The sequence below is a fragment of the Sphaeramia orbicularis genome, chromosome 22, assembly GCF_902148855.1.
Source record: "Sphaeramia orbicularis chromosome 22, fSphaOr1.1, whole genome shotgun sequence".
Lineage (NCBI taxonomy): Eukaryota > Metazoa > Chordata > Actinopteri > Kurtiformes > Apogonidae > Sphaeramia > Sphaeramia orbicularis.
Window position 1 is genome coordinate 40158912 of NC_043978.1, and position 72089 is coordinate 40231000.

The 72089-nt window shown below is 37.1% G+C and overlaps 1 long non-coding RNA gene across 1 annotated transcript; it reads left to right on the forward strand.

Moving 5' to 3' along the window:
• Nucleotides 1-24671: 24671 nt before the first annotated feature.
• Nucleotides 24672-33950, forward strand: LOC115413367 (uncharacterized). The gene is made up of 3 exons (XR_003934456.1): nucleotides 24672-24807; nucleotides 32434-32437; nucleotides 33938-33950. It is a non-coding gene; the product is annotated as an uncharacterized LOC115413367 (long non-coding RNA).
• Nucleotides 33951-72089: the final 38139 nt, after the last annotated feature.

Genomic DNA, 72089 nt, shown 5'->3' on the forward strand with positions numbered 1-72089 from the left:
AGCTGTTCATTCTAATGAAATGCGATATATCAAGAATGTCTTGAGTGAATTTCATCAAAATGAAAACAAATATAGTTTAACTCAAAGATGATCTCATTAGGTTTTTAAGAGGGCCTGAACGGTCTGTCATTAATGTTTGGTAGCTAGGAACTGGGAGAATGACATGAACAGTTAGGTTAGTTCTTTTTTTTTGTTTGTTTGTTTGTTTGTTTGTTTTAGTTTAGTTCATTTCGAATATGCAACAAAACAAAGTAATCTTCCTTAGTCCTTAGAAACAAAACAAGCTAAGTTAAGTTATGGTACGTGTTATGTTATGCTATGTTATGTTATGTTACGTTATGCTATGCTATGTTATGTTATGTTATGTTACGTTATGTTACGTTATGCTATGCTATGTTATGTTATGTTACGTTATGCTACATTATGTTACGTTACGCTACGCTACGTTACGCTATGCTACGTTACGCTACGTTACGTTACACTACGTTATGCTACGTTACGTTATGTTATGCTATGTTATGTTATGTTATGCTATGCTATGTTACGTTATGCTATGCTATGTTTTGTTATGTTATGCTATGTTTTGTTATGTTATGCTATGTTTTGTTATGTTATGGTACTAAAGCTTTACTTGAAATGGTTATCTGTGATCATGTTCTTACTGAAGGCTTCAAGATGTTTCACAGTAACTCTCTGTAAACAGGACCATTTCACTGGATGGACTAACCCATACAGACCCAAACATCCACCAGCATCCAAAGTCATCTACTGATCTAAACTGTTTAATACCTGTTGATCCATTAATCCTATCAATCCATGTAAATAATTCACGTAAAATGCAGTTTGTCATCTTTTCATAGTCATCAGATATGACCCATTTGGACGTTCAGAAGCTCCGTAGTTACCATGGAAACACCATCATCTTCTACAACGTTGATTCAACAGTAAAACCCATGGAGTTGGATCAGTGACAGTGGATGGAGACACTTGGTTCAGTTAGTGACATATTTTGTTGAAAAAGTCACTTTTTCTTCAGTTTCCTCTGTTTCTGATTTAATAACCATCAACTTTAATCTGAACTTTTATCAACATCTACATGATCAGTAAATTAAGTATGGGAAAATACATGATTTTCACTGAAACAATGAAAAACATAGAAGATATTACAATAAATGCTGATGAATTATTTCAGTGAGGGTACATTTAGAGGAAAAAATCATATATGAACTGCTGCAAAAGCAGCACTGGGTCTTTATGGGTTAAACATTTTAGATCAGTAGATGCTTTCAGTTGTTAGTGATGTTTATGGGTCTTTATTGGTTAAACTAAATACTAAAAACTAAAAATAGTTGCAGGCAAAGCTGTGTCAAACAGTAACATCAAAGGGTTTATGACATGTGAACAGACATAGACACTCAGCTGACTGACAGATTAGAAGTTGACTCCGTACATGAATATACAGCCCCCTGCTGCTGCGTTCACACTCTTGCACAGCCTCGCAGACTTGTTTAGCAACAGCACCACTGAAAAACAAAAAAGAACTCTTCTTTAATACAGCACATAAACCAACAATATTCTAATAATACACACCACATACACGGGTACAAACATAATAAGTGGTGCTAGGCACAACAAACCCCGCCCCTCACATGTATTGTATCTTATTTTGGCATGGATCCAGCTGATGTCATCATGTCTATGTGTGTGCTGATATCAGCACATTAATTGCCTAGATATGTGTTAAGTTTGAAGTAAATTGAAACAAAACAGATGCTTTTATAGACATTTGAAATTTTACCCATTATAAGTAAATAGGGGGAAAAAAAAGATTTAAAAAAAATCATTAAAAAATTGAACTTTGACCTACTTTCCCCCAAATGTAATTACTTCTATTCTAGGTCACTGGCAATCTATAAACCAAATTTGGTATGAATTCAATCATTAGTTTTGCTGCTACAGAGATGTGAATTTTCACCCATTATAAGTAAATGGCGAAAAAAAAAATTCATAAAAAATTTGAACTTTGACCTACTTTTCCCAAAATGTAATCAAGATCTATTCTGGGTCACTGGCAATCTATAAATCCAATCTGATATGAATTCAACCAATAGTTTGCTGCTACAGACATTTGAAATTTCGCCGATTATAAGTAAATGGGGAAAAAAAAGATTTAAAAAATTCATAAAATATTTGAACTTTAACCTACTGTTCCCAAAATGTAATGAGATCTCTTCTGGGTCACTGGCAATCTATAAACTCAATTTGGTATGAATTCAATCAATATTTTTGCTGCTGCTAGTGTTAACAAACACACAAACAAACCAAACCAAAAATAACACCCCTTGCCTCCCCTTCAGGGGGTGAGGTAAAAATGCAAACTCAAGAGACACACACATGTACATCACACAATTATATCTGACTATGATTTCAACACCTGCAGCATCAAGTATTTGTGTGATACACAACAAAGTATTTGTGTGATATACAACAAATTACCTTTCATGCTCATGTGATTCCGTCAGCCTCGCATTTAGTCTCTTCACCCGTACAGTATATACCACAAGAGTCCAATTAAGACGGTGTTCACGATTGTGATGTTTTGCGCGTAAGTGCAGAGCATGCAAAGCTCAAAACAACACAACAGTAACTTGGAATAGCTGTGAATAATGAGTGAGCAAACCTTCTAAATCCTAAATGTGCATTATAAATGAAACATGCCACACCAGTTCTTTGTGCCTTCGTTTCTGTCTGTTGTGTGTCCTCGGAGAAGCCAAAGAAAATTATATATTTCTTTGTCTTTTCTGTAGTCCTTTGTGTTCACAGTGGAGAACAAAAAAAAATCAATTAAAAATTAGCAATGTTATATCAGATAATAAATAGGTGAATTCAGTTGTACTGTTTTAACCATAGACCAGGGGTGTCAAACTCATTTTCTTCCGGGGGCCACATTCAGCTCAATTTAATCTGAAGAGGGCCAGGCCAGTACAATAATAGCATGATAGCCAATAAATAATGACAACTAATTGTTTTAGTGCAAAAACTAACATTCAGTTAGGCCAATATTTACATTTACAAACTATCCAAACAAAAAGGATGTGAAACACCTAAAAAAAAAAAAAAAAAAAAGAATTTGGTAAGAAAAGTAAGTACAATTTTATCAATATTATGCCTCGACTTATCATTTCTACATATGCATCACAGATCAGATCGACAAAGGCACAAAACATTTAGTAACAGGCAGAAAATTGTTAAAATTCCACTCAGTTTTCTTTAGACATTTCAGGTTGTTCATATTTGTTCAGGTTATTCACATTTTATTGTTACAGGATAGTTTGTAAATGTAAATATTTTCCTAATTTATTTTGCACTAAATCAAAGAGAAAAAAATGGGTGTTGTCATTATTTATAGGTTATTATGATATTATTTTTGAGTTTGATGACCTAACTTACACTTTGCAAATTCATCCTGCGGACCGGATTTGATCCTTTGGTGGGCTGGTTTTGGCCCCCGAGCCACATGTTTGACACCTGTGTCATAGACTGTGTATTATGGCCTGAAATGAGTGAGTGTAAAGATAGAATAAAGAGTTCTAATTTTAAGGTAAAGACGCTAATAGGAGTCGTAGGGGTACTGTATGCACTGAATTAATTCACACTACTCAACTGGTGTGTCACTGAAAGCATGTGAACAATAGAGCGAATTATTAGTCATTCTGCTGGTTCTACTGTACAATGAAAACTAATGCCAAGGCTGAGCTGATGACAGCCAACAACGAACAGCTTCCACAGATGAAAAAAGGTGATAAAAATAATAATAAGCATTGCTGTAGTTTTCAACACTAGACACAGCTGTAAAGTAAAAGAATGATGCTCGATGCTAAAATGACAGGATTACTTCTACCCCAGTGAGATTTAGCCTGGTTAGCCATCCGGTTTTCTCTGTGGTGGTCTGGAACCGGTCCATTCATAGTGAAATATGCACGATCTATTTTATACCGGACCAATCACAAGTCTCAGGGGCGGGTGTTTTGCATTGTGTTGTACTTCTTTTTAGCGCGAGTCAAAGTCAGTTCCAAGTCTGCAAATCTCTTTATAACTGTTGTCGGTTGGAGTGGTATCCGCGGGACTTTAATATCGGTCTGTAAGGTTCATATTACCTATAACTTTGTAAATCTACAGGGTGGGGAAGCAAAATTTACAATGAACATTTAGTTGTTTTTTCTCAATTGTTTTGAAACCAAACATATATTGATGTCATAATCATACCTAACACTATTATCCATACCTTTTCAGAAACTTTTGCCCATATGAGTAATCAGGAAAGCAAACGTCAAAGAGTGTGTGATTTGCTGAATGCACTCGTCACACCAAAGGAGATTTCAAAAATAGTTGGAGTGTCCATAAAGACTGTTTATAATGTGAAGAAGAGAATGACTATGAGCAAAACTATTACGAGAAAGTCTGGAAGATACTATTAAAGAAGAATGGGAGAAGTTGTCACCCGAATATTTGAGGAACACTTGCGTAAGTTTCAGGAAGTGTGTGAAGGCAGTTATTGAGAAAGAAGGAGGACACATAGAATAAAAAAAAAATTTCTATTATGTACATTTTCTTGTGGCAAATAAATTCTCATGACTTTCAATAAACTAATTGGTCATACACTGTCTTTCAATCCCTGCCTCAAAATATTGTAAATTTTGCTTCCCCACCCTGTATATCTTGGTGATGTCGCTGTACTAGAACGGAGGGAGGATACAAAATTATAACAGGAGCTTTTAGCAGCCAGCAAGAAATCTATTACAAGAAGGTGGTTAAATCCAACTCCACCAACAACAGAAGATTGGTACATGATCATTTTGCGAATATTCAAAATGGAAAAATGGATTTACTCTATCAGAATCCAGATGGATAAATTTGATAATACGTTTGTATCCTCTAGCCATCCAGAATGTGAATCGCTCCTCTAAAAATGTTCTCTTTTTATTATCTCTCTGTATTTATTCTTTGTTTTATGTTTTTCTGCATCAACGTGTAACATTTAAAGAACCCAGTGGTATTGTAACGCTATGATTATGAGAAAATTAAGTGAGAAATGCTGAAACTGTAAGCACGTAGTTCATGTTAGGGGTTTTTTGTTTTGTTTTGGGTTTTTTTACACTTTTGTATGTATAAAATAAGAAAGACGAAAAGGGCTCTAATAGATAATATCTGTATGAATAGTAAGGTTGGAGATATTTTGTCTCCTTTTTCAATAAAAACTAAATGAATGAATGAAATCTTTATTTCGAACATGTAGACAGTGAAATCAAAACAAAAATCAACCAAAAAAATATAAGTACTGATACATAAATGATTGATAAACAAATAAACAACAAAATAAATGAATAAATAATAATAGTAGTAGTAAATAATAATAATAATAATAATAGTAGTAATAATAATAATAATAATAATAATAATAATAATAATAATAATAATAATAATAATAAAACAAATGAAATAAAGTTATACATGCTCGAAAAGGAGTAGGAAGAAGTAAAAAGTTATGTACTCCTACCCTCAATTTCTATTCCTTCTGATCATTATATAGCAATTCATATTTTGTATGAATATACTACTACTACTACTAATAATAATAATGATAATAATAATAATAATAATAATAATAATAATAATGGTAACAATAATAATAGTATAACAATATCACACATCCTTTTTCCAATATACACTAATATGATAATACCCATTTACAACTTTTCCTACCAGATATTAATAAACACTAAAAAGTACAAAACAAAACAAAACAAAAAAAACACATGTACATACATAATATAAATACATATAATATTCTATATTGTCCTATATAGTAATAATTTATTCATATATCCATATTTAAACTAGATATTTTCAGCACATCTGTGGCAAAGCCCCACTATGAAAAACAACTGGATCCCCCCCTCAGGCCTTTTCCTCTCTGTATTTTGTAAAAATCATGTTTGTATTTGTTTTTAAACTGCTTGATGTTTGGACATTGTTTCAGCTCCACACTCAGTCTGTTCCATAGTCCTACACCATTATTGGATAAACAGAATCTTTTTTTCGTGGTTCGACATCTTTGTATCTTAAAATTTTTCATTTCCCTTAATTTATACCCTCCCTCTCTTTCCTGAAACAAAAAAAAAACAAAAGAAAAAAAACAAAACAACTGTTGTTGGTTGTTTGATTCAAAAATAAGGTTGAATTACAGATTACACCCTGAGTAATGAGTAGACGTCCACAGCCTTTATGGAAGCTATTCCTTATTTGCACTTTATTCTTTTTTTCTCATTAGCTTTTTTTTTGGTTTGTTTGACTGACATCTTTGTAGTGTTCAGCATCATGGATTTAACGATAGGTTTTCATTTTGTCCTGTACCCCCGTGCCGCCTCACAGTTCTGTGTTTTCACCAGTGAAGTTACTTTCTGCTGGTTCTCTAGCCCAGATTTTTTCCACACAGCCCCTAAACCCTGACACGACAACCCTAAGCAGTGCTTTTCCATGACAGAAATCACATTCTGCATGATTTCTCTACCACCATTGACAAAACAACAGGTACTCCTGACTGTACTGCCCAGAAACTTGGACTAATTCGAGGCAACCAGCTGCTGTGCGCGAGGCTCAAGCTGCAGCCAAATCCTCATCCTGCAGGTTTGCTCTTTACAATAGCTGTCAATCCTGACACTTTCACAGCATGAGCACTGACCAGCTTGAGCTTTAGGTTTGTGCTCATGCTATTTCATTTTGTTGAAATTGCCAGTTCTTCCTCTTTTGTGCAATACAGTTGACGGGGAGTAGCAAGAAGATGGACAGGTACCAAGTACTGTGAAAGCCACACTGCGCTTTGAAGAGGAGCAGAGATCATATAAACAGGCCCTGAAGAGGTACGATTGTATGTCAGTTTAGGACAACAACATCCTGAAAAGAAAAAGTGGAAGACGTAGTGGAAAAATATCTTTCTTGGAGCTGTTTAACTGTTAGCTGTTACATATTATGTACAGTTTGCTGAGGGAGATGGATTAAAACAAAGTGGCTTTTCATCATCAGCACAAAATGCAGTTGAAGCAGCGTTTTTTTTTTTTCTACAATAAAAAGCAGAATAGTGTGAATCTGTGCCCTTAGACATCTTCCATATGGTCTGTTTTTTTTTCTTTTCTTTATTTTTGCTGTTCTACTCATAGATGTTAAGCTCCAAAGCTCATTCATTGTGTTTGTGTTGATATTGACAACATCACATCTGCAATCAAGGTCCACAGTGATCTACATTTAAAGCATTTCAATGACGTGCACATTAAGTAAAGAAATTAAAGCTAATATTTAGTGACTGCCACCACAGAAATTACAGGATATATGTGATTTTAGCTTGATTTTAAAGGGAAACAACATACATTTTCTGACATTAAATGATTTTTTTTCTTGGCCAAATGCATACTTTAGATGGTGATAAGGGGGTAAAGAGTGTGATCCTTAATGTTACTGGGTAATAATGCTGGTAGCAGATATATGTTCCATTTCATTGGTCTTCCTTCACATTTATTTTTCTTATTTTCTCTTCATCTGTCCCTTATTTCAATCTGAGTATATTTGAGACAGCTAAACAAGCACACTATTGAGGATGCTATGCTCCTTGTTGAACTTTTTCTCATATTTTAAGTGATTAAAGGTGCAGTACTTGTTAATGTAAATATACTTTATTGATTTCCATGGTGCAATATTTCAGTTCTGCTCAGTGTTTAGTCATATTTATCATCTATTGTCATTGTCAGACACTAAACTCATTACATTTGTTACTTGCATAATATAATAAAGCAGCACGAATTGTTTTGGGTTGCCCATACAGAACTAATAAAACCACAATGCACAACAGTTTGGCATGGTTAACTGTAAAATCTAGATTGAAATATTTGTTCTTATTATTTATTCGTAATATTATAGCAACACAAACTCCAGAAATTATTCACAGAAAACTGTCATTTTTTGCTGATCAACATAATTATTGTACAAGACAAACCAGTGAAACACGGTGTGCTCTGTCTTTAGGCAGAACAAATCAGTTACAGCAAACTGTTTTTTATCGGGCCATGGTTGCATGGAATGGATTGCCAGGGTTTTTGTTGTTGGAAAATAATAGAAAACGTTTTCAAAAGAAATTAAAACTTTTTTGTTTACACAGCAGGCATGAAATGGAAAGAGTACTGATAATATTGAAAGATGTCTCATGATTTGTATCAGACAGCTATTGTTGGGTGAAGGAGTACGAATGTATAGTACTTATTTTGTTTGTTTATTTATTTTAATTGCATCGGGCTGTTGTATATGCCCTGTTTGTGTGTGTGTGTGTGTGTGTGTGTGGGCGTGAATGGTGTAAGATTAATGTAAAATGATTAAAATTGTAATGTAATGTAGAGGAGATCCCAGGAAGAATAGCAACTGGTGATTCAGTTGCTAATGGGGATCTTAATAAATGACATGAAGTGACTTGTAGTCTGTTAAACTGTTCACAGACTTTTTTAAAATTATTGTATGGTTACACAGTTAATATGTCACTTACAGTGTATATTTGTCGCAACACTGATGGAATTTTTGCTATATTCTAGTAACCCATAAAGACCCAATGCTACTTCTATGTCAGTTTCCAGTTGATTTTTTTTTGTAAATTTAACCTTTTTTAAATGATTTATCACTATTTATTATAATATTATCCTCTGTATTTAGCATTTTTTCAGTGAAAATCATGCCTTTTCCGATATTTAATTCACTGATCATGTAGATCAGCGTTTCTCAACAGGGGTGGTACCACCATGGGGGGGTGTTTGGAATGAGAATGCTGAGAAGGGGGCGCTGAGACCGAAATGGGGGTGTTAGTCTGTATAAGTATCAATACCAAGCTGCATGATATGTCAATGGCAAATCACCATGTGCCCCCCCCCAGGTCTTCAGTGGTAACAGCCATCACAGGCCCCCACCCCACTACCTATGTAACATATTTAAGCTCAATCACACCCACTCCCCCTGCTTGACAACCACCCCCCCCCCCCCCCCCCAGCCCCAAACCAACACCATACCACACAGGGGGACACTGGGCTCATGTATGTTGTCATACTTTTGTGATATTTCAGGATTTTTTTTCTTTAGTTTCATAATTCTCCTCCATGCTGGGTGTAAATGACTTGAGTGTCCAAATTATTCCTGACCTGTAGTTGCTTCATGCTTCCACTGAAGCTGTAGAAGGTGGACAGACAAACCGCTATTTATCAAAAATTCTGCCATCTTCCTCTGAAGCTGAAATGTGCTTGTTTAACATTTCTTAACATGTGTTTTGAGGTGCCAACACTCTCTTTAAGTTGCGCTGAACTAAAACCCTATTTGGGCTGGATTAGTTTTACATAGGTATGTGGGGTAAAGCAATAATTGGAAGAAATTTTAGTCCCGTCCGAATGTGCTATGTCAGTAATCATTACTGCCAATGTCAGTAAAGATTACCGGGACTTTTACCTTCTGTAAAAGGGGCCGGGAAAATGACCGCAGGTAATACTAATGCCGTGGGAACAGACCAGTAGTTAGTAAGCGTAGATAATCCGTCATATTCCATTTACAAGTGGCTTTTCATGGATTTTCAAGTATGGAGGCTCTTGAACAGGCATGAGAAACCTTGTGTACTGTTGGAACTGGCGTACGACAAACACGATTCAGAAGCAAAAGAACGTCAAAAGCACTTTTTAGAGGCACAGGACTTCTGATTTAAGCTAAGCAATGTAGCTGGGCTATATGACTAATTAGTGTATAGTAAATAGTACATAGTTTTATAGACATATTTTATCCCTTGTGAATTGGCCATTAACCCTATACCACCAAACGTATCATATTTGATACATGAGTTTTGATCACCAGAGGCCTTTCCAGTGACACTACAAGATTGTCATTAATGAGGAAGGAGGCAGAACTTTGCCAATTTTGAAAAGAAATCACCAATTTGTCAGTTATGTTTGGGTTAATATTATGTTTTTGTTTGTTAAAAAATAATAATATTTGAGCATTGAGACCCAATGTATCAAATATGATACAAAAATGAAAGTCATACATGGAAATTGATATTTGAAAGAAAACATTTTGGGTAATTCAAAAGGACCAATAAAGGCTCCAGATTCAAAGAACTAGAATTTTCTGTCAATGATTTAATGTTTTACAGGGTTAATATTACCGATGTCCTGGGGTAAAGTGACATTACCCCACAGGCCCATGTAAAACTAATCCAGTCTGAATAGATGCTAAGTCAGTCCAACTGTGGCCTCAAATGTAGCACAAGTGTGAGGCTGAGGTTGAATTTCTGGTATTAATTTTGGAGAGAAAACATTCCCAAAATGTTGAAATATTCATAGTCCTCTTTGTCAATAATCCATGCCATTTGGTGCAAACCTTAGGTCATTTTCACATTTGGACTGGCTGTGTTCAGTTTTCAGAGACGTGTAATTTAAAACTGTCAAGCCGCATAGTAAAGAGCAGTGATGCAAAGAACAGATTTTAGCAGGAGTTTCAGTTTGGAGTGTTGTCTTACCGATTCACCAGCTTATAAACAACCTTAAATTAGACCTTCACTTCTGCTGGGAATTATTTCCCACAAGCAGGAGTCATGGAGGTACAATTTTGATAACAAAGGAAGGCCTTCAAAACACAACCAGATAATTGGCAATGGCTTGTAAAATGAAAGTGTTGTGTCAGTGAAATGTGTATGAATTTGTGTGTTTGGGCTGCACATATTGTACACATTTAAGTAGAAATGTACAGTAAGTGCAGTGCATGTGTGTGTGTTTGTAGAGGTTGTGTCAATCTCAAGGTCAGCCAGCCACGGTGTCCAAGCTTGTGAGGAGGTGAATGCTCACCGACACTTAGAATTCCTGCTACATTGCCCAAGCATGTGTCAGTGTGTGGGAGCGAATGTGTGGGTAATTGTGCGTGAGAGAAGGAAGTGTAGAGATGGAGTGAAACAGTGTGACGGTGAGCGAGTGTATGCATGTAAAAAACAATACTGTCATAATAAACTTTCAAGAGGAAGTCGCACAGGGACCTTCAAATGACAAAAGAACCGCACATAAAAAAAGAGATAAATGTTAGGTGTTTATTATATCAGGGTCAGTCAAGAGGGTCATGAATAAAATACAATGTCATGGAAGAAAACGAAACAAAAAAGTGGTTCAGGTGAGATTCCAGGAAACGCTGAATGTAGGCCTTTATTATGATGATTATTGTTATTATTATTATTATTATTATTATTATTATTATTATTATTATTATTATTATTATTATTATTATTATATCCAAGTGTTGGGCAAATGAATGTGACTGAATGAGAGCAAAATCTTTTCTTAAGCTAAGCAATTAATTAACAGGTCACACTATGTAATTATATGATAACAAAAGGCTGCAGTTAAGAGGTTCAGTGTAGGCATAGTGACACAACATTCAACTTGTTTCTACTCGTACTTTACTACTTTCTGTGATTATTAAACTATACATATACATATTGAGCATACAATAATATATTATAATATTGTAACATAATAAGCTACTTATCATTTGTATTATTATTATTATTATTAGTTGTAGTAGTAGTAGTTGTACTACTACTTTGCCTCTTGTTTCTACTAATTCTTCTTATTGTAATTTTTCACTACTGTTTTGTGTAGTTATTGTAGTGGTTTTTCTTGTTGTATTTCTTGTGTGTATATTTGGTGTTTGTGGTGCTATTGGAACCTCAATTTCCTGAGGGCTCTGCCCAAAGGATCAATAAAGTTTTATCTAATCTAATTCATTCATTCATTCATTCATTTATTTTCAGAACTGCTCCAAGGGTCCTTGAGAGGGTCGCTATGGTGCCAAAACTTATCCTGACTGAATATTTACATACAGACAGAATTCAAAAGAAAAAAGAGGCAATTTTATACATAAATCTACTTTCTTGTTACTGCAGAGCAGGTGGTAAATATCTATCAGGGGCGTATGGGACATTATTTAGAATTACCATTCACACACACATATGAAATGATGAAATGCACGCGCACACACACACACACACACACACGTGAAAACACACACGCATATGACATGCACTCAGACATGTGAAATGCAGTTGCACACACGTGCGTTTTCGTGTGTGTGTGTGTGTGTGTGTGTGTGTGTGTGTGAGACTGCATTTCATATGTGTGTGTGTGTGAACGGTAATTCTGAATAATGTCCCATACTTCCCCTCATAAATATCAATGTAGTGTTACAACTTCTTGTAAAAGTATATTTCCTTTATAAAGTTGGAACATTGTGTAAAAGGTAAATAAAGCCAGACTGAATTTTTTCTTAAACTGGAATATTTTCTCACTGTAAAAGTTTGATATAGTTTCTAGGTTCTACTGTGTCTAAAATATCGGTTTATTGGGTTTACTCTTTGTTTCATCATTCCAACATTTTTAGAATCAGGGTTGTATGGACACATATCAGTACACAAGACAACACAAAGCACACAGACTACATTGTGAGCCAACATATTACGTCATTTAGAAGTTTTTGTATTTTTTGTATATCTATATATCTACATATATCTATCTCTCTACAGGGTGCTCACTTGGATATTTTCACAGCGTTTTGTAGGGGGTCCGGGGGCATCCTTCCCTGGAAATTTTTGAAATTTATAACTCTCTGAAACACTATTTCTTGCATTTTGAGGGGAAAATTTTGAGGAATGAAGCCAAGTTTTTGTCTTTGTTGTTCTCATTTCCTGTCTGCAGCGCTTTGCACCAAGACAAAGAAATATATTTTTTCAAATTCAGATCTCGTTATCATTACGCTGGACGGTCACACACACATACACACAAAAAAAAAACACTGCTACGCTGGTTGAAAGACAGCGTTGCGGGTCAAATCTCAGCATCGGGGCCCCCAAGAACCCTGCTCTATATATTTGTTGTTTTTTTTTTATTTGACTTTTTTTTATGTTTGAGCTGAATATGATACACATTTCGAAGTCATCTATAACCTGTGCATTTTCTTTTAAAATCAAGCAACTGGAATCAAATTGCACTTGATTGGGAATTTCTTGTTAAGATAAAGATGCTGTAGAAGCTCAGAAGACTCTTGAGATGTATTGATCATTGGAGCTTGGAGAATAACACTTACCAAGTACAGGAGACTAAAGAATCCATTTCCTAATGCACTTCCCCTTGTACCAATCTCACCAGCATATTGACATTCTTTCAGGGAATAGAAGGACAAGATTCAGGGACAATATGTCCACCACAGCCCTTCTGCTGTATGTACTGTATTTGTCTGCAGATCCAAACAGAGGACAAAAGCCAAGTGTGCAGGTATATGTGTTCTCATGATCTGCCTTTGGTCACAGGTTAATGAAGAACTTCTCTAACAGCAGTGTTGGCCACAATAATCAGAACTGTGATGGGATTTTTTTTTTTTTTTTTTTTTTTGTAATCACAGACATTCACTGTGAAAGCTTCTTTTAATACAACATTTTCCCACAATTCCCTGTGCTATTTTCAAAGTGCTTTTCCATTTGGACTACATACTGTGAAAACAGAACACAATTGTATTTATTTGTTTCACTTTCACTCTTCACGCTCACTATTATTATTGTTTTTTTCTATTCTGTCTCAAGGTTTTTTTTTTTGTCATCAAGCTTGTACCGTTTCCTTTTTCCATCCTAAACAGGTAAACTGAATATAAACCACTACATTTAAAGGCTTTTTTATCCTTAGGCTGATATAATTTTGGCAGTGCACACACTGTACACTTATTTATTCATTTACTTGGAGTGTAATGTTTTAGACCTCCCCCCAAAAATGCTGAATCAAACTTACATTCTTGCTGATCACAACAATACACACTTGAAAATGTATTTACTGTTGTGAAAGTAAAGCTGAGATGCGACTATATCAGTCAGAATATGTACAAGTAGAGGAGAAAAACCTGGAAATAACAGTGGTGTTATTACCCCTTTACTTCTCTTCCTTTCTCATAAACCAGCTCTTCGTGACTTGGTTATACAAGGGGATGTTACTCTTTACCTCCTTCACTGAGGTGAGGAAAAAAGGTGGAAAAGAAGGTTGGAGAAAGCTACAGAGGATGGGGAGAAAAAGAACAGATTGAAGCAGAAAAAGAGAGGGAACAATTTAATCATGAAATGAAAAAGAAAAGGAAAAAGGGGAAATGAGAATGAATGGCAGGCAAGGAAAAGAGACAAGCTGGTAAATAGAAAGGAGAACAAAGAGATGCAAAAAAGGAGAGATGAAGGAACAAATTAACCCATAAAGACCCAAACATCCACCGACGACCAATCCTATCAATCCATGTAAATAATTGGTGTAAAATGCAGTTTGTCATCTTTTCATGGTCATCAGATATGACCCATTTGAACGTTCAGAGGCTCTGTAGTTACCGTGGAAACACCGTCATCTTCTACAACATTGATTCACCAGTACAAGCCATGGAGTTTAATAAATGATAGTGGATGGACACACTTGGTTTATGTTCAGTTAATGATATATTTTACTAAAAAAGTCACGTTCTCTTCAGTTTGTTTTTTTTAATAATTTTTTCATAATAACCCTCAATTTTAATCTTAGCTTTTATGAACATCTACATAAAAATAAAATATCGGAAAATACTTGATTTATTCTTACAAATGCTAAATACAGAGCATAATATTAAAATAAATGGTGATAAATCAGTTAAGAAAGGTTAAAAACAGAGAAAAATAAATCTTGGAACTGCCACAAAAGTAGAAGTGGGTCTTTATGGGTTAAGAATAAAAGAAGGTAAAGCTGAAAAAAGGTGGTATCTAGAGCACATACACACACACACACACACACACACACACACGCACCACTGTTTAATCAGGTGGCTTGAGATGGATGTCAGTGTGATTGCTTAATAGAGAATAAACACAAACACACACACACACACATACATACACATACACACTGGCTAATGCAACCTCCACCCAAATTAACTCACATGGACACACACTGACCCACAAAATAAACAATGGAAGGGCAGACAGGATGGGCCGCAGACACAGGAGACAAGCAATTAAACACCTGAATGAGACAACAGGATAAACAGGGTTCTCTTAAAGTGTGTTTAGTCCAAATGTACCTGGATTAAGACTAAATGTGAGGAAAAAAAACAAAACAAAACTTTTATCAACATGCATCAGTTTCCCTGAGCTGGATTAATAATCCCAAGTAAATTTGTCGGATTTTTCCTAGTTTCACTGCAAAGCCAAAGCGATGTATTTGTCTGTATTTTTAGATATATTGTCCTTAACATGTGTTTAACTGTCTCGCCTTTGGTCGTAAGATGCACATGAGGTGTCTGCAGATTTGAGAAAACCAAATTTATGACTTTACAATATTTCTAGAGGCGTCTTTCATCAAATTGAAGACCTTATAATCACAAAAATAACAGTACAACAGGCTTTGTCATCAACCATCTTCAGCTAACATTACATTTAGATTTCTCCAGATTAAGGGACAGTTTTTATCCACAGGCCATCAGGCTACTGAATCACTGACTGACTGCAACTCACATTTGTACAAATCCTTGCATATCTGCACAACAATTGTAATAATATTTGCACTCAGGGCTGGATTTACTAAGATCCCAATTTGCGTGTACTAATTTGCATTCCCAATTTAGAATTTTGCGTGTGGGGTTGAACAGCTACTTGCAGTTGATTTACTAAAATTGCCTGTGCAAATGACAACAGGGGCAAAGTTTTGGAGACCGCCCTATTTAAATGAGGATTTTGTGTGTGCTACTGGTTGTTGTCATGGAGAAACTGCCCTGGGATATACGGGAACAGGTTTTTTAGGACCCTGGACGTTTGGAGCATGAGACAGCCTTTGTGCAAAACGTACGCCAGCCCTAAAGGCAACAGTGCGCTGGAATGATCCAGATGCAAGGCCAGCAGAACTGGATTCATTTTAGAGGTGGGGGTGGGGGGGTGTTGGGCTGAATGACTGTCAAGTGCACATAATTTTGTCACACTGTAGCCTAATGTCATATTTTTAATCACAATCATCAGATCAAGTGGAAAAGTAGCCAGCTACTTTTATATCAGTTCCCAAATTATTTTTTTTCGTAGATTTAACCTTTTTTAAACCATTTATCACCAATTATTATAATATAGCCCTCTGTGTTTTGTTTTTTTTTTCAGTGTAAATCAGGTATTTTCCTGTATTTATTTCAGTGATCATGTAAATGTTCATTCATTTATTTTCTGAACCCGCTTTATCCTCACTAGGGTCACGGGGGTCGCTTGGAGCCTATCCCAGCTGCTTACGGGCAAAGGCGGGGTACACCCTGGACATTTCGCCAGTTCATCGCAGGGCAAAGGTTCATAAAAGCTCAAATTAACAATTAGGGTTATTATATATAAAAAAAATAAAAAATAAAAAAATAAAAAAAAACTCTTTTTCAGTAAAATCTATCATTAACTGAACATAATCCAAGTGTCTCCATCCACAGTCATTGATCCAACTCCATGGGTTTTACTGGTGAATCAATGTTGTAGAAGATGACAGTGTTTCCATGTTCACTATGGAGCCTCTGAACATCCAAATGGGTCATATCTGATGACCATGAAAAGATGACAACCTGTATTTTACACCAATTATTAACATGTATTGATAGAATTGTTGGATCAACAGGTATTAAACATTTACATCAGTAGATGCTTATGATCACCAGTGGCTGTTTGGGTCTTTATGGGTCAAAGATTCTTTTTATTTTTCTAGTTTTTTTGGAAATTCTTCTTCTTCTTCAAAAGAAAAAATCAATTATTTTGGCCGTGATTCCATGTATAAAAGCTGTAAAGGATAAAACATCCAATGAGGAGAATACTTTCGATAGGGCCTGTAAAGAAACTCCACTACCATAGGCATTCAGGGCATCTACGGCTCTTTCAAACACTGCTCCATACTGCAGCTCATCCTGGTACAAAAAGGAAACACCCCAAATCATCTCAGAGTGCTTATCAAAAAAGTGTCACCTAATCCTCCATCTGTGACAGATGGAGCAGAGGCTCCAGACTGAACTGATACCACACACAGAAGTGTTACCTTCTCTTCTCGTCAAGTCGTACTGCCACGTACATTAGTTATAAGCCAAGATAACTTTTGTATTATTTTCCAACTCCTTCAGTCAAAGGTGAGGGCTACATTTTTCTTTGATATTTATGAGGGAACAATTCACACAAACTTAATGTTCCTTGTGTCGGTGAGCATCAATAAATTCTTTCTTTTTTAGCAGAGTGAACGTATGAACCCAGACTCTCTGACTCTTTGAGCCCCATGAGTTTTTCAAACGATTAATTTCTCCAATGCTTTATTCAGCTCATTGAGTTTTACAAAGGTAGCTTTCAAGTGTGCTAGACTTGTTTGCACTGATTTGTTAAAATGCCTTTCAGTAAACCTGTTTACACTCTATTTGTGATCCAACTTCATCCTCCAGTTGCTTTGACCTTGTTGCCTTTTTATCAGATTAAACATATTTTAAAGGAAACTGACTAGACCTTTTAAAATGATAGAGATTATACAGAGGATGTTGATTCGACACACCAGCATATTTACATGTAAATATACAAGAGGATGTGTTTGTGATTGTATTTCAGTATTTCAGACTGGCAGCTCCCATGACCTTAAACACAACAGGAGTTTTAATCATTATGTAAGATTTATTAAATTATGAATGCTTTCTGAATTTGTTTACATTTTTTTATATGAAATAAGCTCAAATATTTGCAAACCAAAACAGTTACCCAGGAGACTATTATCTGAGATCATGCAATCACTCTTTAAAGTACTTTACTGTGAAAAAAAACCAACATTGTACTTCTCAAAGTACAGACACACACTCATCCTCACTTAGAGCACTTCACATCCAGGAGACATTTACAGAGAGTGTATCTATGGGAGAGAACAGAGTGTGTTCGTCTGAGGGCCTTTCACACAATTATGATCTATTTTGAATTACCCTCGGGACCTGTGTATTTGCTGGTTTCGTGCGTGCTGCTGTTAACTTAGCTCTCGCACACAAACACGCAAACTCTCTCATGTGTACAAAAGCAGACCTCCGAATCTCTTTGTGTTATCATCAAAGTCAGGACTTTAAACCCACTTCCCCTCTCTGTTCCTCCTCTCCGACTGCTCTCTCCTGCTTCAGATATATTTTGTGAGCTGGAAATCAATATTATTTATATGCTGCTTCATCAGCTGAGAGAAAAAGAGACTTCGACTGAATTTCATAGAAGTCATAAAAAAGTGTTGGCCACATACCAAGAGCAGCATTTCACTTTTAGAAAGTTACGTTATTGAGAGTAGTAAAAAGGAAAGACAAAAAAGTTGCTAAACTTCAGCAGAAAATCCAGAAGTTTTATGATTCTGATGAAAAGTCATGTTCATTAGATGCTTATTATTAAAGGTGGGGTCTGCCCGTTCCAAAGGTGACTGATTTTTTTTAAATTTTTGTGTTAGAGCATTTAATTAATTAGTTGTAATTGGGGTGTGAAGGGGATTTTAAGGAATATAATAAAAAATGCTCCAGAAAAACATCTCAGACCCCACCTTTAAAGTTAGATGATAAGACAGAAAGAGAAAAAAAATACAATAATATGGATATGCTGGGGTGCCAGTAGCAATTGTAGGCCACATGAAAGGAAAACGTTGTGGGCCCTTCATAAAATAAAGTATGTGTGAATTTGTCATTGAAGGGGGGGTGTGTGGTGTAGAGGCAGGATGTATATACATGGGGGTGTGTTCCACCTTAGCAGGTGTGAAACCGAAAGTGAAACTTAACTTTGGACGTCTGACTCCCGGCTTCTATGCCCTTCTTTTACTCCGGAGCTTACACAAAATTTTCCGAACTTCTAACCTATATCCACTGGGCCCCACGGGAATGCTGGGCCTCATGAATTTGTCATGTTTAACCCCCCCTTTATGGCACCCCAGTGGATATGTATCATGATAAAGAAATTTGATAATGCTTCCAGTTAAAAGAGCATCCTGATAATAGATACAGTCAGCAACAACGGGAACGCCCACAAACGTCATATAACAAGTGGTGCCAGGCACAACAAACCCCGCCCCTTGCGCATATTAAAACGTATTCTGGCATCGATCCAGCTGATGTCATCATATCTATGTGTGTGCTGATGTCAGTATATCAATTGCCTCTATATATGTGCCAAGTTTGAAGTAAATTGAAACAAAATCAATGTTTTTATAGATTTGTGAAATTTCACCCATTATAAGTAAATGGGAGAAGTAAACTTTTTTATTTTTTAAATTCATAAGAAATTTGAACTTTGACCTGCTTTCCCCAAAATGTAATCACATGTAATCTGGGTCACTGGCAATCTATAAACCTAATTTGGTATGAATTCAACCAATAGTTTTGCTAGTATAGACATGTGAAATTTTGCCCATTATAAGTAAATGGGGGGAAAATTTTTTTTAAAAATTCATAAAAGATTTGAACTTTGACCTACTGTTCCTAAAATGTAAATGGATCTGTTCTGTGTAACTGGCAATGTATAAACCAAATTTAGTATGAATTCAACCAATAGTTTTGCTTCTAGAGTGTTAACAAACAAACAAACCAAACCAAAAACAATACCCCTTGCCTCCCCTTGGGGGGTGGGGTAGATACAGTTTTACATTTTACCAAATAATAAAATGGAACCACAAAAAGGAGGACAAAATAGCTTCAAGCTAACTGAAGAGAGGACGAGTTCGGCAAATTATGGGACCCAACAACAGCAAAACGTGTATAACTGCAGTTGGTGCTTCATTTCAAGTCACTCTAATGGAATGGGAACCAGTTCGTAGACTATGTCAGGGTATCAGGAATATTAGATTAACTGTTTAAACGCTAGTGAACTTTGTACTACATTTGTAATTTGTGTAGATTTCTTCACAACATGTACAAAAGTACACATTCAGTACCAGAGCGAATTAATAATGGGTCAATAATGCAAAGCGCTTTGAGTGGCCAAAAAAGTGCTATAGAAATGTCATCCATTATTATTATTATTATTATTATTATTATTATTATTATTATTATTATTATTATTATTATTATTATTATTATTACCACCTAAGTAGAATTACAGGTACTTGTGAACAAAAGTCTGGTAAAAGTAGAAGTACTGATTAAAGTTCTTTACTGAGTACGGTATACGTTTTTTTAAAAAAGGGCTGGCTCTGAAATGTACTTCAATCATAAAATCCAATATAACCCTCTGAAGGACATTTCTATTGTCTATTTCTGTGCAAAGCTAAAAGAATGTCATGTCATATTGGACCGACGACAATTAGATGATTGACTGGTTCATTGCCAACTTTTGAATCAGTCACCAACTGTTTTGATGTTTATTTTATGTGTCACTTATCATTTTAAGTCATTTTTAAGAAGAAAAACTATTTGTTAGCATTAGCAAAACAGGTTTAAATTCCGTGTTTTTACAGTATAGCGGGCGGGGGGTAATAATTGTTTTCCCCCTCGGGTTTCCCCGCCCCCAGCTGTGACATCATTGCCGACTGTATCTATGGTTTAGGCTTAAAGACAGAAGGTTAAAGTCCAAGCACCGTGTCAGCTCACTTTACTGTTTAAAATGATGGAGATGTTGGAGTTTACAAGATGCACTGAATGCAACATGAATTTCCTGTTCTTGTGTCAAACTCTGACACAGACAACAGCTGCAACATCCATAATGTCTATAAATGGCTGGACTACTTTAGTACATTCACCTGCCACTGTACTGAATGCATTCACTTGCCTAAAGGTACTTCATGGGTTTTACATTCATTTCCTCTGCATTGTTGTCCATTCGATCTGTCCATATCAAGTAACAACTCAAAAAATTACCACTACTGGCAATATTTTTTTAACCCTTAATAGGTAACCATGGTGCCCCCCACAGCTACAGGTAACCTGGGGTCCAGCTAGACCCCAGGTTACCTACGGTGATAAAAACATCTAAAAATGTTATTTTTTAGTCAGTTACAATGCTTTATTGCTTATAGTATGAAAGGATAGCAATGAAACAAAAAAATATAACAAAATTGTGCTTTATTTTCCAAATAAATTCTCCTTTACTGCGTGAAGTATTTCCTTCACTAAAGTTAACAGAAAATTTCAAAAAAAGTTTCACATGTTACAAATAAACACACTACATTACTATAACACATTTACAATACAGTTTCAATAAAGTTTATCTAAAAACTAAACTATAACTAAAAACTAAACTAACTACACAATTGGGTAGTACGAATAGGTGCTCACAAACGGTCTTCACAGAAGGAAAACTGACGTCATAAACACTACCAATCGATAAATGGTCATCATCTGATTCAGATTCTACTTCTAAATCTGCAAGCTCTATCCTAATATCTTCATCACTTAGAGTTTTCCTCTTAGCCATGGCCTCACACGATGTTAAAATTACTCAAAAAAGATTAAAGTACTGAAGGTTAGCGTTATTAGAAATTTATAATATCAATTATTGATCATATTCTGAAATACCTGAAATGGAAAAAACAATAAATCAATATACATTAAAGGTAACCTGGGGTCACGGGCGACCCCAAAATGTCTGTATTGCCTATATTATTCTACGAGTTAATTTTTTGGTTCCATTTTACTTTTCAGATCCCTATACTAGGAGGGTAAATGAAGTAACATGCACGAGCTTCAAATAAAAACATAGAAAACATAAAAAATTAAAAATGTGGGGTCTGCTGGGACCCCAGGTTACCAATTAAGGGTTAATGTGATCTCATTTTGAGATGAGATGGTTTTATTTCCCAGCGCTGCTTATAATATTTATATAAATTAATTTATAAAATATGTCAAAGAAGGAAATCAAACCTTAAAATCCTTGCCAACACACAAATAAATTAAACTCAAATGCTATTTTTGTACCATTTTTATTTCACATTTCCTGTGTGAAAATTGTACATTTTTCTCAATGGAAAAGGGGTTAAAAAAAGGGGAAGGGTATATATCTTTTATTCATTTTTTGAAATAAGGATATTTCCCATTTTGGGGTAATTCCCACACCACAGATCTGAATCATAATATGATTATCTCCATTTATGTTCTTCAGTGATAGACATGTGGGCATTAATATCAAAGGTATTTTGACTAAAGATGAAAGATTCCAGTGTGTCCCATTTCATCGCTGATAAAAACGTAACAGCTAATCTGCAGTTAATTAGCTAAAGCTTAAATGACATGTATCACTGTGAGACTGTCGTATCGACTCTCTGAATGTTCTAATGTTAATATCAGTTAATCTTGTGGTTCAGCAGAGTGGATTTCTTAGCTGTGATGGGAGAGATTAGTGATGGGTTTGTTGAGTTTGGTTTGGTTATGTTTAACCTTTAGGTTTGATTATATAAAGAAGAAAAGATATATAAAAACTTGTGTGTTTGATGACTGTAGAACTGCTGTAAATAGGAGTCACAACACCTCAAACTATCACTCATCTCACAAAATCCCTTCATTTAGTTAATGTTACATCCTATCTGGTGGCTTCATAACTAGTTAGTATATGTATAAGATGTTAAAGATTAGGCCTGTAACGGTACACATACCAAACCGAACCGTTTCGGTACACACCTGTTCGGTTCGATACACAGCTGTACCGAAACGGCACAGTATGATGAGAAAAAGAAAAAGGAATGAAAGATGTCGTTTGATGCGGACCTTTAAATCCGCGCAAGTTTCACACGGACATATGGAAGGACGCACACATTGACCCAAAATATGAAATAGCAGTTGATATAAGGTTAAAAAAAAAACAACAAATATGATGTGAACCTGGAAGGAAGAGACTGAAGACCCTCCACCATCAGTCCAGTCCAGTTTGGATCAGTTCAGGTTCAGATGAAAGACAACAACGAGGAAAGAGACGATGATAAGATGGACATTATTTGGCCCCTAGGAACTACGGTAGTTCTAAAACACTTACACTAGCTCTGTCTGTCTGTCTGTCTATCACGTACACTGTATAATAGAGGAATAAATAGAACGTTGAAAGTATGTAAAGTTTCACTTTCGTTTCACGACAGCGTTCGTTATGTTAGTTATGGACCGCACCCCCAGGTATATAACTGCACGCCCCCCCTACCCCCTGGCTCCGACAAAAAAAAAAAAAAATCCCCCGTGCACACAGGCACACAACACAATTTGTTCTCTGTCCTAAAATAAATAATTTGGTTCATTGTGTTGTCAACGTTTCTCTTCAGTTTATTTAAACAGAATACCAGTTTACTCTCTTGTTAATGTTGCACTTCATGTGGAATTTTTTTGTTGTTATTTTTATTGCAGAATGTGAACTGACAGAACTGTGATTAGATTTTTCTTGTTTGTTTGAAACTACCTTTCAGGGAAAAGTGCAATACTAATGTTTAAAATACATTTAGTATTATCAATAATTTATTTTATTTTCTATTTGATTTGTAGTAGCAGAATTATATTATTCCTGTTTTTCTATATTCTATTGTCTCCAAAAATTGGGGGAAAAATGTTTAAAAAATTCATAAATGCATTAATAGACATTTTGAGGGGTTTTCTTTCTTCCCATACCGAATTGAAAAAAAATGAACTGTGGCGTTGAAAAACGAAAACGTACCGAACCGAAAATTCTGTGTACCGTTACAGGCCTATTACAGATCATAACAAACTGGGGTCTTGTTCACGAGTGAGGGAAGGACGGAACGTGAGACTGACAGATGGATCGGTGCAGCGTCTGCAGCGATGCGGGCGTTGTATCAGTCTGTCGTGGTGAAGAAGGAGCTGAGCTGAAAGGCGAAGCTCTCGATTTACCTGTCAGTTTATGTTCCTACTCTCACCGATGTTCATGAGCTTTGGGTCATGACAGAAAGGACAAGATCCTGGAAACAAGCGGTCGAAATGAGTTTCCTCCGTAGGGTGGCTGGGCGCACCCTTGGGGATAGGGTGAGGAGCTCAGTCACCAGGGAGGAGCTCGAAGTAGAGCTGCTGCTCCTCCATATCCAGAGGGTCCAGCTGAGGGGGCTCAGGCATCTTCTTCAGATGCCTCCTGGATGCCTCCCTGGGGAGGTGTTCCAGGCATGTCCCACTAAGAGGAAGACCTAGGAGACGCCGCAGAGACTAGAGGAGGTGTCTGGGGAGAGGGAAGTCTGGACATCCCTGCTTAGACTGTTGCCTCCGTGACCTGGCCCCGGATTAGTGGAAGAAAATGGATGGATGGATGGATGGATGTTAAAGATCGTCACAGATGTCACCGAACAGTTTTCACAAAAGAGATGTTTTTATATTGGAACGTCACAGTATGAGAAATTCACTTTATGAGCCACGGCTCTTAAGAATTTGTGTCTTGAAATCTGATTGGAAATCCACAGTACATTCAAGAACAGCAGCATTCAGATGGAGGAGGAGATTATGAAGTTACTGAAGGAGGACAGAGTAGCAGAGGAGGTTATCTCTATGAGTAAATCAAAAGACTAGTTGGCAAAGTGGACAGAGGTTCCTAATTTTGTTGAAAAAAAAATCCACATAAATGAAGTTCAGGTCGTGCAACTGTTTTATTTAATGAGAATAGTCTGGCCCGTTTTCAGAACATTTTAAAAAGCAGATCAAAGCAGATTTCTCTGGATAGGTTTTTAATGAAACGACCCGCAAGTGCAGACAGTGATGAAAGTGAGGCCAGAAAGACCAAATTAAGTGAAGCTATAATGTGGCTCTGTTCCTATTCCTTGCCTGTATGTACAGAAACCAGTGAGTTATTTTGTATTTTACTGTTCATTTTCGCTAATTTAAAAAAAAGTTCTGAATAACTGAAGAGAGAGAAAAATCGCCAAAAATTCTTCTACCTGGCGTTTTACTAGAAGATTCTCCTTCTAGAGATTAAACCTCCTCCTCCTCCTCCTCCTCCTCCTCCTCCTCCGTCTTCCTTGCGCACATGATCATCTGATTTTAAAGGTAAATAAGTTAATAAAACCAGTTTTTTTTTAATATAAGTGTTATTTTCTTTGTAACTGCACTTTTTCTGTTTTAAAAACTTTTTTTGGGTGTTTTTTGGGGAGCTAACTGATTAATTATGTTTAATTTCATTTCAATGGAGAAAACTGATTCATAAAGCAAGTAAACTGCAAAACGAGCAGTTATAACAAATTAAACTCGTATTGTGAGTTTCCACTGTACATTAATGTCTGCTCATTCAGAGCTGGATCTATACTACACAAATGAATACACATACCTGTGTATACAGATGTTTATAAATGTAATAATTGTAGGGTTTGTAATGATGCTATACACATTTCACTTTCATAAGTTGAAAACTGCATTTAAAATAAAATCAGTGACAATCAAATGTTTCCAACCTTTTTTGGCTCGTGACCTCATTTTATCATCACAAATGAGACTTTTTTTTTGCTAAAATTAATTTGTTTTTGATCATGTAATAGTTTGCTATACTATGTTGCAAATAAACATTAATGTTAGATGACATTTAGTCTATATAATGTATATTATTATGGACGTAGGCAGTAAAGCCAGGTGTAGATTACTGCACAAAGTGAGAATTTTATTTTCCTTGGTCAGGATATGTACAGTCAGTCCAGCTTGTATTTACAAGGTTTGTTTTTATTTTCTATTTTTATCAATAACTAGAAATTTCAGGTAACCCCATTTGAATTCCGGGTGACTCCACATGGGGTCCTGACCCTAAGGTTGAAAAACACTGGTATAAACCTTCCATATATATGAAAAAGCACCGATAGTTTGTTTATCTGTTCATTTTAAAGCTCTAGTTTATTTTAGCACAGTCTAACATGTACCAATATTGTTTACCTCTGACCCAATTTGTACTTACTATTAATTTGATCTGTATCAGGATAAGTATAAAAAAGTATTTAATGCAAGATGTAGAGTGAGACTAGTTGTAATGGTACCAGATCTCATTATGAGACTCTTAAATATGTACCGTAATAACTTCTGTTAATACTAAAGCTTTTATCTGATGTTATTGTCCAATCAGTGTATGCAGATCACATGTTGTTCTCTCCTTTTCCCTTAGCTGACCCTCGGTAATAAAAAATATAACAAAAATACTTGAGATGATTAATCGGTGTAGTTTTTTTAAATTATAAAGCCGCAGTTAATAATACAAAGGACAAAATGACTAAAAAATATGGCTGCTCGGTCCCTCGTCTTTCATTTTTCATCCTCTCTCCTTCTTTACTTTTGCAATCCCTCGCCCCCTTCGCTGCCTCGTTCTCATTCAACATTGCTCACACACTTTTGAATAATTAAGATGCAATAAATCCCACTGTCACATCAGTTTTCCAGACTCTATCCTCCGCCTGTGTGTGTACAGACTTTATATTCTCATTGTGGCTGTGAGACTGCAGTAAAAGAAGCAGAGTGAGACATTATGTGTGTACGTCAGAGAAAAGGCGAGATGTGCCAAAGGGGCACTTTAGCATTGAAAGAAGCTTTCTTTATTGATTATCACCCTTTTTCAGAAATGTCATGCTCTTATGCCAAACAAAAATCCATGACACACCACTTTGTCAGAAATGCGAGTAGAATCCTAACGAAGACACGTAAAAAGCAGCAGAATGCAAAATAGCCGTTGAATGGAAGCGCCGCAATCCGCTCAACATGCTTCAATCCAGCTTTTCTTTGGCTGTTGCAGGTGATTTGTTTGGCCTTCGTATTCTTTACGCTCGAACATCTTCCCAGGGCACACCTAAGTACTCACACGTACAGCATGAACTTAGTCACACCCTCCTGAGCTCACACACTCCTGTATAAATGCCTCGGCTTTTTGGGGGAAAAAACACGGTCAAACCCAATAACGGCTAATGCAACTAATCTTCATTTCACTGGTGCACACACACACACACACACACACACACACACACACACACACACACACACATATACACACTCATAGTGTATCTGTGCAGGAGAGATAACCCAGAAAGGATTAGGTATAACATGTTGAGCTGAAAAAACCCCACCTTGGCTGAGTATGTGTGAGGGAGAATACAGGGGGAAGTAGTTCACTAGGACCGAGTGTGTGTTGGCCAGCAGCACTATCGCACAACACCGCTATAGCCAAGAGCTACATGTATTGTCTCATAAGGGATGGGATGTACAGGGTGGGGAAGCAAAATTTACAATGAACATTTAGTTGTTTTTTTTCTCAGCAGGTACTACGTCAATTGTTTTGAAACCAAACATATATTGATGTCATAATCATACCTAACACTATTATCCATACCTTTTCAGAAACTTTTGCCCATATGAGTAATCAGGAAAGCAAACGTCAAAGAGTGTGTGATTTGCTGAATGCACTCGTCACACCAAAGGAGATTTCAAAAATAGTTGGAGTGTCCATGAAGACTGTTTATAATGGAAAGAAGAGAATGACTATGAGCAAAACTATTACGAGAAAGTCTGGAAGATACTATTAAAGAAGAATGGGAGAAGTTGTCACCCGAATATTTGAGGAACACTTGCGCAAGTTTCAGGAAGCGTGTGAAGGCAGTTATTGAGAAAGAAGGAGGACACATAGAATAAAAACATTTTCTATTATGTCAATTTTCTTGTGGCAAATAAATTCTCATGACTTTCAATAAACTAATTGGTCATACACTGTCTTTCAATCCCTGCCTCAAAATACTGTAAATTTTGCTTCCCCACCCTGTACTCACAGTGGAATCCCCAGGTTTTTCATATTACTATCCACAGAGTAGAACGTTTTCATTAAAAGCAACCAAGTTTTAAGGTATCGCTCGCAAACAGCACATGTGATGTGTAAAACCGCACTCACACAACGGCTGAAAACTAGTTAGCGTTTGTTGGATGTCACTTAAGCACAAAAGTAAACAAAATCATAGACAAGTTTTCAAACAGTGGATGAATAACATTTCAATCATGCTCCGTATTTTAAATGTTAAAGAAAATGTTGGCTTGGCAGAGCACGTAAAAAATGATTCCCAGTGTAAATGAATAGTACACTAAGCCGAGAAAGAGAATTGGACGAGTTCAGCCAAAGCACAATCAGAAAGTTGTTTTTTTTTTTTTTTTTTTTTTTTCTGCCAGAAAAGTTTTCCTGGAGACCATATAAAGACAGTCAGACAGCAGTTAATTATTCATTATTTTACATTTTTCTTAGAGAAGCAGAGTCAATTCATGCCATTTGAAGGATTTTTTTATCATCTCACAGAAGACAGTCTTTGTTGTTCTGCAGGAAACCACCCAAGATGATGTGTGTGGTTATAGAATAGGGTCCTGAAAATGTTTAAAATAGACCGATACGTTTAGGGAATTGGAGTTTTACTATCGAAAAGGGGCAAGGGCCAAACACAGGGTGATGCTCGTGGGATACAGATCTCAGCACCAAATAAAAAATCAAAGTTGTAATACCCCTAACAGCCACTGGGGTTGGATCTAAAAAGCCCGAGGTCCCATGGGCTTATGCCTCTTTTTCTGCTGCACCTTTCCAGTACGACTCGGCTTGACTCGACTAGACTCTACACAGTTTTAGCACTTTTCCACTGGGGGTTCTAACTGGTAACCATCCTTTTTTTTCATACCACTTCAGGCGAGGTTCTATGCGGGCTGAGTCGGCACTGAAATTTCACTGCTGGCCACTGATTGGTCAGAGGGAGTGTCATCACATGTGCGACAAGGCGTAAGCATCTAATGCAAACACCATATACAACAACAAGAATGAAAGCAGAGAAGATCTTCAGATAGCCTATACTGACAAAAAATGTCGTTCAATGCGACATCTATTGTATATAACACATTAGCTTACCGTCAGACGTCGTCTTTTGGCAGCTCTCATCCACAGGTCTTCAGCTTCATACTTCCATATGGCTTTCATAACCCTCCTTTGCTTTTCAAGCGTGTTCCGTCTGTGATGTTCAGTGTACGAAAACTGAACCCACATGCATGACCCAGAGACAGATGTAAAAGTTCACAGTGTTTATTCAACACCAAGCTCACTGACAGTTCAATGAAAATGATAATGAACAAAATCTTGAGGATAATGGACGCTGGGTTCTTCTCAGGGTTAGTACACCGGACTGGGGACGAGAACCCTCTATCCGGATCGGTAGTACGCGTCGGAACCCTGACGTAAAAAATCAGGCGAAGAGGTCAAACACTCGAGGTCAGGATGAGGCAGAAAAACCAACAGGGATTAGGCAGACAGGCAAAAACGAGATGGCAAACCGGGTCATACACAGATAGGCAGGCAGACAGACAGGATCAAAAACGCTGGTAGGTATCTCACAAGGAAAATACGAACTGGCGACAAACAAAGGGAAAGACAGGGCTTAAATACACAAAAGGGAGGGAAGACAACGAGACACAGGTGGAACAAATTAGGGCGGAGTCAGGTAATCACACAGGTGGACACAATCAGGGAAAGGAAGCAAAGACACCAGACAAGACACACGAGGGAAACTTAACAAAATAAAACAGGAAATGACACACAAGACAGACAAGACAGACAAAACCAGACTATCGTCTGGTGGCAGGCTTGACACCGTCTCACCGCTTGTATCCGTTTCTGGTTCTCTCGTTTCACCTTTTCTGTGACAAAAAGGCAGAAACCGAGCAACAAGTTCATTATCACCTCGATGTCATCCATTGTTGTTATTGTTTACTGTTCACCAAGTGAGACTTATGCCGCCTAAAAATGACGTCACAACATTTTCGACTCCACTGACCACACCCATCTCATTTGTGCTGAGGTGATACCAAATGCAGTGGAAAAGCGATGGTTCTGTACGAGTCGAGTGAAGCTGGTACTATGCAGTGGAAAAGAACTTCTCTATAAAGATACTGAAGTACTTTTTTATTTTTTGCTTTTTTAATTTTTATTCTAGTGTCATCCATTTCATTTGGAACTTCTAATAAGTGATCTGTTGGTACATTTTTACATTATTGCTCAAACAATGAGATCTCATTGTAAGTAGAAGGCTTTGATTTCTGCTGTCAGGCTTTGATTGACAAGTCTGTATGACAGCTCGCTTGCCCGTCAACTTCTTGAGTTTATATTTATTTAATGAAAAACACTTTTCCTGAAAGACACCTCCACTGCAGTTGTGGTTAAGAGATTCTACTAACAAGACATGATTAAGTTTCACAGGGAGTGATGACGTTTACCATTTACTGAGCTAGCATTTAGCATTAGCTCACCTATGACCCCTTTGACTCATGTTACTCTGCCCTTTGGTCCAAATATGGGCACTTAAGGTTCCAAAAAGCCAAGACTCAAAGCCAACTCAACATAATAACTGTCATAAAACTATATGTAAAACTGTATCTGCAGTTGGATGTGGGCATTACATTTGTTTAACCCTTTCATGCACGAATTATGAGAACCTTAATCAAGATTTTTTTTCCTGAGTGTTTTTATTCTTGTTTAGGCATGAAAAAAACAATGCAATTGAACATTTTCTTATGAAAGATAAATAAATAAATAAAAACTATATAAAAAACAAAAAATAAAGTAAAAAAAAAAAAAAGACATACTACTACTGCTTATAATAATAATAAAAATGATTTTATGAACCTATTTTACATGAAGTTACAAAAATGTCCATTCAGCTGGACACCTTGCATTTAATTTTTGAAATGAAGAAACATGTATTTACAGATAAATTGTGTGAAAACTGGAGGTTGGGGGGGGGGGGGGGGGCTTGTAGTTCTGGGGGTGACAGTATGCTCAGGGGAGATCTACACAATGTTACCAATTCATGTCAGAAAAGATATGTAGTGTCTTAAAACTTTAATAAAGATATGTGCAAAAACAAACAAACAAAAAAAAATCCATGAATATATAAGAGATCAGCTGTAGCATAGCTGTCCACTGTAGTGACCACTATACATGAAAGGGTTAAAGTAGCATTAAAAAGCATTAAATTAGATTTGTTGATACCTGCAGAAACCCTGACTTGGTTACTAAACAACACTGCACTCACTCTAAATGATGCAGTTATTGGCTGAAGGTACACACTCACTGCCTAAAGATGGACGTCCAGATACATCATGAATACTACACAACAACAAGAACACTGAAAACACAGGCAGGGTCTCCACAGGTAAATACACAACACCATAATCCCATTATAAGACACAAAGTACTGACAAATGCACTAATGCTCATTAACGTGCAGATCAGTAACGTCAACGTGTTACATTGACGGGAATACTGAAAGTGAAACACTGCACGTATTATATGTTACGTATAGGAGGGTGAGCGCCGACAGTGTTGTCAGACGATCTATCAGGCCTCCTCTGCTTCCTCTTCTGTCTCTCGATGTCTATGCTGTGTGCAAACACAGACGGGAAGAAGATAATTCATCTCTTAAGCCGTGAAACCTCCTAAAGGCATCTTCACAGACCTACAGAAACACTGTCACACTTAAACTCCCTCACTCTCCGACACACACATTTCAGGCCTTTAAGGTACCAGTGGAAGGTCTTTAAATCCTCCCGAATGCTTCACAAACCTAAATGATTAAACTTTTTTTTTTTTTTTTGCCTCCAACTGTTTGTAGGTGTGAGTGTAGATGTGTGTTCTTACCTCCTTATTTATATGGGAACCTGTGTGTGCTCGCATACCTGTGAGCATATAAAAATGTAAATCTGTTCTAATAGATTCACAACATGAGCTGACCAAAGCAATTTACCCCCTTACCTAAACCCCTAACATCGCTTGCCAGTGGCTGAATTGGTGCGTGTCTATGCATTGGTGTATTTGCATCCGTTTCGCTTCCTGGGCAAATAGCAAGATAAATTCAGCTTTACTAAAGCATGAACCATTACTGTCTGAGACACTACGCTTGTTGGTAACATTAATTGGTACAAAAACTTCAAAGAAGCCAAAACATGCGTTGAATAATCTGCATCCAAATGATTCCACTTTTCCTTTTGTTCAAACTGTAAAGTCATGCTTACTACAGTTTCAGTCCTCCCTTGTTTATAATATTCAACCCCAATTCCAAAAAAGTTGGGACACAGTGTAACATAAATAAAAACTGAATGATTAAAATGATATAATTTACTATTTTAAGAAAAATCTGATGTTAGCAACACATCTTTACACCATGTTTATCACTGTGTAGCATCTGCTCTTCTTCTAACAACAGTGTGTAAACGTCAAGGAGACCATTTATTGGAGTTTTGGGGAAGGAAAGTTGTCCCATTCTTGTCTGAAATAGGAAATTACCTTCTCAACAGTACTGGATGCTCTTTGTTGTAATTTTCATTTAATAATATGCAGATTGTTTTCAACTGATGAAAGGTCTGGACTACAGGTAGGCCAGTTCAGGACCCAGACTCTTGTACTGCAAAGCTATACTGTTGTAATAGATACAGTTTAGTGGTTTAGCATTTAAAGTCCTTCCTTGAAAAAAGACATGCTAATGGAAAAATATGTTGCTATAAAAGCTTTATGTATCTTTCTGCATTTGTGGGGCCTTTCCATGAGTAAAAGATCCCAACATCTTGACCAGGAACCAAATGTCCTAATTGCTCAGTTGTGTTCAGGAATCCTTCCCTTGGCCTTAGAAACTGGGAGATTTACACAAATCCCAGAAGAAAACAGACTTTGCAAACTGTGTGATTTGGGGAAAGTGGAAAATGAATCACATTTTCTTTCGTATTGTCCTCTAGATGATGAACTGAGAGCCTCTTTGTTTAATGAAATGTTTATCCGGAATCCTGATATGTTCTGGAGCACTGACGATGATGCGGCCAAGGACTAATGTCAGCAGTGAGGAGATTTTTCAACATAAACAATCGTAATGGTGACTGCAAATTACATTAAAGACACAGACAGATATGAACAGAGCATTACTGTCTGTCCTCTGCGTATATTCCGTACGTAATTCTGTTCGTTTTCCAGGAGCTAGTGAATGCATACCCAGAGCCATATAAAGATCATCATATTATCTTATATGTAAGGCTCTGTGCGAACCCAGATGGAGAAGCAGTACCAGCAGGAGCCGTGGAAGTAGTGAAACTTCTCAAAGAGCGACTGTGAGCTAGTGAAAAACTACTGACATGTTTATGACAACTACCCTCATCAATATCAACATTACTATCCCCATTAGGATTACTTCCTCTGTCGTCGAAGTGTTTGTTATTATTCACTTTCTTCTTCGTCTTACCCTTCTTCATGATATTTGGCAAGTGTGGTTAATTAAGAGTGGTGCCCTCTGGTGGATAGATTGAGAAACGCTCATTCCAACACAGTAAGGGCCTGATTTACTAAGATCGCAAATAACGTGCAAATGTGCTTGCTCGTGCTAAAAAATGCGTGTGCTATTGATTTGCGGGTCATGGGTGATCAAGTAAGATTAAATGAAAACAGGCGCAAAGTCTTGGAGACCGCCCTAATTAAATGAGGATCTTGCGTGCACTACTGGTTGTTGTCATGGAGACAGTGCACTGTAAAAATTGCTCTGGGATATGCCAGCACTCATAAATATGAAATTGTTCTTTTTCCACACAGAGGGGTGAATGGGTATTTCTCTGTTGTTGTTTATCAGTGGTGAAGTGTGTTATTAGTGAAATAAATAGCTTCTCTCTGTATGTCACTCTGTATGGTGAATGAAAACTTTTAAGTCCGTGGGCATGATAAAAAAATAAAAAAAAAACATCCGCTTATATAGCCAGTTCAGGAGTCCAGTCACAACACCGTGGACAGTGTTGTTTGTGTATGTGTATGTGTGTGTGTGTGTGTGTGTGTATGTGTGTGTGTGTGTGTTGTGCAGCACTAGAACCCATCCCATTCGTTCTCCCTTGCATGTGCGCGAGAAAGAGACAGAGAGAAAGAGAGAGAGATGTCTCTTAGGAGTCAGGTCCTGGTCTAATGGTGATGTGCCACAGGTAGAACCGGGTGTGGGGGGCAGGTCCATAAAGTGGGGGGGCCAAATGTCTGAAAGTATTATTTTTTTCTCCCGTCATTCCAAAAATGTTGATGAAAAAAAACCAGATTGGTTCTGTGTGTTGCCTTTGGTTGTGCCTATGTGCCTACTCGCTATAACAACTGCAGCCTGTTTTGCGCAAAGCTGTGCCTGTTAAAACCTGCCTTTCAGACATGCTAAATATAGACGCAAAATCACAAAATCAGTTTCAGGTTTGGTAAATCACATTGCACTCGCTAATAAATATTTGCACTTACTCCTCCGAATAATTTTGCACGTTCTGGCAGAAATGCCCATATTGCATATTCAATCAGGGCAAACACACTAAATGAGTTACACGAGCCATTTTGCCCATTTGAGAGGCACAAACCTCGTTGTGCCCTGTTAGTAGATAAGCTTCACCATGCTTTTGTGTGCACAGTCAAGATTGCATACATTTTTACACGTGCAAACCTTTAGTAAATCAGGCCCTAAATGTCAGTAGCAACACTTTGTTACAGTCAGACTAACGACAATGACAATAAAGCACATTTTCAAAGTAGCTAAGAACTGGAATGGTATTATTAAGTACTCATATCGGTACTTAGTATCGGCAAGTAATCAAATGTGAGGATTTGTACTCGTACTCCGTCTGGAAAACAGTGGTATCGGTGCATCCCTACTTGGTGACAGTGGTGAGGAAACACTTCATTTTAACAGGTAGAAACCTCGAGCAGACCCCGACTCCTGGAGGATGGTGGTCTGCCTTGACCAGTTTGGGTAAAGAAAGAGAAAAAGAAAGAGAGGGATTGGGTGGGAGTAGGGGGAGACACATGGGTTTACATTTTATATGAAGTATCTTTGGCATTCAGATACGTTTGGATAATTCTGTGGTTGATGTAAAGTATAACTTCAGTCAGAGGAGGTTCTGAGGAGGTTCTCAAAAGGCACAGGGAGTTCAGGAACTGAATAGGTCTGAACACAGCGTCTTGTCTCATTCACTCCAGCTTCTTCTGCTCAGAAGGCTACAAAACTTGTTACCACATGGCAAAGAAAGGAAGATGTGATGGAGAGCGTAAAACGAGTCCTTGATAGTTCTTTGTGAATGCGGCATTTGTCAAAAATGTCCTATACGGAGGATAGAGATCTGAATTATGTTTTCCACAGTCCTTGGTGTGAGGTGTTGAAGGTCCTATGTCAGACAGTGATGCAGTGAGTCAGCACACACTCCTCAGCAGATGGAAGTCTAGCCTGTCTGATTGCCCATTTATTTTTGTGTGGCAGGTGGCCATGCACACTTCAAAACGGAGACATTAGAACATTACAGGAGGAAGAGAAGGGCCGCAAAGGGCAAACTAATTAAGACTGATCCAAAAGCCACAGTGAACATTCCTATAATCCCAAATACACGATAATTCCTAATATATAGTAAACCACAACAATACATTTAATGGACGTTTGCCAAAGTGAATTCAAAGTCTTCACAGTCACAGGAGCTGCCATGTTGCTACTGACACAGTTTGGAGTTTTTAGAGACAGGGGTAGGTGAGGTCTACTCTTTGACAAGCTGATAGAATTCCATCTGTGCATCTGATAGAACGTTGACAGTAATTGGGCGTTACAGCTGTCAGTCACACTTAAAAAAAAAAAAAAGGACTTCAGCATAAATCAGCACATGAAATATACCTTAAAAAAACTAAGAAATCACCTTTGAGACAAATGTGTACTTTGAATATATATTTGGGGGAGATATTTTTGGCATCACATTTGAGGAGCTATTGCTGTGCCTGTCTTTATATAAATGATCCGATACTGTTGTCATCTAAGAGACTAGGAAATGGACAGGTTAATTATGAGACGTGCAAAACCTGGAGTCAACTGACTGCTTTGTTGAGTAATTAGCAAACATGATCTTCTTCACCAGCAATTTACACATGTGAAACCAAATCTGGAAGCAAAAAATATATTCCAAAAGAAAAAATCATGTTACATTAAAGTCATTGGTTTGACTCTAAAATATATAGTTCAGTATCATCAGAATACTTTATTAATCCCAAGGGAAATAGTTTTATGTTACAGTTGCTCTGTTCAAGTATAATAAAAGTAGCAGGAAAGAAACTATCAATGAAAAAAAAAAATAAATAAAAATTTTTTCAGGGTTGTCAAAATTAACACATTAACACGGATTAATCATCATCATGATGATTAATCTGATTAAAAATTTTAACGCAGTTAACCCATCTGCAGCTCAGAATGACTCTGAATGTCTCTGCCAACATAGTTCAGGCAGTTTGTCCAAGTAGAGTTAACATCGTGCATGAACAAATGGTCAGTTGATCCAGTAGTGACAGGCAGCAGAACCAACCCATAAAGATGGAAGACACTAAACAGCATGTTGGCCCTCTGGATGGAAATATGAGCACAAAAAAAACCTAAGACGGAGCAGTTGACCGACAAAGTATTATGCACACTCTGCAGGAAGGAGTTTTCTTTTCACTGAAGCACTTCTACCTTAAAATACCAGACTAATGTGAAGCATACGTTAGTCGGTGATTCTGCTAGCACTTCGGCTAACACATCGCCCAGCTTGCAACAAACATGTTAAGTGCATATGTGTTCCCTTCTTTCTTGAGTCTGCTTGCTCATGCAAAATGAAATGCAATTAATACAAATTAAAAATGAATAATAGTTAATTGGGATTAATCGAAATGAATCCACAGCAACCATGTGATTAATCCTATTAAGAATTTTTTATCATTTGACAGCACTAATATTTTGTTTTCATATGTAGATGCTCTAATATACATCATACTGTATATATATATATATATATATATATATATATATATATATATATATATATATATATATATATATATATATACATGGTGGGGAAGCAAAATTTACAATATTTTGAGGCAGGGATTGAAAGACAGTGTATGACCAATTAGTTTATTGAAAGTCATGAGAATTTATTTGCCACAAGAAAATTGACATAATAGAAAATGTTTTTATTCTATGTGTCCTCCTTCTTTCTCAATAACTGCCTTCACACGCTTCCTGAAACTTGCGTAAGTGTTCCTCAAATATTCGGGTGACAACTTCTCCCATTCTTCTTTAATAGTATCTTCCAGACTTTCTCGTAATAGTTTTGCTCATAGTCATTCTCTTCTTTACATTATAAACAGTCTTTATGGACACTCCAACTATTGTTGAAATCTCCTTTGGTGTGACGAGTGCATTCAGCAAATCACACACTCTTTGACGTTTGCTTTCCTGATTACTCATATGGGCAAAAGTTTCTGAAAAGGTATGGATAATAGTGTTAGGTATGATTATGACATCAATATATGTTTGGTTTCAAAACAATTGACGTAGTGCCTGCTGAGAAAAAACAACTAAATGTTCATTGTAAATTTTGCTTCCCCACCCTGTATATAGAGAGAGATGCTCGAATATTCATTTTACAACACTATTAAAACACAATTAGAACTGTAATTTCTACACTATGTACTCGACAAACATTATCAATATGAAAAGTAAAAGAAATTTACATAAATAAGTGTGCAAAAACACTGCTGTGTATAATTAGAATTACATGGTTATCAGGTGGAATCATGGTGCCACAAACATTCTGTGTGTGCCCATTGGAGCACCACATGTGATCTATACACTGTAGCTGCTAGAAAAAGACATGTCTTGACAAACTGCAGGTTGTGCAGTTGGCAAAAGATAATGGTTCACCCAAGTGAAAAACATGAAAATATAAGAATGACAAAAACTGAGTGACTCACTACCACCCAGCGTGGTGGAGTACATTGTAGTAGGGTCAGTGAATCCCACTCAGCTGCCTACTAGTGGGAAAATGAAGACACTTCTGCAGGAGGATGACTCAAACCCTCGGTTTTCTCTGGATATCATAAGAAACACATGCATGAACATGTCAAGACACACTAAATGTACATATATTGTATCCACTTGCACAATTTTCTTCATTATGCAGGTACTTTATCATATGCCTTCACTTTTTTCAATACAGACTGAATCCTGAATTAATTGACTCACTGAGAGTGATATTACTGCATTTTTTCCCATCTCCCCAGGCTCCCAATTCATCAGTCCTATCCCCTCATATTTAAGGCTCCTTCCTAATTAACTTAAGGCTCTCATGTCCCGCTGTGATTCTTATTCCTGTGTTCCCACTGGCATGAAAAACAATTTTCAGAGACACTATTAGTTTAAATGGCATAATCTGTCATTGGATGCTATTGAATGTATTAGACTTTGACATTTCATTTATAAATGGTTAAGTTAAGTGTTAACATTCTGATCTGTTTAAATAAGTATGTTATACTTTTACCATTTTTATTTGAGAATTGAATGAGGGAAATCTGCAAAATGTAAATCTGAAACAAATGACAACTCATAGCTATGATTTTTTTTAAAAATGCATTTGACCTTTTAACCTATAAAGACCCAAACATCCATCATCTACCAAAATCATCTACTGATATAAATGGCTTACTCCCTGTTGACCCACTAATCCATGTAAATAATTGACGTAGAATGCAGTTTTTCGTCTATTCATGGTCATCAGATATGACCCATTTGGACATTCAGAGGCTCCGTACTAAACGTGGAAACACCGTCATCTTCTACAACACTGATTCACCGGTAAAATCCACTGAGTTGGATTGATGACAGTGGGTCTAGAAACTTGGTTTATGTTCAGTTAATGATAGATTTAGCTGAAAAAGTCACTTTTTCTTCAGTTTTCTCTATTTCTGATATAATAATCCTCAACTTTACTCTGAACATGTGCATGATCAGTGAATTAAATGTTGGAAAATACCTGATTTTCACTGAAAAAAACAAAACAAAACACAAAATACAGAAAATAATATTACAAAAAATGGTGATAAACCACTTGAGGATGATTAAATATAGAGAAAAATTCATTTGGGAACTGCCACAAATGTCACACCGGGTCCTTATGAGTGAAAGTCATAAGTCTACCTTGATTTTTATTTATTCGTTTTTTTAAATGCATCCAAACTTGTATATGTTACATCACTACCTGTGTCATGTCCAGGTATAAAAAGACTACTTGTACTTCCTGTTTCAGCACATGTTTGCACTCTTCAATTAGAACTAAAAGTCTCAATCCAAACGAACAGCAGTAAGAGTAACATTAATAGTGTGAGATGCAGTGTGAGGGAGGTCGGTAATACTAGGTTTGTCACACCTTGGATAACTGCCCACTAGCATCACAATTACTTCCAGTCAGTCAGGACCACTTAACCCAGTGGCAGTCCATACAGCTCCCACATGACCCAGACTAGGCAGCCATGTCTTATCCGCTCCCTGATGCTTTTAACATAGTGTTTCCAGCGGAGCATAGACTTTATCATTAACTATAGGAGGATAATGATCTAAGGACGACTATCAGCAAATGTCTTTAAACTAAGTGTAGCTGTCACTTTGTTGGTATTATAGCTTTACTATCTATTAAAACATACTGTCTCCTCACCGCATTGAGCTATGTATTACATGCAGCACCATGTTATGTTTATTGTTGATAGCTGGATGACTTTAAATGTTCACATAAAATATAAAACGATAAATGATACATATGGGATGGAAGCTTTACGTATTTTTTTTTATTTTTGAACTTTTAGCTCAATCTTCAGAACAGGAAGAATCTAGACCAGGAGTGTCAAACATGTGGCCTGGGGGCCAAATCCGACCCGCCAAAGGGTCCATTCCGGCCCGCGGGATGAATTTGTGAAATGCAAAAATTACACTGAAAATATTAATCATTTTAGTTCAGGTTCAACATTGAGACCAATTCAATCTCAAGTGGGTCAGATCAGTAAAATATGATTATAATAACCTATACATAATGACAACTCGAAAATTTTCTCTTTGTAAATGTAAACATTTTTATGTCATTTTACTGTATTTATACTAAAACAAACTATAATTTCTCATAAAAAAAAGAATAACCTGAACAAGTATGAACCTGAAATGTCTGAAGTATCAATATTCAGTCTGTTATTAAATGTTTTGAGTATTTGTAGATGCACTGTAATCTGTCAGTTATAATATACATGTGTAAATGATAAACTGAAGCATAAAACTGTTAAAATTGCAGTTATTTTTCTTTAAGAAATTTCAGTTTGTTTCTGTTATTCACATTGTTTTAAAGGATAGTTCTTAGATGTAAACATTTTTATAATGTAATTTTACTTTTTTCGTTCTAAAACATGGAGAAAAGTTTGGAGTTGATATTGTCAGTATATTATTACGTTATTATTTTACTGGTCCGGCCCACTTCAAATCAAATTTGGCTAAATGTGGCCCCTGAACTAAAATGAGTTTGACACCCCTGATCTAGACCATCAGATTGGAGACATAATGTTGAGAGTATTTGCAATAATTTGAGGTTTGTGCGTTGTGATTGACTTGACATATTGAGACATAGAGTGGTATTTAAATGACCGGCAGCTCTGCCTACAGGGGGTGCTAGAGCTACTTTGACGATTTAACCACAGAGGAAGAATGAATCAAAGTAAAAGCCCAGAGTGTACACCCCTACATCTGCAAGTAAATTACTGTGTTTTCATTAATGTTCGTTTGCATCACCCTCATCATTCTTTACAGACATCAAATTGGATTCTGTTGTTACATTTCTGGGCAAATACAATATCTGTCACCAGGTATTTAATTTATTACTTCTTCAACCTCCTGTTTTGTACTGGAAAAACAAAACACATCTATTGTTTGTTGGCATATTTATGTGACTGTTTGTATGATTTTGCTGGAATAACAAGAGGGAAAAAAGACTGACTTGAGTCAAGTTTATTTATAGAGGACATTTCAAACAATGCAAAGTGCCCAAAGTGCTGTACAAATCTGCAGATTCAAGATATGCTGAAACTAGTAAAATAAGTATAAATATAAGATATACTAAAACTGATAAAAACAAATACACAGTAATATGATAAATAGCATCTAAAACACAACCAGAAGATAAAACTGATAAAAATCACACACTTGCAGTGCAAATAGGTGCACCTTTAAAAGAGATTTAAATGTTTAATGGACTGTGCGTATATGATGTTGGGCCAGAATGTTCCAGAGCCTTGGACTTGTCACAGAAAAGGCTCTGACTTGGTACGTCTACAATCAGATGATTTGAGGATCATGTTTCTCAGGACAGTTAAAAGCTCTGAAAGGTAAGGGGGTGTCAAACCATTCAGGCACTTAAAAAACATGCAATAAAATCTCAAACTGGATTCTATAAGTGACAGAAAGCCAGTGATGGGAAGCTGGTATGGGAGTGCGAGCTGCTGCATTTTGGACCATCTGCAGCCAGTGGATAGAGGACTGGTCCATCCCATAATACAGCAAATTACAGTAATACAGTTGAGATGAAATAAACAGATGGCCAACATGCTCAAACTGGTTTACAGGGGGGTATGGTCTCACCTTATCTAAAAGACGCAACTGAAAGAAGCTGGTCTTGACAACAAACGAGATCTTTCTGTCAAATTTAAAAGCCCCATCAAAGAAAACACCAAGGTTCAAGTTTCATGACCACTTTCCACAAAAATGACCTCAGGAGCTACCAAAACCATAATGATTTTATCCTGACAGTGCACATTTGCCTGCACCATTGAAATCACTTCAAATGTCGTCTAGAGCAGTGTTTCCCAACCACTGTGCCATGAGAAATCATGGGGTGTGCCGTGGAAGATTATCCAATTTCACCTGATTGGTACTGGAAGGAAGCAGTGTGATATACACTATATTGCCAAAAGTATTTGCTCACCTGCCTTGACTCGCATATGGATTTCAGTGACATCCCATTCCTAGTCTATGGGGTTCAATATGATGTCGGTCCACCCTTTGCAGCTATAACAGCTTCAACTCTTCTGGGAAGGCTGTCCAGAAGGTTTAGGAGTGTGTTCATGGGAATTTTTGACCATTCTTCCAGAAGCGCATTTGTGAGGTCACACACTGATGTTGGACAGAAGGCCTGGCTCTCAGTCTCCGCTCTAATTCATCCCAAAGGTGTTCTATCAGGTTGAGGTCAGGACTCTGTGCAGGCCAGTCCAGTTCATCCACACCAGACTCTGTCATCCATGTCTTTATGGACCTTGCTTTGTGCACTGGTGCACAGTCATGTTGGAAGAGGAAGGGGCCAGCTCCAAACTGTTCCCACAAAGCTGGGAGCATGGAATTGTCCAAAATGTCTCGGTATGCTGAAGCATTCACAGTTCCTTTCACTGGAACTAAGGGGCCAAGCCCAGCTCCTGAAAAACAACCCCACACCATGATCCCCCCTCCACCAAACTTTACACTTGGCACAATGCGGTCCGACAAGTATCGTTCTCCTGGCGACCACCAAACCCAGACCCGTCCATCAGATTGCCAGATGGAGAAGCGCGATTGGTCACTCCAGAGAAGGCGCCTCCACTGCTCTAGAATCCAGTGGCGGCGTGCTTTACACCACTGCATCCGGCGCTTTGCATTGCACTTGGTGATGTATGGCTTGGATGCAGCTGCTCGGCCACGGAAACCCATTCCATGAAGCTCTCTGCACACTGTTCTGGAGCTAATCTGAAGGCCACATGAAGTTTGGAGGTCTGTAGCCATTGACTCTGCAGAAAGTTGGTGACCTCTTCGCACTATGCGCCTCAGCATCCACTGAACCCGCTCCGTCAGTTTACGTGGCCTACCACTTCGTGGCTGAGTTGCTGTCGTTCCCAAACACTTCCACTTTCTTATAATACAGCTGACAGCTGACTGTGGAATATTTAGGAGCAAGGAAATTTCACGACTGGATTTGTTGCACAGGTGGCATCCTATCACAGTTCCACGCTGGAATTCACTGAGCTCCTGAGAGCGACCCATTCTGTCACAAATGTTTGTAAAAGCAGTCTGCATGCCTAGGTGCTGGATTTTATACACCTGTGGCCATGGAAGTGATTGGAACACCTGATTCTGATTATTTGGATGGGTGAGCGAATACTTTTGGCAATATAGTGTAGATTTGTACGACTGCACGTGTCAATGATCTACTCTACAACAACAGTTTCCCTTTGCAAAGTGAAAATGAAAGTGAACCGGCCCCAATGCGGTGCATTCTGTTGATAAAGCCCCCCTCACTAGTGATGTGCAGATCAGCAGGTTACCCACGAGACCCGCGGTTTGGGTTAGGGTGAGGGGATATGCCTTTATTATACGAATCTCAATCCATAACCCGGGGTCGGAGGGGTCACTGACACATCCCTCTCAGGTTTCTCATTCCAAAAGCCTGGCGTCTTTCTTCAATTCCTGCTAGAACATCAGGTTTGTGTTGAACTAAACAGGCTTAGGTTTCACATCGAGTAAGTAAAATGAGACTAGATTTGCATTATTTTTCAAAAAATATATATACTTTTTGTGACATTTTTTGTTTGATGGTGTGCCTTGTGATTTTTGTAATGTAAAATATGTGCCATGGCTCAAAAAGGTTGAGAAACACTGGTCTAGAAATATAGTTGACTATTACTAATTGGCCAAAAGTCATAGGTCCCCCAGCAAACAGTAAGCAAAAAACATCAAACATGTAAACATAGAGCTTGGTTCTATCTTGTTGTTCATTATTTGAAAAGGTGTATTCATTAAGATCCACAGCTATCACAGATCACTTACTTTTGTCAGCCTCCTGAATTGCATTATTTCATAGTTACTTCATTGGTCTGACCTATAGCTGTAGACTTCATCATTATGGACTATGATCTTCACTTTCAAAAACACACAGAGGCTGTCTCATTCAAAGAGGCTTCTGATAGCAGCCATGTATAGAGTGTGTACGCTATTAAGTTCAGCGTCTTTTCTCTGTCAAAACAGCATCGACATCCTGTATGAACACCAGAACAAAAGCCCAGAGCGCACGTACACAACGCTGTCAAAGCTTTCCAGAAATATTTTTTTTTGTCTAAGCCCTGTTCGGCACATTGTCAACCTGGCTGTGATTGAAGGATGGAAATAAACCTCCTTTTTCTGGCAGCAAACCGTAAAAAGAGATCTGTGAGAAAAAGTCGTCTTCAAACTTAAACATCCAGACTTTCCTTCTGTTGATGAACTATCCACACAGTCTTGACCTTCTGTTCATGTAAACTTAATGTTGCAGTGCAGTGAGATGATGGGTCCAGTGCAGATTCGCTGTTTCCTGGACTTTGATCCGAAAGTGTCATGCACATATATAAGTAAATAGCCAAATGCTGAACACTAGGAGATACCTATGCTATTCTGTCTGTGCAGCCTACTGATCGTTCTAGTGTCCTTTTCATGACTTATAATTAATAGCCAGCTGCTTAGCAATGCTATATGACACAGCTGATGCTGCTGACAATGAGAAAACCAGAAGGGCGGTCAGAGAGCGCAGACGTCCTCTGAGGCCGATTGTCCTTGTCCCTCCTTTCCCACAATATTATTTAACCACAAACAAACCACAAATTACGACCACTGCTTTCCTCCTTTTACTTAGAAGCTAGCATTTGTTTAAATTCCAAGTTTAAACAAAGGGCTTTAGAGGCATTGTTCACTCTGTTTTAAGACGGAAAATTGTGGGGTTGTGTTACAGAATAGATGGACAGAAATGGACACATGTTTTAGTCATTGGAATGTTGTTTAAAGGGTGTATTTTGTCTCCTGTTTCAGTGTGGGTATTTGTACAAGGGAAGGGGAACTAAAAATGACATAGTGTACCCTGACTGGTCCAGATGGAGGTAAGCATTGAAGGCAGCTCCAGCCATGTGCTCATATTGTTATATTCAGCTGTGGCTCAGTTGGTAAAGCAGGTCGTCCAATGACCAAAGGGTCGGCAGTTCGAATCCTGGCTCCGACTGTCCATGCGTCGAAGTGTCCTTGGGCAAGACACTGAACCCTAAATTGCTCCCACTGGCCAGGCAGCGCCTTGCATGGCAGCAGCTGCCCGCTGGTGTATGAGTGTGTGTGTGAATGGGTGAATGTGAGGAATTGTAAAGCGCTTTGGGCACCATGAAGGTGTAGAGGATTCGTTATATAAGTTCAGTCCATTTACCATATTAAAGAGTAAGGGTGTATTCACACCAGGAAAGTCCCATAGTTGACCTGCTTTGGTCCAGACCAAATTTTTTTTTTTTTTTTTTTTTTTTTTTTTTTTTTTATTATTATTTGGTGCAGTTCGCATTCACATTGTACATTTTTGTAAGTGGACCAAAATCTGTAACAAAACCACATATGCTGAGGTTGTTCATCCACTGGACAGAAATAAACAATATCGATTAAAGCGCCGAGTCCAAAGTGAAAGGAGAGAATCATGGAAATTTTGCATGCTGTTTTTGTTATCGTCATAGCAGTTTTTACAGATGCAGGCGTTTGCACAAGAGTTTGAGCAGCAAGAGCGTTTGATGCAATGTCAGGTTTACAATATTGTAGAATTCATTTCTCAATGACGAAGACACAGGGCGAAACGGCTACGGAGGACAGCGCTCATGTGTGCACATCATGTTGTGACTGTTGGTCTTATTCACACAAGATGTATGAAGTTAGAATTCTGCTAGTATATGAAAAGACTGTTATCAAAAAGCATTAGTGCTCTGTACTGCTTACCTGTGTGTAGCTATCCTATATCACCGTTCATTTAAGCCAGGGACAGAATTCCTTAACGCAGGTAAAGTTTGCTGGGGATGATGAAGTAGTTTATTATTTTTTTCTTTTCAAGCACAACAGACAAATCTAACCGTCATCCTAATCGTTCTCTCACTGAACAAGCTGAAAACGTCCGAGTTTTTATGTGTCCTTTCTAGCAGTTGTGTTATATGCACATCTGCCCAGATGTCTAAAAGGCAGCGTGTCTGTTCTGAGCTCCAAGTTTGACCACGGCTCATTTTCAGCTCCGTAGCCTATCCTCACTCTGAGCGGTTCTCTGGTCTCTGGTAAAACTCTGTTGTCCATAATGCTCGACACATGACGGGAGCTCGTTAGGTACAAAAGACCCAACTGTGTCGGATCGGGTCCAGTCTGCTTTCACACCTCAAACAAACCGCACCAGAGTTCATATGGAACCGTGCCGAGACCACCTCTTCAACTGGGTCTCGGTTCGCTTGTTTGGTCCGGAACAGAGTTCGGTGGTTTTTATTCACACCAGCCCAAAAGGTCCGAACCAAGGGAGCAAATGAACTCTGGTCTGTTTTAAACAGACTAAACAAGGCAGGTGTGAATACACCCTAAAACAGCCTTGGCCACAGATGGCTATGTACCAGTGATACTGTTGTGGAATATGGAAGTTAAAAAAGGCACAGGAGTCTCGCAGTCTGAGGAAAAGTCCCCTTTAATATCACCCTTTTAATACACTTAATCTTGGGCACGGCTACAAATTTTGGGCCGCCTGAAACATAATCCTGTTGGACCCTTGCTACAAGAAAGTCACTTAAAAAAAAAATTCTATCATGGGGGGGGGGTTAGCGGTCTGTGATTGTCAGGGCAGTACAAAGTGAAAGTGAAACTGAAGATGCTTTACTATTCCTGTAACTCTCCAGGCCCACTCCACTGCTGTATTGGCCCCCTGGGAATGCTGGGTCCCCTGAATTTGTCATGTTTACACCCCCCCCACAACAGCACCCCAGCATTTAATAAACCTAAGAAAATGCTGGTAACTGCAGTTAAATTCTGTATTTGTGACAATTTCTCCACTCCTACGTGCAACGTCTTAAGCTTAGTGGACAAAGCTTGACAAAAAGAAATGTCTGAGTGGATGATTCTAATTGTTAATATGGATGTAACTGTAACTGTAATCATTTGTGTACTCCAGTATTACATCGGGGTAAAACTGCCGATTTTTATAGATCTGCTGATAAGGCTTCAACTTGGCCTCTACTTTAACCTTCCATTAAAGTCTACGTAGGACTTTTTACATAATCCTGACAAACAGACAAATGGATGGATAGATCAATAGACAAATGGGAGTAATCACATTAACCTCAGAGGTAATTAGACCTCCACCTTTGTGGTTCTCTTGCATTTTGTCCCTTGTCCTTGAGGTTTCTCATCCTATCGCAGCGTATTTAACACATACAACTCTTTGCGACCTCCTTTTGATGACAGTGCCCTTTCCTTCCACTTTCAAATGGCCACTTGTCACAGACACAACTAGTTTTGACAAGGTTATTTTAGGGACATTAACACCTTAATAAGGATCCTGACCTCCGCCTCTTCGTGTAACATCAGTTTGTGAAGGACCTAAAACAATTTACGGAAAATGTCTGGAAACAGCTCACTGCCATTAGAGTTAAACACGAGGAGAAGCAGTAGTTTTACCTTCACGTACACTTATGACACACCTCGAGACAAATTAAATTATGTTTTTATCTGGTGAATGCATCTCAAATCAAATAGATTCTTATTTAATAAACTGTCTGAGTATATCAAAATGTGTAAAAAAAGACTTTTGTGAAATTTAACTTGACATAAAAGCTTCTTTTTTTTTTTCTTTTCAGTGTTATCTCTGTAAATATTTCCCTGTTTCATTGATATTTTGGCTGACTGTGGAAGCAACCCCCCCCCCCCGTCATCTCACTCCCCCTCACTCTCTCATTAGGCCATGTATCTCCCAGTGGGCACAGAGGGAGGCTCAATGAAACTTCAGCCGGCAAAGAGACCAGTAATTGTTTATCGATCTATATCAATACGCACAAAGCTCATCTGTGAAAAACAACTTATTCCAATAAAGCCAAACAAAGAAAGAGGCAACCGGGGTGTTGATGACTCCATTAGTAATTTACACACATAGACATTCAGACTGATAGCCTCACGTCTGTGTTTACAGAGCTCATTCTTCCATGTCATAATAATAGTGAAGAAGAGACAAAAGTTTAAAAAATGAAAAGCGCCAGGAAACAAACGGAATAAATGTGAGAATTAGACTTAAAGTTAAATTCATGAAGTGTATCTTAAACCACTTACCATCTGTATTGTGGATTCAGTTTGCAAAAAAAAGGCCCACTATGGCGGTGATTCTAAGATTCTAGAGCAGGGGTCACCAACCTTTTGTCTTCTGTGGGCTACTTTTACCTAATGAAGTTGCCGGAGGGCTACTCTACTTTAGCAACATTTATTTACATAGCTTTTTTTCATACATACACATATTTTGTATCATACGTTTGTAACATTGTGCTCTTCATTTATTTTATTTATTTATATATCTTTGTTGTAACATTTACAATACTTAAAAAGTGTTAATATGAAACTATTATTTTACTTTAATTAAGAAAATCAAAAGTAGAAAAAAAAAAACAAATACAAGCATTTGCTGCTGTATTCCTAAATATTTTAATACTATGTCAAAAATTATGAAATGGAACAATCCTGCATATTTTTATAGAATTATTAAAAACAAATAATACTCACCTGTATGTGCATTTTTAATACTTTGAAATTGTGAAAAGGAACACTGTCACTCACACAATAAAACTTCACCAGCATGTGCTGCTGTTTTTCTGAAGGATTTGACCTTTTCTAAATTCACATATGCTGTCAAAACATATTAATTAAAACCAGAACTTTGTGCACATAAATCCACCATCCCCGTCACCTCTACAGAGTCATCACACTGGAGTCAAACGCAGAGGCACCTGTTCAGGTCTGACACCAGCTGTCTGAACGCATGCGCAGATAGTGTACATATGCTTGCGCTTGTCCAGGATGTGAACCACTTTACTGATGCCTCTGTTGAAGCACTGGCCTTGGTCAGTTTAGTGAACATGGACTGTTGTTTTTGGACTTTAGTTTTCAGCTCTTTTACCTTCTCTTCACGGAGGCTGATTCCCACTGGAGAATCTCCAGAAAAGTTGCTGTGAACTTTGGTGAAGTTCCGCTCCACGCTGCATCTTTTACTGACTTCCAGAACGCGCCACAGATCACACACACACACACACACACACACACACACACACACACACACACTCGTCTTTCGCATTTGTCAAACAGAAGTCCGTGCCTCATCGTTGGTGAAAATAACTCCCTGACTATATTTGGCCGACATCGTTGCGGGGCTGAACCCACTACCTGCCTGGCATCTGGCTCATCCTGGGCCCTGCCCCTCTCCAATGACAGGCAGCAAACCAGCGCTAAAGTTTGATTGACAGCTAGTTGACCGTTTCATCTTGGGAGGGGGACACTTGTAATTTTGATTGGGTGGAAATTTAGACCTGTTCTACCAAATGACGAATCAACTTTGTGTTCTTATATTAGTGACCATTGGCGAACCACCGGTAGATCGCGAGCAACGTGTTGGAGAACCCTGAACTAGTTCTATTTTTAGAACAGGCCTGCGGGTGACTCGCGTGGTCCCTGCGGGCGACCTGGTGCCCGCGGGCACCGTGCTGGTGAGCCCTGTTCTAGAGAATGTCTACCCTGTTTAACCCATAAAGACCCAAACACCAAGTGGTAACCAAAGGCATCTCCTGAACTAAAATGTTTAATATCGTCTTTACCACTAATCAAATCAATCCATGTAAATAATTTGCGTAAAATACAGTTTGTCATCTTTTCATGATCATCAGATATGACCCATTTGGACATTCAGAGGCTCCGTAGTGAATGTGGAAACCCAGTCAACTTCTAAAACATTGATTCACCAGTAAAACCCATGGAGTTGGATCAATGATAATGGATGGAAATGCTTGTTTTTATGTTCAGTTATCGATATCTTCACTAAAAAAAGTCACCTTTTCTTTAGTTTTCTCAGTTTCTGATATAATATTCTTCAACTTTATTCTGAGGTTTTATGAACATCTACATGATCAGTGAATTAAATACAGGAAAATACATGATTTTCACCGGAAAACTGCAAAAAGCAGAGGATAATATTGAAAACAAATGGTGATAAATCACCTTAGAAAGGTTCATTATAGAGAAAAAAGTATTTTGGAACTGTCACATAAGTAACACTGGGTCTTTATGGGTTAAGAGCCAGTAGCATATTTGATGGGTTTATGAACTTTTAAATCTGCAAAGATATTTCAATATACTCTGTCTTCACCTGTAACTTAAACATATTTTACTTGTGCATTTTTTTGTTTTGTTTTTTTCTTCTCAGAAATGAAAACAATTATAGAAACAGACATACCGCTCCATGGGACCTCTGGAAAAAATACAAACATGTCAATAAGGACAGATATATAATTATCATCTATACTATTTTTTACAAGTCAAAGATGCATTTTGTTGTAAAAACAGTAAAATTTAGTTTCATGTGAAATGATTTAGTGGACTGCATCTCTCATCATTATTATTACCTCCGCCAAGGGATGGTGGGGGTTATGTTTTCATCGGGGTTTGTCTGTTTGTTTGTTTGTTTGTCTGTTTGTCTATTAGCAAGATAACTCAAAAAGTGAGGATGGATTTGGATTAAAGTTTCAGGAAATGTTGATACGGGCACAAGGAATAAATGATTAAATTTTGGTGGTGATCGGAGGGGGGATCTGCCCTGGCGGAGGTCTGCGCTCTTCCAGTGCTTTTCTAATACTTTATACATGTCACCAACACCAAAATAGCTGTTATTCCAGCATATTACACTTTATTTTTTTAGATGTCAGGTGAAAAAATACTGAAAGTGGTTGAAGTTCAGATCTGTACTGTTTCTGTTAACATAAAGTTTTTTATCTGTTTTAATTTTTTTTTTTTCCAATTTTTTTTTTTATTACTGTTTTTTTTTTATGTTGCCTTTGTACATCTGTGTTTTCATTGTCTTCGGTTTCACTACAATGTTTTTGACTTATTATCTTTTGAATCAATAAACATCGTATGGATAATGATGTCATAATTCAAATTCACACTGACTGCGGTACAGTTTTTTTTTTTTTTTTTGTCAGAAATAATGTCTCATGGTGCACACAATCCATGCCTCTATAGCTCTGACATATACTGCATGTTTCTGTGAGTGCATGGTGTTCTTCAGTGTGGTGGACATAGCACACAGGGGCAAGGGTCTACAACCTCCAACCGTCATGTTGCCGTTTGCTTTATGCCCACATTCTTACTCTATAATGTGCTGGTGTGTTTAAACTGCAGTAAAAGTCAGTACACAAGTAAAAAAGTAAAGAAATCACATTCACGAACTTGTGTTAAGACAAGCATTCAACATAGGTAAAGAGGGAGGCAGTTACTATGGTAACAGCGAGTGTCGTCAATGGCAATGACTGCTGAATAACAAAGGTAGAGAAAGCCTAATTGTGTGTTTAGGTGGATGAGACCTACTGTGTGTCAGTAAATGAGTTTTATAGACTTCTGCGAATCTACAATGTGAATAGAAACATGCAGCACAATTTCTTTTTATTTATGTGTGTTTGACTTCAACATCCAGTGTGTACAAATAGGACTAAACATATAGAACACAGCACATAGGTTCCATACAGGCTGCGTGGGCAGTGTAGCCTGTGGAGTAACACAGACTACACAACCACAAATATCAGACCCTTAACATGTGACTAGTATGTTAAAGAAAAACAATGGAGAAGACTGTCCTTGGCCTATGCCTCACATTATTCTCCAAAACAGAACACAGAAGACATCCAACTGCATAGACATCCATATTAGAATACAGTTTGAAAACTTTGTTATGTATTCCAGAACAACATAAACTATATTCTCATACTGAAAGACTTAAAAGATAGCAATGTTGATCAGAACGTAAGATATTCTTGTCTAATAACTAGGGCTGGGCAAGTGAACACCTTATTACCACGTTAACGCATTCATTAAATAACGCCGACAATTTTTTATTATCTCCCGTTAGTGCCGTTCTGCCTTTCAAGCAAGTCTTAGTTCATTTACTCTTACTTTGAAACTCATGCTTTTATTTTGGCGCTATACACCAAGCACCGGTGCCGGTTTAGCTGAGAGGAGAAAAGTGAGCGAACTTTCCGAGTAATGCTGACTCAAACTTTAACTCCTGCAGTTCAATGCCTGTATGTATCAATCATTCTGTTGTTTGCTAAATAATTTCACATGCAAACATGTTTATGACGTTATTTTGGATGTGTTTATTACAGTGTGTTATTAACATGTTTAAGCTAATTCGTTTATGCTAGCAGTTGGAGATGGGTTGCTAATTCTTTATGCAGGCTCATGCTAAGTTTATGTAAATTCATTGGTTGTGTTTAGGTATAATATGCCAGCCTTTGAACTAACCTTTACTTATTTATGATGTGATTAGCTCGATGCTAACTTGAATGGGAAAATCCATAGACACGCTAACGATTAGCATTTACAGATTAATTTAAGATTTACAACGTCTTTTTAAACAGTAACAAAGGTTCACATCAGATGAATTTTATACTATTCATTCTTACAACAACTGAACATAAAATACTCACAGGCAAATGTTTTTGGGGCCATACAAACAGAGTGAAAGAAACGTGTCTGTTAGTTCCTTCTTATGTCCAAACTGGCTTCGGTAACACCACAAGTACAAAACATACGTTAGTGCAATGTATTCCAACCACTAGAGGGCCCCCTTTGCTTGCTTTTAACAACTGAACATCACATATTATTGGGTTTATTAGTATTAGTACTTATTAGTGGGCTTAAGACTCCTGTCAATCACTCACAACTGGAAATAAACTGGTGTGGACATAAATATGGAGAAAAGTACATGGACATTTTCATTTTATATGTCTTCAGATGGTGGGGTTGAGAGGGACAAAGTTGTTTGGAAGCACTGCAATGTGCAATTATTTTTATCACCGGAGTACTTCAAGTCTGAAATATCACTTAAAGGCAATACACGCTGTTGATGCCAGCACCCCCCCCCAAATATAGCTATTCAATTAATCACAATTAATCGCAGAAATCCACGTGATTAATTGCGATTAAAAATTTTAATCGCTGCCCAGCACTACTAATAACCTATGATTTTGAAATCACATACAAAAGAGTAACTGAGAGTACCACTCTCAACCTATGTAACAAACCTTGGTGTGAAACTGGACCCACACCTCACATTCGAAAATCCCATCAAGCACCTGTTTAAAACCTGCTTTTTTCACCTTAAGAACATCTCCAAACTCTGCCCCTCTCTCAGTGTTTCAGATGCAGAAAAGCTTGTCCACGTCTTTGTCTCCTCAAGGCTCAACTACTGTAATGCCCTTCTCTATGGGATCCCCAAAAAACAGCTGCAAAAACTTCAGTCCATTCAACACAGTGCTTCCAGAATCCTCAAACGGACCCATAAACAAGAACATATCACTCCCATTCTTCATAACCTCCACTGGCTACCAATCCCCTTCAGAATTCATTATCAGACCGCCCTCATCACCTTCAAGTGCCTCCATAATAACACCCCCCACTACTTCAAGGACCTCCTCACCCCTCACGCCTCCACCCGTAGTCTCTGGCCCCACAGCACCAACCTCCTCTTCCCCCCCAGAACTAAACTTCGGACCATGGGTGACCAGGCCTTCTCCTCTGCCGCCCCCCGTACCTGGAACTCCCCTCCCTGACCACCTAAGAGCTCCTCAAAAGGGGCTAAAAGCATTCCTGTTTGGACAGGCTTTTTATGGGCCACCTTGATGCTCTGTTTTATTCACCTAGTCTTTTATTCCTGATACAGTATCTTTATTTATTTATTTATTTATTTTTTATTCTTTTATTTTTTTATTGGACTGTCTTTTCTCTGTAGCACTTTGAGATTCTGCTAAATGAAAAGTGCTTTATAAATGCAATTTATTATTATTATTATTATTATTATTATTATTATTATTATTATTATTATTATTATTATTATTATTATTATTATTTAAGTTGAACTGTGCTACCTGGGTGTAGTTTTACACATTAGCACACACACGTATGAGAGATATACACTTTAAACCAATGGTCCTCAACCAGAGGGGCACAGGAATGGAGGGCAAACAAATCAGGAAAAATCACAGTCACAAAAAGTCAAACGTGTATATGATGGAGTGCATAACAGCCCAGTTAGAACTAAAACTCTACTTCTAAAAGGAGATGAGATGGAGTGTTGTTTTTTTTTCTTCTTCTTTCTCTTCCCATTGATGTCTAAATGTGGACAATGTAGGAGTATGTATGATAGGAATGTACATTTATACATTGATCTTTATACTGTAGTCCCCAGGAATGTACATTTATACCAATGGAAGATGTATACATGAAAGGCTGCATTGTGTTTTTGTTGAAAATTTTTTTTTTTTTTTGTCTTTTTACGTTTTTTTTCCCCCCTCATATTGCATGATGAAATCTCATGCATACATTTATGTAAGGTGAAAACTACTCTTAAGGCAATCTTGTTCTGCACTGTTAATTACCTGTATTTTGTTGATAATGGCAATAAAGTAAATTAAAAAAAAATCACAGATGAGGTGATGGGGGCTTTATCTGCAGAGCTATATAACCCACCACGTCCTCCATATACAGGTTCGTCACGTAACTTTTAGAATAACACCCCCTCCTCACCCCCGTCCTGAATTTTTTGGGGGGATAGGGGCGGCAGGAGGCTCATGATGCCGTTCTTTGTTGAATAAAGGTTGAGACACAGTGCTTTAAACAGACAGACACTGGCTATAGGAGTTGCCAGTGGGCATTGGGCTACAGTTTCCAAAGGTTGCCTGGCCACAGAAAACAGGGGCAGAACTGACAAACACAAGCTTCAAGCACAACAAACTCCACAAAGCCAAATACACACACACACATACACCACACACACAAACATTAGGGTCGGTGCTGGCACAACCTTGAAGATTAACGTCACAGTTGCCATTTTGCCCTGAAGCCCAAACACTGAAAAATACAAAACTCCACAATGTTTTGTTTTGTGGCTGAACCTGGAATTAAAGAGGAAGTTAGACTAAAGATTGTGTAAAATCATGTGTTTGTCTCTAACACATGCAGAATAACAGAGGTCTGTAGTTGGTGACAAGTCTGACTTCTATTTAATCATTGAAGTTGTTCATCCCTCTCCCTTTTTCTAATAAAAAAAACATGAACTAGATAATTTCAGGATTCACTTTTTGATTTTTTGTTCATTAATCAGTCAACTGCATTTAATCATTTAATATTAGTTAAGTTGGGATTTATTTTAAACTTACACTTTTATATGGAGTGCACATATATCAATTATCTGCTATATTCATTTGTGTTTTATTTGTGGAATACATTTTTTTGAGGTATCAGGACTGACTAATGAGAGGTCTCCTCCTGATCCAGGAAAATATGCAGCTAAGGGAGGCATCAAAGCCATGAAACTGAACCACAGGATGTGGCACAACAGGGAGGATTTAGTTTGAGTAAGGTTTCCTTTGTATTTAGTAATTGGTAGAGTCCATGTTGTTTTTTCTGAGTTATTAGGTCTGGTCATGCCACTATATATCTCCTCTTGTGGTCAGTTTGTTCAGTTAACACCTTCTTGTTTAGTAGCTGTTATTTTGAGTGGAGTTATGTTGTTGACCTCTTTTATAGGCTTATTTACACATTTTGGCTTTGTATTATTTTTGTGTTCTTGTAGGAAAATAAAAGCCTGTTTTAGTGACAGTTTAATCCGGTTTCCTCATTGCCATACTGCTGGGTTCCAAACCAGAGGTGTCAAAAGTATTCACATTCATTACTCAGGTAGAAGTATACAGGGTGGGGAAGCAAAATTTACAATGAACATTTAGTTGTTTTTTCTCAGCAGGCACTACGTCAATTGTTTTTAAACCAAACATATATTGATGTCATAATCATACCTAACACTATTATCCACACCTTTTCAGAAACTTTTGCCCATATGAGTAATCAGGAAAGCAAACGTCAAAGAGTGTGTGATTTGCTGAATGCACTCGTCACACCAAAGGAGATTTCAAAAATAGTTGGAGTGTCCATAAAGACTGTTTATAATGGAAAGAAGAGAATGACCATGAACAAAACTATTACGAGAAAGTCTGGAAGTGGAGGAAGCAACAAAAAACGTACCAAAGCTTTTATTAAAGCTTTCAAATCCAAACTCCTAAAGGATCCAATCAAATCCATGAGAAAAATGGCAATTGAACTTGAGGTAGACAACAAGACCGTTAGAAATGCAGTAAAATATGATTTGAAGTTAAAATCTTACACAAGAACACCAAAACACTTGCTGACAACAGCAACAAATCCAACTTTAGCAATTTTTGGGAATCATGTTTATGGCCGCCTTCTAGCCCAGATCTAAACCCTCTGGATTATGCTATTTGGGGCGTTTTAGAACATGCTACCAATAGAAGATCACACAGCAATGTCCACTTTCTTAAAGATACTATTAAAGAAGAATGGAAGAAGTTGTCACCCGAATATTTGAGGAACACTTGCGCAAGTTTTAGGAAGAGTGTGAAGGCAGTTACTGAGAAAGAAGGAGAACACATAGAATAAAAACATTTTCTATTATGTAAATTTTCTTGTGGCAAATAAATTCTCATGACTTTCAATAAACTAATTGGTCATACACTGTCTTTCAATCCCTGCCTCAAAATATTGTAAATTTTGCTTCCCCACCCTGTAGATACTATGGTTTTAAAAGACTTCTGTAGAAGTTGAAGTATCAACTCAGGCTACACAAGTAAAAATGTAAAAGTACTGGTTTCAAACCGACTTGAACTATAAGAGTAAATGTAAGGGGAAAAAATGCCATTAGGACAAAGCTTTGGCGGTGCTACTGGGGCCTATAGTGCACTACCTACAGTATGTCCTTGCTGGAGTGTCATGTCATGTGCAAGTGTGATGGATCACGTACAAACCAATATGGTGCCTGAATGGTATATGTTTATATTTCTCATCCAACCACAATCAAAATCACTCTATCCAGATGGCGCGATTTATCTGGATAGTTTTTTTTTTTTTTATTTGAATGATGACAAGGCTATTTTTAAAATGTAAGGAGTAGAAAGTACAGATAGTTGCATGAAGATGTACGGCGTAGAAGTAAAAAGTCAGGCTGAAAAAAAAAAAAATTACTCCAGTAATGTATAGCTTACCAAGATTTCTACATAAGTAAGGTGACTAAGTATTTGTGCTTTGTGACTTGACACCTCTGTCCCTAACAAACAGTTTACTGGGAATTCCACCTGTTGTGTGTACTTTATGCATTACATGTGATATCTTTATCTGATTCTGATTTCGGGCCTATAAGCCATGCGCTCTTTTGTTGATGTGGCCCATTGTGTTCTATGTTGCAGATTACATGTATTAGTCAGTTGTAAAGGGATGCAAACAATTGCAATTTTTCACTACTGCTTTTTTTAAATAGGTATTGTATTGCTATTTTCTTGTGGTATTATTTAGTGTTGTGCTGCTATTGGAACTGCAATTTCCTGAGGGCTCTGCCCAAAGGATCAATAAAGTTCTATCTAATCTAATCTATATTGATATTAGTTATTGGATGAGCCTTTTTTAAGTGGTTAAAATGCATGTGTTCCCTCTGGATAAGTCTACAGCAGTATGTTGCACTGTGTTTTATTTGGTACCCATGTTTGCGTCTCCAAAATGGACTGTGCTGACCAAGGCCAACTGCAATTAATACTCTGCCTGTGGATAAGTCCTTCATATAACCTTAGTAAAAATCAAGAAAACAAAAAACGATCACAATCTAAAATGATAACCGTACTACATAAAACTAGCCCTTTTTACGTTTTATTTAATTTCACCTGTTAACTTTCTGACTCATTGTCCATAATTCTTGGGGTCACTTTGAGGTTGTCAAGTAAACAACACACTTCCACTTTTTCAGTTTCAGTTTTCCATGGATTAAACAAACTGGATTTTGAAGAGCTTCTGCGCCAGTGCTTTAGAAGTGCTTTTAGGTCTAATTTTTGATGCTGGAGTGAGCAAGGATTACAGTTTTCCCCAGCTTCAAGTCATTATGCTAAGCTAAGCTAATTTACTTCAGAGAGATGAGGGAAGTATCAATTCTCATCTAACTTTTAGTATCAAAGAGTCAAACCAATTTTCCAAAGTGAAACCAAAGTCAAAAACTATTCTTTTCAAACATGCCGTGGTCAAACTCTTCATGAAACACCAAGGTCTCCCAGTTAAACAACCACGGGGCTTTTAAACCCTACAGACATTTTCAGGATCACAGCAGGATTTTAATTAAGCTTGTAGAAACAGCCCATCTATGGCCAGCAACCTGCTCACTCATATTTAATATGTGTTTGCTCTTAATGAAGCCAGCCATTGATGTTCTGCTCTTCCTCCAGACATGCACACAGGGGGAAAGATTTTCAAGCATCTAATAGATATATTATTTCATGCACAGATCATCAGTGCATTCAGGGATTTCAATGACAAGCAAGCCATACTTGATCCCTGCCAAATACTCTTATTTAATTATAATTTCTATTTTACAAGGAAATTTAATTTGTTAAATAAAATACTTTGGAAACAAAACACAGTGAGTCAAGATGAAGAGAGTCTTGAGCGTTCTTTAAAAGATAGCAGCATTTCCTGAAGGTGACGCTCAGAGACTGAATGGTTTGACAGAAGGGTGGTGAAGACTTCTAACATCATTCCTCACATGAAAAAGGAATAGGATGAGTCAAAATAAACCGAATTACGTCAAACTCTATTTGTCCAACATGAGTCAAAGCACAGGTTAAACTTATGACAAGAAAATCTAAGCAAAAACTCCAATAATTTGACATTAAAATAAACATATTTTCCACCCAAAAACAAACAAACAAAAACATACATATATCTTTGCTACAATAAAGGGGTCATATTTTGCTAAACCCACTTTTATTGGTCTTTGGTTCATTTATTTGTGTATTTGGAGTCTAATTGTTCCAGAAGTTTGAATTTGAACCCCCCAGGTACTGCAAAGCTATCTTTATATTAATTCCTGCAAAAATCAAATGGTTTTCTACAACCCGTTTATATTCCTTCTTAATTTGTTACGTCTGTAAGTAGTTACATCACAACATTTGCACATATAAGGTCATGACTTGTGACAAACATTTCTCTGAATACGCCATAATTGTTTGTCAGCAGCAGTGGTTGTAGTCCATACTGAAAATATGTCCAAACTTCGAGCTGATTACCTAAAATGTTCAGTTGTTGGTTGAATAGGACAGAGCAGCACAACCAACAACCTGGAGGGGGTGGGGCATGAAGTGGGTCATTTGCATTTAAAGGGCCAGCGCTCAAAATGACCTTTCTGGTGTCATTACTCAGAAATAGGGTTGAAGATGGACCTGTGGAGTTTAATTAATGAAGAATTCAGACCCAAGCAGAGCATTTACAGTTTATGTAGACCACAGGGAAATGTTTTAAAATGCAGAATTCCATTCAAAAAAGCAAAATATCTCTCCTTTAAGTGACTTACACTAACCAGTACCTGAGCACATTCACCTGGTGGCCTGCTCCTTCTACTACACTCTGACAGTCTGTAGTCCAGTCACTCATTTCCTTTATGTTGCTATGGAAACCCTATCAGATGACCTCTGTTGTAATTAGGTGCTTTTATGTGCATGTAGGTGTGTCTGTGTGAGTGGGAGAAAGAGAGACGAGACAGAGCGAGCGAGAGGAACATTACCTGGTCGCTTACAACGCTGACACAAATGTATCGCCAAAGGCTGCAATTAAACCTCATCGCCCTTTTCATTACGATGAAGTCATGCCTGTGTGAAATCGTGTTGCATGTCGGTGTCCCCCACTGGATGTAATCACTTTGTTAAATCCCACCAAGCTCTTGCAAGGCTCATAATAGTTCACTAATTATTAACAATTTGCTCATTTTATTACAATTACTCATTAGCGTTTACTGTGAAATGTTTCACTTTGGGTGTTTGATCATTATTATGCTTAAATATTACAAAGTCATTAAAAGTTGAAGGTTCGACAATATATGTGACAAAATCTGCATGCATTAGTTTCTGTTTGAATTTACAATGCGTGTAGGAATCATAAAAAATTGAGCATCTTCCCAAAAAGACTCAGTTGCCTTCATGTACAGCAACAGCTGATACAATGATCTCTATGTAGAGGATTTGGGTCAGATATTCTGTGAAAAACCTCCTTTTTGTTTTCAAATGCCTTTGTCCTGTTCCTCCACCGCAGCTATGATGTGAATGTCACACAAACATGAATGCTACAGAAGAACCTTTTCTTTACTAGTACATAAAGAAAAACACAAAAGAAGCAAGGCTATGTTAACATTAGCTGCTCCTAAGGCAGTGCTTTTCAACCTTGGGGTCGTGGAATTCATATGGAGTCGCCTGAAATTTCTAGTAATTGATTAGAAATTAAAAAAAAAAAAAATACTAATAATAAATATATGGTGAGTTGACAGAGACAACCCCAATACATAGAAGACATGACAAACTGTGAAGCTGAAACTGAAGCACTGTGGTTCTGTTTATCTGTCAAATGTTCATTGTGGTCGGTTTCAGATGCTGCACCTCTTTCATAATTCATAGTTTGAGTTCTTGTTTGTTCAGTATTAATTGTCAGCCTTGTAAATACAAGCTGGACTGACTGTACATATCCTGACAAAGGAAAATAAAATTCTCACTTTGTGCAGTAATCTACACCTGGCTTTTCTGCATCCGTCCATAATAATATACATTATATAGACTAGATGTCGTCTAAAATTAACGTTTATTTGCAACACAGTATAGCAAACTATTACAAGATCACAAACAAATTAATTTTAGCAAAAAAAAAAAAAAAAGTCTCAGTTTTGAATGTCTGGGGTTGCCAGAAATTTGTGATGTTAAAATGGGGTCACGAGCCAAAATTGGAAGTGAGAATGCAATGCCACTTTTGCGTTTTCGAGTCAGATCGTTACAGTCTAAACGTAGCCTAAGTCTTTTCCAGGTTCTCAGATGTCCAGGGTTAGCAAACTTTGTCGTTACTCCAGTGCAACGTCTCAAAATACAGTGACTGCAGCAAGTGCAGCCCTTTCCTCCTTAAACAACAAATGGATCGTTTACAATGACATCTCCATAGCAAATGTACCTGAATGGGTCCTGTATCATTCCCATCGATTTGTACAGTCCTTGAAATCTGAAGGTCACAAAAACAGAAGTGAAGAGTATTTATCCGTTATTAAAGGGATAAGAACAAAAGCAGATCACCAAAATATAAAGTAAGACGGTGGTAAACACACTGATGATTATAGAGTACACAGCCGAATGATGTTATTTAGTGCATGGGTAACAATTAAACTAGTATTTTCTCTCTTTTTCTCTGGTAAATCAAAGCTGTATGAGTCAAAATCATAGGGGAAAAAATGTCAAAAATTAATAATACACACTTCTGCTCCTGCAGCTCTCTAATCTCAGTCCAAATCAAAAGGGTTAGAGCAGTAGAAGCTGAAGAATCTGATCATCCATCCATCCATAGTCCTCATGGAGAGCTACAGCTGAAACCCGTGTCAGAAAGTACATTTTCTACTGGAAACACAAGCAAGGAAAGGATGCAAAACACTCATGTTCTTTCAGACCACTTCACTTGAATTACAACATGCTTAAAGCTAATGGTTATGGATTTTTTTTTTATTTATTTTTTTTGCTCGGTAACACTTAAACACTATCAAGCTTGGGGGCTTTAACGATGAAATATGTAAAGTTTTGAGTTGAATTACCTACAGAAACACTGCCCAGTGCCTGTGTTTTCTTATTTTATTCATTTTTCTACATTTAGGATGACTGTGAACCCAGAGCCAATAACCGCTTAACTTGAAAATATCAGAAAAATTAATTTTCTTTCTTTCATGGCTTTACTCTCATTTACACAGCACCTTTACCCATTCACTACGTAGCTTGCATGAAAGACTTGCTTGTTGACTAGAGAAGAGCAACAAAGGTAGAATGATTCTCAACAAATATTACATATTAGATATTTAAAACAGCTGGTAGTTGATATGTTTAATTTTTGAAGTTGATATTTTTTCAGTACTGTGCCATCTTATTTTTGTATAATTCTGACCAACACTGGTTTTCTTCTGAAACTTGCCAGACTCTACAATCTCCACTGGGTTTTTCTCATGGGGGTGTCCACTGTCCGTATAACTGCCACTTCCACAGCTGTTCTCATGAGGTATGTTCCTCCACCATCACTTAGACAGACAGAGATGACAAATCAGTGGGCTATGTAACGTGTGGTGTTACTTCCAGTTCAGCTAAGCCTTAACGCACTGACCTGCTGACCCAGGTCTGACAACACTTGGCTCATACCATCACCAGATTTTATCCACTCATCCATCAATTTTCTAACCTGTTCATGCTGTTAACAGTCTTTGGGGGGCTTCAGAGCAACCTAGCATGTGGTGAGTAGGAATCAAGGAACACCCACAGGGGTCAGCAGGGCAACAGGTTATCAGTGGGGTAATGCATCTATTGTAGACAGGCAACTACTAACCAGCAAACCATAGGGGGATTTGCAACATAACAGTTACCAGAGGTCTCTTAGTTTTTAAATGCAAAAAAAAAAAAAATAATAATAATGATAATAATTACAAGTGGTGCCAGGCACAACAAATCCCACCCCTCGCACATATTGTAGCTTGTTTTGCATCGATCCAGCTGATGTCATCATGTCTATGCATGTGCTGATGTCAGCATATAAATTGTCTCTATATATGTGCCAAGTTTGAAGTAAATCGAAATAAAATTGATGCTTTTACAGACATTTGAAAATTTGTCCATTTTAACCCTTTCATGCATGAATTATGAAAACTTTGGTCAAGAGTTTTTTTCCTGAGAGGTTTTATTCCTCTTTAGGCATAAAAAAAAGACGTTTTTTTTTAACCCTTTCATGCATGAATTATGAGAACTTTAATCAGGATTTTCCCCCCTGAGTGTTTTTATTCCTCTTTAGTTATGAAAAAAAAAAAAAAAGGGATTGAACATTTTCTTAAGAACCTATTTTTCATGGAGTTGCAAAAATGTCCACTCAGCTGGACCCCATGTGTTTTATATTTGAAACAAAGCAAAATGTATTTACCGATATATTGTGTGAAAACTATTAATTAAAACATTTCTAATGCTGCTAATCTGTTGTTTTCTCACATTTTAACATACTATAATACTAGTTATTACTCACTTCATGGAGATAATATGCAAAAAAAAAAAACAAAAAACAACAACCTTTTGTTAATGACAGTCTAATAACAATAACAAACAACTGATTTACACTCCAACATGTTACTGCAGATCAGATTTATCAAGAACAGCAAAGTTACAGTAATGGTATGAATTGCAGTGTATGAGACGATGTATAAGCGTCTACTGTGTAGGCGAATATGGAACTAAAACAACAAAATCCATGAATATATCCTCCCGAGACCCAGTAAGTAAACATTTTCGCCATTTTAAATTAAATAATTGCCTTAATTGGAAACAGCATGATGCAACAGTTATTTCAGATCATTATTTTTTATATATAATGTCCTTTTCAGTAGACAAGTCTATTCTCTGAGAGACAGGGAGCCAGTGTAGAGACCTCAGAACTGGACTGATGTGGTCCACTCTCTTGGTCTTAGTGAGGACTTGAGCAGCAGCATTCTGGATCAGTTGCAGTCGTCGAATAGACTTTTTAGGCAGACCAGAGAAGATACTGTTACAGTAGTCAACTCGACTAAAGATGAAGGCATGGACAAGTTTTTCAAGGTCTTGCTGCGACATCAGTCCTTTAATCCTAGAAGACAAAGATGCATTGCTGGGTCTCAGGAGGATGTAAGAGAACATCTTTGAATAGTGGTCCACTGTAGTGACCACTATGCATGAAAGGGTTAAGTAAATGGGAGAAGAAAAAAAGATTTTAAAAATTCATACAAAATTTGAACTTTCACCTACTTTTCCCAAAATGTAACCACATCTATTCTGTGTCACTGGGAATCTGTGAACCCAATTTGGTATGAATTCAACCAATAGTTTTGCTGCTAGAGTGTTAAGAAACAAACAAACAAACAAACAAACTGAAACAAACAAACAAACAAACTGAACCAAAAACAATACCCCTTGCCTCTGCTTCAGGGGGCGGGGTAATAACCAAATGATAATAATGATCGACCAAGATTTTAAGGAGAATAAGATGGCAGCCACCTCCATCTAATGTTACATCACCTCCATTTGTCCACATAACTCTGGGTGTCTTCATGGATGGCACTATTTTCTAACACAGATTACACCGATGTTGCCTGATTTGTCAGCGTAACCGCAGCATCACACCAATGAGGCACCTGGTCCCACTCAAAATCATATATGTTTACACATTTATTTTAACAAAAACTATTTCTGAAATAAATATGTTTAAATTGTTACGCTATAATATTTGTCCTGTGCCGTGTAGTTCATGTCAACATTTATCAAAGTTGTGTTAACGACATTTAATCTATTCCTGTTACAGGGCACCAGATAAATGAGTGTGTATGTGGCTCCTAAAACTGTTGTGTAACAGGTAACAGAAGGCTCTACTCTCATTGGAGGATTAAACATTCACCCTGGGATGTAATCTTTGGCACCTGTAGCCCATCAGAACAGTTTTTTTTTTTTTTTTTTAATTGTCTTGAATTTATGTGATTTATGTGATAAAGATGCTTTCAGGACCCCAGAATGAACATGAAGCAGATGATTAACCTGCTCCAGATGTCACAGGTAACAAAGGTCTGTCCTGTTTAGCCTTATACATCTATGTTGACTTTCCTCCACCTCTAGGACCTCAGGAATTTAAGTATGAGGCCAAGTACAACTTGGCTATATGGCTAAGTAGGTAGCATAGGAACTAAATGTAGGGATGAAAAAAGTTTTTGGTCCTATGAACTTCTGATACATTGCCCACATGCTCCCTTCTGTGCATGCACTATTCCGTCAAGGTCAAAACTGGATATTTCAGCAAGATAATGAAACACATTCAGGATATGAAACGTTGAAACTGTCAAGAATTTAGATAAAAATAATAGTAATTTGCATTTGTTTGTGTCTGATGCAGCCACACCTTTCGAAAAACAATAGACTTTTCATAATAGAATAGAATAGAATAGAATAGAATAGAATAGAATAGAATAGAATAGAATAGAATAGAATAGATCTTTACTGTCATAGTTGCTTTTCCATTGGACATATGCACAACATTTTACCAATATTTACTAAATGTTGAAAAAACAGAAGTGTGTAACGTCAGTTTTTCCATTAAATGACATATGCAATGATTTGTTTATTTATTATCATGAGATGACACGAGAAGTCATTCCATAAACATGGCAACAAATGTAAATATCATGTTGATTTACAGATATATTCAATATTATTATATATTACCCCTCTATCTCGTACTAAATTAAAACATGATTTGATTTCCTGGTGTGTCCACACATACATGTTTCTTTTAAAACTCTTCTTTGCTTGTTATAATGTCTGTCAACATCCTTTGTTTTTTTTTTATTCACATGACTCTAGTTGCGGAAAAAGGTCTTTCCATCACAGTTTTGTGTGATATAGCATTTGCACTACTGGAGAGGAGATATTAAAACACCTCTGTCGGATGTCAAACCAGTACTTTACATCATATGACCTTTTTTCTTCAAGACCTTCAATAAATGTTTGTCTAAACTGTGAGCGGAAAAGAAATATTACATTATTATGTGGTCACAGTAACTAAATTAAACCTGTAAAACCAAGTAAAATTGCTTTAAAAGGGTTTTAGCATGGCAGTTGTCCTTTTCTTCATAATAAATATGAGAATTTTTATGTTTCTTTGGCTCAGTTGAATGATCAGGATGGTACCAAATCCACCTGGAAAAACTGTGTCTGGGCTTATGATATGTGAACTCAAATAGACACACTAACCCATAAAGACCCAGCGTGACTTTTGCGGCAATTCCCAAAGGAATTATCTCTCTGTTTAACTTTTCTTAAGTGAATTATCACCATTTATTGTAATATTATCCTCTGTATTTTGCAAATTTTCAGTGAAAATCAAGTATTTTCTTAAATTTAATTAACGGATCATGTAGATGTTCATAAAAAATCAGATTAAAGTTGAGGGTTATTATATCAGAAACAGAGAAAACTGAAGAAAAACTGACTTTTTCAGCAAAGATATCAATAAATGAACATAAACCAAATATATCCATCCACTGTCACTGATCCAACTCCATGGGTTTTACTAGTGAATCAATGTTGTAGAAGATGACATAGTTTCCATGGTAACTACGGAGCCTCTGAACGTCCAAACGGGTCATATCTGATGACCATGAAAAGATGAATAACTGTATTTTACACCAATTATTTACATGTATTGATAGGATTATTGGATCAACAGGTATGAAACATTTTAGATCAGTAGATGCTTTTGGTCAGCAGTGGATGTTTGGGAATTTATGGGTTAACACATTACAAGGTCAACTGAAAAACAGACACAAGCAAATCACATCACATATGAAAAGAGTATAAGTGCTCCATATCCTAGAACCATAATGCATATCATCACATTGCAATTACATGTTGATATCCCCATCATGAGCATGTACCCTGCTTTCATCTGTACAGGAGTGGAGGCAGGTGAAGACGACTCCACGCTGTGCTACATAATGAGATTTTGTCCTTATAAAATGTCACATGTTTCAGATACCCCAGTGCGAGCTATGATGTAAGTCTGATATGGACATGACAGAAATGACACGTGCTGCTTGAAAGCACCACTTTCCAGTCGGTAGGTCAAGGACAGAGGGACGATCCATTGGAAAAAAAAGAAAAAAAAAAAAAGAATCCCTGCCAGAGACAGTCAGTTAGTTTAACAAAAGCTGATGTCCTTAAATCCTGATTTGGCAGTCTTTTATTGTGTACGGCTGTATGAGCATGCATGTGTGCATCAGCTGTTCTTCTCAAGCTGACATCTGCTGCACAGTAATTGCTGTCTGGAGGTGTAGAATGTTTGTGTGAGAGAGAGAAAATAGATTGGAAAACGCAGACCGGATGAAATTGGATTTCTTTTACTTTGCAGACAGAGGACAATTATAGCACCTACGTAAAGTATTGTTAAATATAAAAGTATATCACACATCTTGTGCCCTTTGAGTGTGATTCTATTGCCTTGAGTTCTGAATTAAAAAATCAAGTAAAACACACCTGTTATTTTAACCCATATAGTCCTATACAATCCAACAATCCATGTAAATAATTGGTGTAAAATACAGTTATTCATCTTTTCATGGTCATCAGATATGACCCATTTGGACGTTCAGAAGCTCTGTAGTTACCGTGGAAACACTGTCATCTTCTACAACACAGGTGCCAAACATACGGCCCGTGGGCCAAATCTGGCCCGCCAAAGGGTCCAATCTGGCTGAATCCAGGATGAATTTGTGAAATGCAAAAATTACACTGAAGATATTAACAATCAGTGGTGTCAAAATCATTTCAGTTCAGGTTACACATACAGACACATACAGTCCGATTACAGTTACAGTTATACAATTAGATCTCAAGTGGGTCAGACCAGTAAAATATTATCATAATAACCTATAAATAATGACAAACCCAAATTTTCTTTGTTTTTTTGGTGTAAAAAAAGTAGAATTACGTGAAAATGTTTAAATTACCAAACTATACTTCTACAAAAAATCTGAATAATCTGAACAAATGGAAATGTCTTGAGAAAAATAAATACAATTTTACCAATTTTCTGCCTGTTACTAAATGTTTTTTGCGATTGTAATGCACATGTGTAACTGATAAACCGAGGCATAATGTTGTTAAAATTGCACTTGCTTTTCTTAAGACAATTCAAGTTGTTCATGTTATTCAGATTTTTAAGGAAACTTTGTAGATGTAAACTTGATCATAATATAATTTTACTTTTTTCACTTTTATTATTTTACTGGTCCGGCCCACTTGAATTGGGCTGAATGTGACCCCTGAAAGAAAATGAGTTTGACACCCCTGTTGTACAACATCGATTCACCAGTAAAACCAATGGAGTTGGATCAATGACAGTGGAAGGACACACTTGTTTTTATGTTCAGTTATTGATATCTTTCTTCAGTTTTCTCTGTTTCTGATATAATAACCCTTAACTTTAATCTGAGGCTTTATGAACATCTACATGATCAATAAATTAAATATAGAAAAATGCAGAGGATAATATTATAATAAATGGTGATAAATCACTTAGGAAAGGTTAAATAGAGAGAAAAAATTCCACTAAAATAGCACTGGGTCTTTATGGGTTAACGTTGATGCATCAAAGTAAAACTGACCAAACAAGTGTATTTTTCAAAGTAGACAGTATTTCTGCCTCCACTGACCACATCATGTCTTACAACTTGGGAAATGTTCCAACATTTAGGATTTTCTTCTTGTATCCTCATCAAGAGATAATGTTTGACCCTGCAATGTTTCTTCATAGTTCCATATGTGACCTGTTGTGTAGATGTCTGAAGAAACACATAGAAAGTCAACACTACTTACAAAATCACAACAACTAAAAACTACAAGTCACCAGAAATAATAAAAAAAAAACAATAGGCAAAAACCAAAAAAAACAATAGTCACAAGGGAAAAACAAAGAAAACAAAAAAGTGATAGATGACTATAGACAAGAACCAAGACAATAGACAAAAGTTAAAAAAAAAAGAAAAAAAAAAGTTCAAAAAACCTCAGATGAAAGTTAAGGGTTATCGTATCAGAAACAGAGAAAACTGAAGAAAAAGAGACTTTTTCAGCAAATATATCAATAAGTGAACATAAACTCAGTGTCTCCATCTACTGTCACTGATCCAACTCCATGGGTTTTACTGGTGAATCAGTGTTGTTGTAGAAGATGACAGTGTTTCCACGGTAACTACAGAGCCTCTGAACATCCAAATGGGTCATATCTGATGACCATGAAAAGATGATAAACTGTATTTTACACCAATTATTTACATGTATTGATAGGATTATTGGATCAACAGGTATTAAACAGTTTACATCAGTAGATAGTTTTGGTCACCAATGGCTGTTTGGGTCTTTATGGGTTAAATGTTGCCAATATCGTAAATATTTTGGAAGAGATTTATGGATATTGAGCCGTACCATTAGGTAATTTGAGGGGCAGGATGAAGCCATGTGATGCCAGCTACTACACAGAGTATCTCAGTTACAAATATTCTCATAATCATAACTAACATTTGGAAAATAAGAAAATAAGCTTAGGGTCAACTGCTGTGAACAAGACCTTCTTCTCTCATTCTGTTTTTTTTTTTTTTTATGTATAATTCTTCATGTGTACTTATGTTTCCATTCCTGACATTTACTGTGTTTGTATCCCTTCATGCCTGGTTCTCCCCTCCCGTCTCCCCCCTCCCTCTCTCTCTCTGCATGCTGCCCACAAACACACACTGTCACATCTGCTGGCTTTCACAGGGAATTTCTGACCTGGTGCGTTTGTTTTTCACTGCCACAGGGGATTGCTGTCACTGTTTGATCATAACAGCACATGAAAGAGGCCCAGAAACACAGCAGCAGGATGTGAGTGGCTAAAGTGCGCCCACCTGTTGGGAGTGTCTCAGGTGGCTGACAGGTCCATGGAGTGACGGAGTGACAGGGGGACTTGTTTAGTGCCACAGCAGTTAAAAGATGAGCCATTTTGTGTTGATTTTCCCCTACTAGAACATAAGGAACTGATGAAATATTTATATGATCCATGAAAAAGGTTAATTAACACTTAAAGACCCAGAATAGTGGGGCAGCTTAACCAAAATATTCATAACAATTGTGCATTTTGTGATAAAAGCATGAAATTTGGCACACATATAGATATTAATATTCCGAAGAGATCTGGATATTGAGCCATCTCAGATTTGACCCCTGATAGCCATGATGGCCATTTTCTTCAATGGCTGACTACGGTTGCTGGTATTTGACTGACCTGCTCATCTACAGAGTACTGTAGGTTGACTTTGGGACTTGGTTCATCTGTAAATGGTCAGGAAAGACCAAGGAAGAACCAGTACTTGAAATTGTGCAAGACATAATATTCTAATTAGACTAATTAGCATAATTAGTATAATTAGCATAATTAGTCTAACTTGACCTTAACCCTTTCATGCATAGTGGTCACTACAGTGGACAGTTACTCTACAGCTTTAATCTTGTATATTCATGGGTTTTGTTGTTTTAGTTTCATATCAACCAACACAGTGGACACTTATGCATCATCTCATAAACTGCAATTCATACCATTATTGTAACTTTGCTGTTCTTGATTAGTTCTTGAGTGGAAATCAATTGTTAATATTTATTTTTTGCATATTATCTCCATGAAGTGAGTAATAACTAGTATTAGAATATGTTAAAATGTGAGAAAATATCAGATTAGCTGCATTAAACATGGTTTCATTTCACTGTTTTCATATCACTTTATGATATTGGGTTTTAAATACATGTTTCTTTGCTTCAAGAATAAAATTCATGGTGTAGCTGAATGGACATTTTTGTAACTCCATGAAAAACAGGTTGATTTAAAAAAAAAAAAAAAAAAAAAAAAAAATCAATCACATTGTTTTGTTTTGTTTTTTTCATGCCTCAAGAGGAATAAAAACACTCAGGAAAAAAAATCTTGATTAAGGTTCTCATAATTAATGCATGAAAGGGTTAAATGCACAGGTCTGTGTGTATGGAATGACTTCTGATCACTGGAAAGAACCATGAGCTGGTGACAATATCTTTGATCATAAACTGTCAGAGAACAGTTAATGCTGCCATGTTGGAAAACAAACTGCCATGTAAAATTTTGTAATGGCCAAAAGTTTTCAATAAATACATAAATGTAACAATAAGAATGCTAATGTTGATATCTTGTTCCACAGTCTGAACAGAAAATTTATTGCAAAATATTAATTTTAAGCATATTTTGAGCGCCACCTTGAATCAAATCAAAATTTTGACCTCTGAGGAGACTGGAACCACAAAAAATGCCTTCAGCACATCTCAAACTATAGAAACAGACACCAAGAACATGAATATTTATCAACTGTGTCTAATTCTATGCTTAAATCAATTTTCACACAATGCGACCGGTGGCCATCTTGAAAAATGGCTGTTCAAGACAAAATTTGAGGTGGCTCCATATCTATATCTGCTCACTATCTAGCAGTCTACATCTGTGCCAATTTTGGTGCTTTTATCACAAAATGCACAATAGGTTAGCTATGCTGCCCCACTAGAACTACTTTTGTGTTGACTTCCAAATTATTATTATTTTCTCTCAATCTAACCTTTCTTAAGTGATTTATGACCATTTATGCTAATATTATCCTCTGCATTTTTCAGCGTAAATCAGGTATTTTCTTATATTTAACTACTGATCATGTAGATGTTCATAAAAGCAGAGTGAATTCAGAGGTTACTAGATCAAATCAGAAAAAATGAGGAAAAAGTGACTTTTTTTAAACAAAATATATAATTAACATAAAACAAGTGCCTACAACCACTGTCATTTGTCAAATTCCATGGGTTTTACTTTACTTTTCCCTACATATAACCTATCTTAAGCGATTTATCACCATTTATTACAATATTATCCTCTATATTTTGTATTTTTTCAGTGAAAATCACGTACAGTATTTATATTTAATTTACTGATCATGTAGGTGTTCACAAAAGCTCAGATTAAAGTTGATTGTTATGAAAACAGAAACAGAGAAAACTGAAAAAAAATTACTTTTTTCAACAAAATATATCATTACTTGAGAATAAACCAAGTGTCTCCATCCACTGTCCATTTATCAATCTCAGTGGGTTTTACTGGTGGCAATGATGATGATGATGATGACGACGGTGTTTCCACGTTCACTACAGAGCCTCTGAGCGTCCAAATGGGTCATATCTGATGACCATGAAAAGATGATGAACTGGATTTTTCACCAATTATTTACATGGATGGATAAGATTAGTGGATCAACAGTTATTACACATTTTAGGTCAGTGGCGGTTGTTTGGATCTTTACGAATTAAAAATTGAAAGTAGAAAGTTACAGAAGATGTCTATTAGAGCTGCACGATTTTGGCAAAAAATGAAATCCCG